This window comes from Narcine bancroftii, chromosome 5 (assembly GCF_036971445.1).
Source record: "Narcine bancroftii isolate sNarBan1 chromosome 5, sNarBan1.hap1, whole genome shotgun sequence".
In the NCBI taxonomy this organism is placed as follows: Eukaryota; Metazoa; Chordata; class Chondrichthyes; order Torpediniformes; family Narcinidae; genus Narcine; species Narcine bancroftii.
Genome location: NC_091473.1, coordinates 185,532,578 through 185,604,666, shown reverse-complemented (window position 1 = coordinate 185,604,666; position 72,089 = coordinate 185,532,578). Strand labels below are relative to the sequence as shown.

At 51.9% G+C, this 72,089-nt stretch overlaps 1 protein-coding gene across 1 annotated transcript; it reads left to right on the top strand.

Moving 5' to 3' along the window:
- Nucleotides 1-19,715: 19,715 nt before the first annotated feature.
- LOC138764347 (ephrin-A2-like) lies at nt 19,716-43,920 on the top strand. Its single transcript, XM_069940130.1, is given in 7 exon segments — nt 19,716-19,929; nt 33,694-33,881; nt 33,884-33,985; nt 36,596-36,658; nt 37,216-37,272; nt 42,252-42,382; nt 43,367-43,920. Coding segments are annotated over 7 exon segments (678 nt in total). The 5' UTR covers nt 19,716-19,816; the 3' UTR covers nt 43,391-43,920.
- The last annotated feature ends 28,169 nt before the right edge of the window (nt 43,921-72,089 follow it).

Genomic DNA, 72,089 nt, shown 5'->3' with positions numbered 1-72,089 from the left:
GACAGGCAGACATGGTTGCAGCGGTTGCAAGGGAAAATTGGTTGGTTGGGGTTGGGTGTTGGGTTTTCCTCCTTTGTCTTTTGTCAGTGAGGTGGGCTCTGCAGTCTTCTTCAAAGGAGGTTGCTGCCCGCCAAACTGTGAGGCGCCAAGATGCACGGTTTGAGGCAATATCAGCCCACTGGCGGTGGTCAATGTGGCAGGCACCAAGAGATTTCTTTAGGCAGTCCTTGTACCTCTTCTTTGGTGCACCTCTGTCTCGGTGGCCAGTGGAGAGCACGCCATATAACACGATCTTGGAAAGCTGATGGTCCTCCATTCTGGAGACGTGACCTACCCAGCACAATTGGATCTTCAGCAGCGTGGATTCGATGCTGTCGGCCTCTGCCATCTCGAGTACTTCGATGTTGGAGATGAAGTCGCTCCATTGAATGTTGAGGATGGAGCCCCCCCACATCTCCATTGGGCACACAAAACTCAAAACGGTCAACCAGTTTACCTGTCTCGGCTGCACCATTTCATTGGATGCAAGGATCGACAACGAGATAGACAACAGACTCGCCAAGGCAAATAGCGCCTTTGGAATACTGCACAAAAGAGTCTGGAGAAACAACCAACTGAAAAACCTCACAAAGATTAGCGTATACAGGGTCGTTGTCATACCCACACTCCTGTTCAGCTCCGAATCGTGGGTCTTCTACCAGCATCACCTATGGCTCCTAGAACGCTTCCGCCAGCGTTGTCTCTGCTCCTATTCTATATATAACCATCCACAAACCCCTGGATCTGATCCCAGTCAGTAACCCACTCCCGGGGATCTGTTATTCTATATGTAAACCCCACGAAAAGCTGGATCAGATACCAACCAGTAACCCATTACCAGGGATCTATTATTCGATATATAACCACTCTTTCCCCCCCCCCCCCCACCCAAACACCTGGATCTGATCAAAGCCTGTAACCCACTCCCAGGGATCTGTTCTTTCTTTGGCTTGGCTTCGCGGACGAAGATTTATGGAGGGGGTAAAAGTCCACGTCAGCTGCAGGCTCGTTTGTGGCTGACAAGTCCGATGCGGGACAGGCAGACACGGTTGCAGCGGCTGCAGGGGAAAATTGGTTGGTTGGGGTTGGGTGTTGGGTTTTTCCTCCTTTGCCTTTTGTCAGTGAGGTGGGCTCTGCGGTCTTTTTCAAAGGAGGTTGCTGCCCGCCAAACTGTGAGGCGCCAAGATGCACGGTTTGAGGCGATATCAGCCCACTGGCGGTGGTCAATGTGGCAGGCACCAAGAGATTTCTTTAGGCAGTCCTTGTACCTTTTCTTTGGTGCACCTCTGTCACGGTGGCCAGTGGAGAGCTCGCCATATAACACGATCTTGGGAAGGCGATGGTCTTCCATTCTGGAGACGTGACCCAATGCTGGACTCGATGCTGTCGACCTCTGCCATCTCGAGTACTTCGACGTTAGGGATGAAAGCGCCCCAATGGATGTTGAGGATGGAGCGGAGACAACGCTGGTGGAAGCGTTCTAGGAGCCGTAGGTGATGCCGGTAGAGGACCCATGATCCGGAGCCGAACAGGAGTGTGGGTATGACAACGGCTCTGTATACGCTTATCTTTGTGAGGTTTTTCAATTGGTTGTTTTTCCAGACTCTTTTGTGTAGTCTTCCAAAGGCGCTATTTGCCTTGGCGAGTCTGTTGTCTATCTCATTGTCGATCCTTGCATCTGATGAAATGGTGCAGTCGAGATAGGTAAACTGGTTGATCTGTTATTCTATATATAAATCCCCCGAACCCCTGAATCAGATCCCACCCTGTTACCATCACCCAGGGATCTGTTGTTCTATATATAAAACCCCTATCCCTTGGATCAGATCCCAGCCTGTAACCCACTTGCGGGGATCTGTTATACTATATATAAAATCCTCGAACCACTGCATCAGACAGCCTGTACCACACTCCCTTGGTTCTGTTATTTTATATATGAGCCACCCCACCCCCCCGAAATCCTGAATCATATCCCAGCCTGTAACTCACTCCTGGGGATTTGTTATTCTGAATATAAACCCCTGAACCCCTGGATCAGATCCCAGCCTGTAACCCAGAGCCAGCGATCTGTTATCCTATATAAAAATCCCACAAAACCCTGAATCAGTTCACAGCATGTAACCATCTCCCAGGGATCTGTTATCCAATACATAAACCCGCCCGAATCCCTGGATTAGATCCCAGTCTGTAACCCACGCCTGGGGATCTATTATTCTATATATAAACCCACCAACCCCTGGAGCAGATCCCAGCCAGTAACCCATTCCTGGGGATCTGTTATTCTATGTATAAAGCCCCCAAACACCTGGATCAGATCCCAGCCTCTAACCTTCTCCTGGGGAACTGTTATTCAATATATAACCCCCCAAATCCCTGCTTCTGATCCCAGCCTGTAACCCACTCATGAGAATCTGTTATACGATATAAAAATATTCTGAACTCCTGGATCAGATCCGAACCTCTAGCCCACTCCCGGGATCTGTTATTCTAACATATTCTAATATATAATTCTGAACCCCTGGATCAGATCCCAGTCTGTAACCCACTCACAGGGATCTGTTATTTTATATATAAACCCCCCTACATCCCAGCCTGTAACCTACTCCTGGGGATTTGTTATGCAATATATAAACCCACGAATCCCTGTATCAGATCCCAGCCTGTAACTCACTCCTAGGGATGTGTTAGTCTATATATAAAAGCCCAGAAATCCTGGATCAGATCCCAGACTGTAACTCACTCCCACAGATCTGTTATTCTATATATAACCCCCACGAAAACCTGGATCAGATACCAGCCTGTAACTCGCTCTACTGGGTCTGTTTATTCTATATATAAACCCCCAAAATCCTGGATCAGTTCCTGGACTATAACCCACTCCAGGGGATCTGTTATTCTATAAGTAAATGTCCCAAATGCCTGGATCAGATTCCAGCCTCTAACCCTCTCCTGGTGATCTATTATTCTATATATAAACCACCAAACTCCTAGAGCAGATATCAGCCTGTAACCTACTCCTTGGGATCTCTTATTCAATATATAAATCCACGAACCCCTGTAAAACATCTCAGCCTGTAACCCACTCCAGGGGATCTGTTATTCTATAAGTAAATGTCCCAAATGCCTGGATCAGATCCTAGACTGTAACCTACTCCTGGGGTTACAGTCTATAATTCTATAAGTAAACCACCAAACCCCTGGAGCAGATACCAGCCTGTGACCTATTCCTGGGGATCTGTTATTCAACTTATAGAGCCCCCGAAATCCTGGATCAGATCCCAGCTTGTAAACTACTCCCAGGGATCTTTTATTCTATATTGAAACCCCTCCGAACCCCTGGATCTGATCCCAGCTTGTAAGCCACTCCTGGGGATCTGGTATTCTATATATAAACCCCATGAAAGCCTGGATCAGATCCCAGTCTATAACCCACTGCCGGGGATCTGTAGTTCTATATATAAACATCCTGAACCCTGGATCAGATCCCAGCCTGTAACCCACTCCCAGTGATCTGTTATTCTATATATAAACCCCCTGAAGGACTGGATCAGATCCCAGATGGTAACCCACTCCTGGAGATCTGGTATCCTATATGTAATCCCCCCCCACTCCGAAGACCTGGATCATATCCTAGACTATAACCAACTCCTGGGGATCTATTATTCTATATATAAACCACCAAAACCCTGGAGCAGATACCAGCCTGTAACCTACTCCTGGGGATCTGTTATTCCATATGTAAACCCCCCCAAAACCATGGATTATATCCCAGTCTGTAACCCATGCCTGGGGATCTATTATTCTATATATAAACCACCAAACACCTGGAGCAGATCCCAGCCTGAAACCCACTCCTGCAGATCTGTTATTCTACATATGAACCCCTGGATCAGACCAGAACCTGTAACCCACTCCCTGGGATCTGTTGATATATATATAACCCCCAACCGAACACATGGATCAGATCCCAGCCTGTAGCCCATGCCCAGCGATCTGTTGCACTCTATATAAACATCCTGAACACCTGGATCATATCCCAGCCTGTAACCCACACCCGTGGATCTTTTATTCTTCATATGAAAACCTGGAGCAGACTCCAACCTGTAACCCACTCCCGAGGATTTGTTATTCTGAATATAAACCCCCGGACCTCTGGATAAGATCCCAGCCTGTAACCACCACCCAGGGATCTATTATTCTATATATAAACCCCCAAACACCTGGATCAGTTTCCAGTGTGTAACCCACTCCCATCGATCTGTTATTCAATATATACACCCCAGGAAACCCTGGATCAGATTCCAGCCTGTAACCCATACCTGGGATCTGTTATTTTATATATAAACCCCCCCAAACCCCTGGATCAGATCCCAGCCTGTAACCCCTTCCGAGTAATCTGTTATTCTACATATATATATATCTCCCAAAACTTTGGATCAGAACCCAGCCTGTAACCCCCTACCTGGGAACTGTTATTCTATATATAAACTGTTTGTACCATTGGATCAGATCCTGGCCTGTACCCACCTGTGGGGATCTGTTATCCTATGTATAAACCCTCAGAACCCTTGGATCAGATCCCAGGCTGTAACTCACTCCGCAGGATCTGTTATTCTATATATTAACCCCCCCCCCCGTAATCCTGGATCAGTTCCCAGACTTTAACCCACCCCTGGGGATCTGTTGTGCTATATACAAACATCCTGAACACCTGGATCAGATCCCAGCCTGTAACCCACTTCCTGGGATCTGTTATTCTATATATAATCCCCACCCGAACACAAGGATCAGATCCCAGCCAATAACCCACTCCTGGGGATCTGTTATTCTTTATATAAACCTACTGAACCCATGGATCGGATCCCAGCCTGTAACCCACTCCTGGTGATCTGTTATTCTTTATATAAACCCACTGAACCCATGGATCAGATCCCAGCCTGTAACCCACTCCTGGGGATCTATTATTCTATATATAACACTCCTCGAACCCTTGGATCAGATCACATCCTGTAACCCACACCCAGGGATTTATTATTCTATATATAAACCCCATGAATCCTTGATCAGATCCCTGCCTGTAACACACTCCCGGGGAGCTGTTATTCTATATATAAATCCCCAAACCCCTGGATTAGATCCCAGCCTGTAACCTCGTCCCAGAGATCTGTTATTTTCTCTCTCTCTCTCTCTCTCTCTCTCTCTCTCTCTCTCTCTCTCTCTCCCAAAACTTTGGATCAGATCTCAGCCTGTAAAACACTCCTGGGGATCTGTTATTTAATATATAAACCCCCCAAACACCTGGGTCAGATCCAAGCATGTAACCAACTCCCAAGGATCTGTTATTCTATATATAAACACCCTGAACCCCTGGATCAGATCCAAGCCTGTCACCCATTCCCGGGATCTGTTATGATATATATAATCACCCCCAAACCCTTGGATCAGATCTCAGCTGGTAACCCACTTGAGGGAATCTGTTATTCTATTTATAAACCTCCCAAACTATTGAATCAGATCCCAGTCTGTAACCCACTCCCAGGGATCTGTTATTTTATATATAAACCCCCCGAATCCCTGGATCACATGCCAGCCTGTAACCTACTCCTGAGGATTTGTCATGCAATATATAAACCCATGAACCCCTGTATCAGATCCCAGCCTGTAACTCACTCCTGGGGATGTGTTAGTCTATATATAAAACTCCCGAAATCCTGGATCAGATCCTAGACTGTAATCCACCCCTGAGGTTCTGTTGTACTATAGAAAATATCCTGAACACCTGGATCAGATCCCAGCCTGTAACCCACTCCTTTGAATCTATTATTCTATATATAACCCCCACCTGAACACATGGATCAGATCCCAGCCTGTGGCCAACTTCCAGGGATCTGTAATTCTATTATATTCCCTCCAAAACCTTAGATCAGATCCCAGCCTGTCACCAACTCCCAGTGATCTGTTATTTTATATGAAAACCTTCCGACCCTTTAAATCAGATCCCAGCCTCAAACCCACTCCCAAGGATCTGTTATTCTATATGTAAACGTCCCGAATGCCTGGATCAGATCCCAGCCTGTAATCCACTCCCGAGGATCTGTTATTCTATATATCTTCTTTGGCTTAGCTTCGCGGACGAAGATTTATGGAGGGGGTAATGTCCATGTCAGCTGCAGGCTCGTTTGTGGCTGACAAGTCCGATGCGGGACAGGCAGATATGGTTGCAGCGGTTGCAAGGGAAAATTGGTTGGTTGGGGTTGGGTGTTGGGTTTTCCTCCTTTGTCTTTTGTCAGTGAGGTGGGCTCTGCAGTCTTCTTCAAAGGAGGTTGCTGCCCGCCAAACTGTGAGGCGCCAAGATGCACGGTTTGAGGCAATATCAGCCCACTGGCGGTGGTCAATGTGGCAGGCACCAAGAGATTTCTTTAGGCAGTCCTTGTACCTCTTCTTTGGTGCACCTCTGTCTCGGTGGCCAGTGGAGAGCACGCCATATAACACGATCTTGGAAAGCTGATGGTCCTCCATTCTGGAGACGTGACCTACCCAGCACAATTGGATCTTCAGCAGCGTGGATTCGATGCTGTCGGCCTCTGCCATCTCGAGTACTTCGATGTTGGAGATGAAGTCGCTCCATTGAATGTTGAGGATGGAGCCCCCCCCACATCTCCATTGGGCACACAAAACTCAAAACGGTCAACCAGTTTACCTGTCTCGGCTGCACCATTTCATTGGATGCAAGGATCGACAACGAGATAGACAACAGACTCGCCAAGGCAAATAGCGCCTTTGGAATACTGCACAAAAGAGTCTGGAGAAACAACCAACTGAAAAACCTCACAAAGATTAGCGTATACAGGGTCGTTGTCATACCCACACTCCTGTTCAGCTCCGAATCGTGGGTCTTCTACCAGCATCACCTATGGCTCCTAGAACGCTTCCGCCAGCGTTGTCTCTGCTCCTATTCTATATATAACCATCCACAAACCCCTGGATCTGATCCAGTCAGTAACCCACTCCCGGGGATCTGTTATTCTATATGTAAACCCCACGAAAAGCTGGATCAGATACGAACCAGTAACCCATTACCAGGGATCTATTATTCGATATATAACCACTCTTTCCCCCCCCCCACCCAAACTCCTGGATCTGATCAAAGCCTGTAACCCACTCCCAGGGATCTGTTCTTTCTTTGGCTTGGCTTCGCGGACGAAGATTTATGGAGGGGGGTAAAAGTCCACGTCAGCTGCAGGCTCGTTTGTGGCTGACAAGTCCGATGCGGGACAGGCAGACACGGTTGCAGCGGCTGCAGGGGAAAATTGGTTGGTTGGGGTTGGGTGTTGGGTTTTTCCTCCTTTGCCTTTTGTCAGTGAGGTGGGCTCTGCGGTCTTCTTCAAAGGAGGTTGCTGCCCGCCAAACTGTGAGGCGCCAAGATGCACGGTTTGAGGCGATATCAGCCCACTGGCGGTGGTCAATGTGGCAGGCACCAAGAGATTTCTTTAGGCAGTCCTTGTACCTTTTCTTTGGTGCACCTCTGTCACGGTGGCCAGTGGAGAGCTCGCCATATAACACGATCTTGGGAAGGCGATGGTCCTCCATTCTGGAGACGTGACCCGATGCTGGACTCGATGCTGTCGACCTCTGCCATCTCGAGTACTTCGACGTTAGGGATGAAAGCGCTCCAATGGATGTTGAGGATGGAGCGGAGACAACGCTGGTGGAAGCGTTCTAGTAGTCGTAGGTGATGCCGGTAGAGGACCCATGATCCGGAGCCGAACAGGAGTGTGGGTATGACAACAGCTCTGTATACGCTTATCTTTGTGAGGTTTTTCAGTTGGTTGTTTTTCCAGACTCTTTTGTGTAGTCTTCCAAAGGCGCTATTTGCCTTGGCGAGTCTGTTGTCTATCTCATTGTCGATCCTTGCATCTGATGAAATGGTGCAGTCGAGATAGGTAAACTGGTTGATCTGTTATTCTATATATAAATCCCCCGAACCCCTGAATCAGATCCCACCCTGTTACCATCACCCGGGGATCTGTTGTTCTATATATAACACCCCTATCCCTTGGATCAGATCCCAGCCTGTAACCCACTTGCGGGGATCTGTTATACTATATATAAAATCCTCGAACCACTGCATCAGACAGCCTGTACCACACTCCCTTGGTTCTGTTATTTTATATATGAGCCAATCCCCCCGCCCCCCGAAATCCTGAATCATATCCCAGCCTGTAACTCACTCCTGGGGATTTGTTATTCTGAATATAAACCCCTGTACCCCTGGATCAGATCCCAGCCTGTAACCCAGAGCCAGCGATCTGTTATCCTATATAAAAATCCCACAAAACCCTGAATCAGTTCACAGCATGTAACCATCTCCCAGGGATCTGTTATCCAATACGTAAACCCGCCCGAATCCCTGGATTAGATCCCAGTCTGTAACCCACGCCTGTGGATCTATTATTCTATATATAAACCCACCAACCCCTGGAGCAGATCCCAGCCAGTAACCCATTCCTGGGGATCCGTTATTCTATGTATAAAGCCCCCAAACACCTGGATCAGATCCCAGCCTCTAACCTTCTCCTGGGGAACTGTTATTCAATATATAACCCCCCAAATCCCTGCTTCTGATCCCAGCCTGTAACCCACTCATGAGAATCTGTTATACGATATAAAAATATTCTGAACTCCTGGATCAGATCCGAACCTCTAGCCCACTCCCGGGATCTGTTATTCTAATATATTCTAATATATAATTCTGAACCCCTGGATCAGATCCCAGTCTGTAACCCACTCACAGGGATCTGTTATTTTATATATAAACCCCCCTACATCCCAGCCTGTAACCTACTCCTGGGGATTTGTTATGCAATATATAAACCCACGAATCCCTGTATCAGATCCCAGCCTGTAACTCACTCCTAGGGATGTGTTAGTCTATATATAAAAGCCCAGAAATCCTGGATCAGATCCCAGACTGTAACTCACTCCCGCAGATCTGTTATTCTATATATAACCCCCACGAAAACCTGGATCAGATACCAGCCTGTAACTCGCTCCGCTGGGTTTGTTTATACTATATATAAACCCCCAAAATCCTGGATCAGTTCCTGGACTATAACCCACTCACGGGGATCTGTTATTCTATATATAAACTCGTGAACCCCTGGATCAGACCCCAGCCTCTAACCCACTCCCTGGGATCTGTTATTCTATATATAACCCCCACCCAAACACATGGATCAGATCCCAGCCTGTAGCCAACTTCTGGGAATGTGTAATTCTATAATTTACCTCCTCCTAACCCTTAGATCAGATCCCAGCCTGTCACCAACTCCCAGCGATCTGTTATTCTAAATATAAACTCATCGAAACCCTGGATCAGATCCCAGACTGTAACCCACTCACGGGGACCTGTTATTCAATATGTAAACGTCCCAAATGCCTGGATCAGATCCCAGCCTGTAATCCACTCCTGGGGATCTGTTATTCTATATATAACCCCCCACAAACGCCTGAATCTGATCCCAGCCAGTAACCCACTCCCGGGGATATGTTATTCTTTCTATAAAACCCACGAAAACTTGGATCAGATACCAGCCTGTAACCCACTACCTGGGATCTGTTATTCGATATTTAACACCCCCCCCCAACCCCAAAATCCTGGATCTGATCCTTGCCTGTAACCCACTCGCGGGGATCTGTAATTCTATAAATAAACATCCTGAACTCCTGTATCAGATCCCAGGCTGTAATCCACTCTCTGGATCTGTTATCTGTTATTCTATATATAAAGCCCCCGAACCACTGGATCTGATCCCAGCCTTTAACCCACTCCTGGGGATCTGTTATACTATATATATCATCCTTAACACCTGGATCAGGTCCCAGCCTGTAAACATCTCCCGGGGATCTGTTATTCTACATATACAATCCTCAAACCACTGGATCAGACACCAGCCTGTACCACACTCCCTTGGTTCTGTTATTCTATATATAATTCCCCTGAACCCCTGGGTCATCCCAGCCTGTAACCCACTCCTGGGGATTTGTTATTATGAATATAAACCCCCGAACCCCTGGATCAGATCCCAGCCTGTAACCCAGAGCCAGTGATCTGTTATCCTATTTAAAAATCCCTCAAACCCCTCGATCAGTTCCCAGCATGTAACCACCTCCCGGGGATCTATTATTCTATATGTAAACCCCCAAACACCTGGATCAGTTCCCAGTGTGTAACCCACTCCCATCGATCTGTTATTCAATATATACACCCAGGAAATCCTGGATCAGATTCCAGCCTGTAACCCACACCTGGGATCTGTTATTTTATATATAAACCCCCCAAACCTCTGGATCAGATCCCAGCCTGTAACCCCTTCCGAGTGATCTGTTATTCTACATATATATATCTCCCAAAACTTTGGATCAGAACCCAGCCTGTAACCCCCTACCTGGGAACTGTTATTCTATATATAAACTGTTTGTACCATTGGATCAGATCCTGCCCTTAACCCACCTGTGGGGATCTGTTATCCTATATATAAACCCTCCGAACCCTTGGATCAGATCCCAGGCTGTAACTCACTCGGCAGGATCTGTTATTCTATATATTAACCCCCCCCCCCGTAATCCTGGATCAGTTCCCAGACTTTAACCCACACCTGCGGATCTGTTGTACTATATACAAACATCCTGAACACCTGGATCAGATCCCAGCCTGTAACCCACTTCCTGGGATCTGTTATTCTATATATAATCCCCACCCGAACACAAGGATCAGATCCCAGCCTCTAACCCACCCCTGGGGATCTGTTAGTCTATATATAAAGCACCCAACCCCTGGATGTGATACCAGCCTGTAACCCACTCACGGGGATGTTATTCTATATATAAACCCTCCAAACCCCTGGATCAGATCCCAGCCTGTAACTCACTCCACGGGATCTGTTTATTCTATATTTAAACCCCCCCCCAAAACCCTGGATCAGTTCCTAGACTGTAACCCACCCCCGTGATTCTGTTGTACTATATAAAATATCCTGAACACCTGGATCAGATCCCAGCCTGTAACCCACTCCTGTGGATCTGTTATTCTACATATAAACCTCTGGATCAGACCCCAACCTGTAACCCACTCCCTGGGATCTGTTATTCTATATATAACCCCCACCCAAACACATGGATCAGATCCCAGCCTGTAGCCAACTTCTGGGAATGTGTAATTCTATAATTTACCTCCTCCTAACCCTTAGATCAGATCCCAGCCTGTCACCAACTCCCAGCGATCTGTTATTCTAAATATAAACCCATCGAAACCCTGGATCAGATCCCAGACTGTAACCCACTCACGGGGACCTGTTATTCTATTTGTAAACGTCCCAAATGCCTGGATCAGATCCCAGCCTGTAATCCACTCCCGGGGATCTGTTATTCTATATATAACCCCCCACAAACCCTTGAATCTGATCCCAGCCAGTAACCCACTCCCGGGGATATTTTATTCTTTCTATAAAACCCACGAAAACTTGGATCAGATAACAGCCTGTAACCCACTACCTGGGATCTGTTATTCGATATTTAACACCCCCCCCCCAACCCCAAAATCCTGGATCTGATCCAAGCCTGTAACGCACTCCCGGGGATCTGTTATTCTATATAAAAACTTATGAACCCCTGGATCAGACCCCAGCCTCTAACCCATCCCCAGGGATCTGTTAGTCTATATGTAAAGCCCCCAACCCCTGGATCTGATCCTTGTCTGTAACCCACTCGCGGGGATCTGTAATTCTATATATAAACATCCTGAACTCCTGTATCAGATCCCAGGCTGTAATCCACTCTCTGGATCTGTTATCTGTTATTCTATATATAAAGCCCCCGAACCACTGGATCTGATCCCAGCCTTTAACCCACTCCTGGGGATCTGTTATACTATATATATCATCCTTAACACCTGGATCAGGTCCCAGCCTGTAAACATCTCCCGGGGATCTGTTATTCTACATATACAATCCTCAAACCACTGGATCAGACACCAGCCTGTACCACACTCCCTTGGTTCTGTTATTCTATATATAATTCCCCTGAACCCCTGGGTCATCCCAGCCTGTAACCCACTCCTGGGGATTTGTTATTATGAATATAAACCCCCGAACCCCTGGATCAGATCCCAGCCTGTAACCCAGAGCCAGTGATCTGTTATCCTATTTAAAAATCCCTCAAACCCCTCGATCAGTTCCCAGCATGTAACCACCTCCCGGGGATCTATTATTCTATATGTAAACCCCCAAACACCTGGATCAGTTCCCAGTGTGTAACCCACTCCCATCGATCTGTTATTCAATATATACACCCAGGAAATCCTGGATCAGATTCCAGCCTGTAACCCACACCTGGGATCTGTTATTTTATATATAAACCCCCCAAACCTCTGGATCAGATCCCAGCCTGTAACCCCTTCCGAGTGATCTGTTATTCTACATATATATATCTCCCAAAACTTTGGATCAGAACCCAGCCTGTAACCCCCTACCTGGGAACTGTTATTCTATATATAAACTGTTTGTACCATTGGATCAGATCCTGCCCTTAACCCACCTGTGGGGATCTGTTATCCTATATATAAACCCTCCGAACCCTTGGATCAGATCCCAGGCTGTAACTCACTCGGCAGGATCTGTTATTCTATATATTAACCCCCCCCCCCCGTAATCCTGGATCCGTTCCCAGACTTTAACCCACACCTGCGGATCTGTTGTACTATATACAAACATCCTGAACACCTGGATCAGATCCCAGCCTGTAACCCACTTCCTGGGATCTGTTATTCTATATATAATCCCCACCCGAACACAAGGATCAGATCCCAGCCTCTAACCCACCCCTGGGTATCTGTTAGTCTATATATAAAGCACCCAACCCCTGGATGTGATACCAGCCTGTAACCCACTCACGGGGATGTTATTCTATATATAAACCCTCCAAACCCCTGGATCAGATCCCAGCCTGTAACTCACTCCACGGGATCTGTTTATTCTATATTTAAACCCCCCCCCAAAACCCTGGATCAGTTCCTAGACTGTAACCCACCCCCGTGATTCTGTTGTACTATATAAAATATCCTGAACACCTGGATCAGATCCCAGCCTGTAACCCACTCCTGTGGATCTGTTATTCTACATATAAACCTCTGGATCAGACCCCAACCTGTAACCCACTCCCTGGGATCTGTTATTCTATATATAACCCCCACCCAAACACATGGATCAGATCCCAGCCTGTAGCCAACTTCTGGGAATGTGTAATTCTATAATTTACCTCCTCCTAACCCTTAGATCAGATCCCAGCCTGTCACCAACTCCCAGCGATCTGTTATTCTAAATATAAACCCATCGAAACCCTGGATCAGATCCCAGACTGTAACCCACTCACGGGGACCTGTTATTCTATTTGTAAACGTCCCAAATGCCTGGATCAGATCCCAGCCTGTAATCCACTCCCGGGGATCTGTTATTCTATATATAACCCCCCACAAACCCTTGAATCTGATCCCAGCCAGTAACCCACTCCCGGGGATATTTTATTCTTTCTATAAAACCCACGAAAACTTGGATCAGATAACAGCCTGTAACCCACTACCTGGGATCTGTTATTCGATATTTAACACCCCCCCCCCAACCCCAAAATCCTGGATCTGATCCAAGCCTGTAACGCACTCCCGGGGATCTGTTATTCTATATAAAAACTTATGAACCCCTGGATCAGACCCCAGCCTCTAACCCATCCCCAGGGATCTGTTAGTCTATATGTAAAGCCCCCAACCCCTGGATCTGATCCTTGTCTGTAACCCACTCGCGGGGATCTGTAATTCTATATATAAACATCCTGAACTCCTGTATCAGATCCCAGGCTGTAATCCACTCTCTGGATCTGTTATCTGTTATTCTATATATAAAGCCCCCGAACCACTGGATCTGATCCCACTCCTGGGGATCTGTTATACTATATATATCATCCTTAACATCTGGATCAGGTCCCAGCCTGTAAACATCTCCCGGGGATCTGTTATTCTACATATACAATCCTCAAACCACTGGATCAGACACCAGCATGTACCACACTCCCTTGGTTCTGTTATTCTATATATAATTCCCCTGAACCCCTGGATCATCCCAGCCTGTAACCCACTCCTGGGGATTTGTTATTATGAATATAAACCCCCGAACCCCTGGATCAGATCCCAGCCTGTAACCCAGAGCCAGTGATCTGTTATCCTATTTAAAAATCCCTCAAACCCCTCGATCAGTTCCCAGCATGTAACCACCTCCCGGGGATCTATTATTCTATATGTAAACCCCCCGAATCCCTGGATTAGATCCCAGCTAGTAACCCATTCCAGGGGATCTGTTATTCTATATATAAAGCCCCCAAACCCCTGGGTCAGATCCCAGCCTCTAACCTTCTCCTGGGGATCGGTTATTCAATATATAACCCACACCCCCCCCCCCAACACCTGCTTCTGATCCCAGTCTGTAACCCACTAATGAGGATGTTATATTATATATAAATATTCTGAACTCCTGGATCAGATCTGAACATCTAGCCCACTCCCAGGGATCTGTTATTCTAATATATAATCCATGTGAACTCCTGGACCAGATCCCAGTGCGTAACCCACTCCTAGCGATCTGTTATACAATATATACACCCAGGAAACCCTGCATGAGATGCCAGCCTATAACCCTCTGCTGGGGTCTGTTATTCTATATATAAATCCCCAAACCCCTAGATCAGATCCCAGCCTGTAACCCACTCCCAGGTATCTGTTATTCTATATATAAACCCTCCGAACACCTGGATCAGATCCCAGCCTGTAATCCAGTACCTGGGAACTGTTATTCTATATATAAACTGCTCGTACTCCTGGATCAGATCCCAGTGTGTACCCACTCCCAGCGATCTGTTATACAATATATACACCCAGGAAACCCTGTATGAGATGCCAGCCTGTAACCCTCTCCTGGGGTTCTGTTCTATATATAAACCCCTGAACCCCTAGATCAGATCCCAGCCTGTAACGCACTCCTGGGAATCTGTTATTCTATATATAAAACCACCCCCCCCCACCGAATCCCTGGATCAGAACCCAGCATGTAACCCACTCCTGGGGATCTGTTATTCTATATATAAACCCCCCTAACTCCTGGATCAGATCGCATCCTGTAACCTTCTCCCGGGAATCTGTTACTCTATATATAAAGCCCCCGAACCACTGGATCTGATCCAAGACTTTAACCCACTCCTGGGAATCTGTTATTCTCTATATAAACATCTGAACCCCTGGATCAGTCCCCAGCCTGTAACCCACTCCCAGGGATCTGTTATACTATATATATCCTGAACTCCTGGATCAGGTCCCAGCCTGTAAATGTCTCCCGGGGATCTGTTATTCTATATATAAAATCCTCAAACCACTGGATCAGACACCAGCCTGTACCACACTCCCTTGGTTCTGTTATTTTATATATGAACCCCCCCGCCCAATCCTGGATCATATCCCAGCCTGTACCCCTTCCCATGGATATGTTATACTATATACAAACACCCCCCCCCCCACCCGCCCGAATCCTTGCATCAGAACCCAGCCTGTAACCCACTCCTGGGGATCTTTTGTTCTATATATAAATCCCCCAAACCCCTGAATGAGATCCCAGCCTATAACCCACTCGCGGGGATCTCATTCTAAATATAACAAATTCCAGCCTGTACCCCTTCCAATGGATGTTATTCTATATATGAAACCCCTGAATCATATCCCAGCCTGTAATCCACTCCTGGGGATTTGTTCTGAATATAAACCCCCGAACCCCTGGATCAGATCCCAGCCTGCAACCCAGAGCCAGCGATCTGTTATCCTATTTAAAAATCCCTCAAACCCCTGAATGAGATCCCAGCCTATAACCCACTCGCGGGGATCTCATTCTAAATATAACACCACCCCCCCCCCCACAAATCCCTGGATTAGATCCCAGCTGGTAACCCATTCCCGGGCATCTGTTATTCTATATATAAAGCCCCCAAACTCCTGGATCAGATCCCAGCCTCTAACATTCTCCCAGGGATCTGTTATTCAATATGTAACCCCCCAAACCCCTGCTTCCGATCCCAGCCTGTAACCCATTCATGAGGATTTGTTATACTATATATAAATATTCTGAACTCTTGGATCAGATCCGAGCCTCTAGTCCACGCCCGGGGATATGTTATTCTAATATATAATCCCTGCGAACCCCTGGATCAGATCCCAGTGTGTACCCACTCCCAGCGATTTGTTATACAATATATACACCCAGAAAACCCTGTATGAGATGCCAGCCTGTAACCCTCTCCTGGGGTTCTGTTCTTCTATATATAAACCCCTGAACCCCTAGATCAGATCCCAGCCTGTAAACCCTTCCCAGCGATCTGTTATTCTATATATATATCTCCCAAACCTTTGGATCAGATCTCAGCCTGTAAAACACTCCCGGGATCTGTTATTCAATATATAAACCCTCCGAACACCTGGATCAGATCCCAGCCTGTAATCCACTACCTGGGAACTGTTATTCTATATAAACTGTTTGTACCCCTGGATCAGTTCCCGGCCTGTAACCCACTCCCGGGGATCTGTTATTCTATATATAACCCCACCCCCCCAAAAAAAACCCTGGATCAGATCCCAGCCTATAACCCACTCCCAGGTATCTTTTATTCCATATATATAACATCCTCAACCCCGAATCAGCTCCCAGCCTCCAACCCACTCCCTTGGATCTGTTATTCTTTAAACAACCCCCCTGAACCCCTGGATCAGACCCCAGCCTATAACCCACTCCCTTGGATCTGTTATTCTATTTATAAACTCCCGAAACCCCTGGATCAGATCCCAGCCTGTAACTGAATTCTGTGCATCTGTTATTCTATATTAAACCTACCGAACCCCTGGATCAGAACCCAGCCTGTAACCCACTCCCAGGTATCAGTTATTCTTTATATAAACCCCTAAAACCCTGAATCAGATCCCAGACTGCAACCCACTCCCAGGGATCTATTATTCTATATATAAACATCCTGAACCCCTGAATCAGATCCCAGACTGCAACCCACTCCCGGGGATTTGCTATTCTATATATAAACATCCTGAACTCCTGTATCAGATCCCAGCCTGTAATCCACTCTCTGGATCTGTTATTCTATATATAAAGCCCCCAAACCACTGAATCTGATCCCAGCCTTTAACCCACTCCTGGGGATCTGTTATTCTATATATAAACATCTGAACCCCTGGATCAGTCCCCAGCCTGTAACTCACTCCCAGGGATCTGTTATTCTACATATATAATCCCCCGAACCCCTGGATGAATGAGATCCCGTCCTGTAATCCACTCCTTGGGATCAGTTAGTCTCTATGTAAACCCCCTGAACCGCTGGATCAGACATCAACCTCTTATACGCTCCCAGGTATAGGCTGTTCTATCTTGACTGTGTTGTTTTGCTCTCATGATGGTCCCACTTCAGCTGTGATCATTCTAGGCTAACATGCAATTTCTGTGAATTTGTTGCCAATCTCAGATTTCTTGTCTGAGTACATAGAGGATTTCACATACAACCCTGAGATGCTTTTTCCTGCAGGCCTGTCAGAATAACCACTAATTGGCAGTGCACAAAAAAACTGTACTCAACATAGAAATGTAAACAAACTGCAATAGAGAGAGGAAAAAAATCAAGTGTAAAAGTCATGAGTCCTTAAATGAGTCCCTGATTGAGTTTGTCGTTGAGCAGTCTGACGGTGGAGGGGGAGCAGCTCAAGTTTGGAGCTGGTGGGTGCAAGTCTTTGTGGCACCAAGACCTCTTTCCTCCTGACAGCAGTGAGAACAGAGCACGTGCTGGGTGGTGTGGGTCCTTGATGATCGCTGCTGCTCTCCGACTGCAGCCTTCCCTGTAGATGTTCTCAGTGGTGGGGAGGGTTTTACCCATGATGTCCTGGGCTGTGTCCACTCACTTTTGGAGGGCTTCACACTCAGGGGTGTTGGTGCCCCCCAGACCAGACCATGATGTAGCCAGTCAGCACACTTCCCACCACACCCCTGTAGAAATTTGCCAGGGTTTCTGATGTTGTACCAAACCTCCACAAACTCCAGAGGAAGTCTAGGCGCTGATGGACTTTCTTCACGATGCCATTGGTGTGTTGGGTACAGGAAAGATCCTCCAAGATAGTGACTCCCAAGCAGTTAAATTTGCTCCCCCTCTCCGCCCCTGATCCCCCCATGGTCTCTGGTGAAATTGACAATTCAGTCTGTGGATAATTACAATTTCACTTTTGCTGACACTCTGCCTCCAGCCCTCCATCTCTCACCCCCTCACCGACTACCTGTCACTCCACAACATCCACGGCCAGATACTCTGGGGAGTCCCTGTGGTCACGTCCTGGGGATTACCGAATCTCCAAAACTCTGCCAGGGGTTGGCTGCGGAGATGTGTTGTACAATGTTGGACACCTGAAACACGACACAGACTCTCCTCCCCTCTCTTGCTGGCTCTCCCTCCTCTCTCCCCAACATTGTCTCCCATCTCTCTCTCTCTTTATCCCTTCTCCCCTCTCGTTCCCTCCCCCATTTCCTAACATCTTTTCCCCATCCCGCTCCACACTCTCTCCTCTCTCTTCCACCTACCCCCACTGTTCCACTCCCTCTTACCACCTTCCCCCTCTGTCCCAACCCCTTTCTCCTAAACCCTCAACCATCCTTTCCCTCTCTCCTTACCCTCCTCTCTCTCCCCATTGTCTGCTCCCCCTCTCATGCCTTCCCATCTCTCTCCTCCTCTCTTCCCCTCTCCCTCCCCATCTCTCATTTCTCCCCTCTCCCCCTCCCTTCTTTCTTTCCAATCTCTCTACCCTCACATCTCACCCCTACATACCCCCCACCCACCCACCCCTCTCCACCCCCTCCCCTTCTCTCCCCCTCCCCTTCCCATCCTCTGCCCACCAACCCACATACCTCCTCCCCACCCTCATCCCTTCCTCCTGCTTGTTTCATCACTCTCACCCTCTCCCCCCTCTTCTCCAACCTTCTCCCCTTTCACCCTCTCACTCCCTCTCTCCCCTACCCTCTCTCCTTATCCTCTCGAACCCTTCTCACTTCCCCTCTCTCATCCCCTTCTCTCACCCCTCTCTCACCCACCCAATCTTTCCCACCCCTTCTCTCCCAACCCCTCCCCCTCCCCCTTTGTCTCCCCCTCCCCTCCCCCTTTCTCCCCTCTCCCTCCCCCCCCCATTTTCTCCCCTCCCCTCCCACTTTCTCTCTTCTACCTCCCTCTTTCTCCCCTCCTTCTCGCTCCCTTTTTCCCTCCCCCCTACCACTTTCTCCCCTCTCTCCCCATCCCACTTTCTCCCCTCCCTCTCCCTCTCTCCTTTCCCCCTCCCCCTCCTCTGAAATCTTCTCAACCATCCTGCTGGGCGTACAGAAACATCCCTTACTCCAGGACCGTGGAAGCTCGCAGAGCGTTCAAACAGCGTTGTCAACCCAGAAGTGATGTGGTAAGCGGACCGAGAGAGGGAGTGAGCAAAACGAATAAACGCCTGCATTTCCTCTTTAAGTCCGAATGATAGGCATCCCATGTTTCTCCTTGCGAGGCACAAAGGTCTAACGTTACACCCACCTATCAGGGGTGTGTCTTCAAGGGTTAAGATCAACAGATTGAGGTCTAACAGTTGATTGAGGGTGGCGGAAAAGTCGGAGCCATGCATTTCGAATCGTTCTTGCATCGTGCGCTGTGGCTCCACACGCTGTTTCAAGAAATGGGCAAGATTTTCTCGGTTAGGCATGGCGTATATTGGAACAGCACCAATCCAAGGTAAAAATGGAGCAAAATCCCTCTCGCTCGCTCCACACTTCCTCCCTGCAAGTTCTTGTGCCATGTCGTGAGAAGCCACAGTAAAAATTCTAAGGGCCCGAATTCTGTCCACAGGTTTAGTCCCAGGTTTGTACTCAGGGTCAGCAGGAAGTTCGATTAAAAATTCAGCTGGAATTTCGTTGAACGATTTCAGCTGAAAGTTTGTTGAAAAGTTGAGCCGAAAGTTTGTTGAAAAGTTGAGCCGAAAGTTTGTTGAAAAGTTGAGCCGAAAGTTAGTTGAAAAGTTGAGCCGAAAGTTTGTTGAAAAGTTGAGCCGAAAGTTTGTTGAAAAGTTGAACCGAGAGAGCTTGCTCCAAACTTGAGCCGAGAGAGCTTGCTCCAAACTTGAGCCGAGAGAGCTTGCTCCAAACTTGGGCCGAGAGAGCTTGCTCCAAACTTGGGCCGAGAGAGCTTGCTCCAAACTTGGGCCGAGAGAGCTTGCTGCAAACTTGGGCCGAGAGAGCTTGCTCCAAACTTGGGCCGAGAGAGCTTGCTCCAAACTTGGGCCGAGAGAGCTTGCTCCAAACTTGGGCCGAGAGAGCTTGCTCCAAACTTGGGCCGAGAGAGCTTGCTCCAAACTTGGGCCGAGAGAGCTTGCTCCAAACTTGGGCCGAGAGAGCTTGCTCCAAACTTGGGCCGAGAGAGCTTGCTCCAAACTTGGGCCGAGAGAGCTTGCTCCAAACTTGGGCCGAGAGAGCTTGCTCCAAACTTGGGCCGAGAGAGCTTGCTCCAAACTTGGGCCGAGAGAGCTTGCTCCAAACTTGGGCCGAGAGAGCTTGCTCCAAACTTGGGCCGAGAGAGCTTGCTCCAAACTTGGGCCGAGAGAGCTTGCTCCAAACTTGGGCCGAGAGAGCTTGCTCCAAACTTGGGCCGAGAGAGCTTGCTCCAAACTTGGGCCGAGAGAGCTTGCTCCAAACTTGGGCCGAGAGAGCTTGCTCCAAACTTGGGCCGAGAGAGCTTGCTCCAAACTTGGGCCGAGAGAGCTTGCTCCAAACTTGGGCCGAGAGAGCTTGCTCCAAACTTGGGCCGAGAGAGCTTGCTCCAAACTTGGGCCGAGAGAGCTTGCTCCAAACTTGGGCCGAGAGAGCTTGCTCCAAACTTGGGCCGAGAGAGCTTGCTCCAAACTTGGGCCGAGAGAGCTTGCTCCAAACTTGGGCCGAGAGAGCTTGCTCCAAACTTGGGCCGAGAGAGCTTGCTCCAAACTTGGGCCGAGAGAGCTTGCTCCAAACTTGGGCCGAGAGAGCTTGCTCCAAACTTGGGCCGAGAGAGCTTGCTCCAAACTTGGGCCGAGAGAGCTTGCTCCAAACTTGGGCCGAGAGAGCTTGCTCCAAACTTGGGCCGAGAGAGCTTGCTCCAAACTTGGGCCGAGAGAGCTTGCTCCAAACTTGGGCCGAGAGAGCTTGCTCCAAACTTGGGCCGAGAGAGCTTGCTCCAAACTTGGGCCGAGAGAGCTTGCTCCAAACTTGGGCCGAGAGAGCTTGCTGCAAACTTGGGCCGAGAGAGCTTGCTGCAAACTTGGGCCGAGAGAGCTTGCTGCAAACTTGGGCCGAGAGAGCTTGCTGCAAACTTGGGCCGAGAGAGCTTGCTGCAAACTTGGGCCGAGAGAGCTTGCTGCAAACTTGGGCCGAGAGAGCTTGCTCCAAACTTGGGCCGAGAGAGCTTGCTGCAAACTTGGGCCGAGAGAGCTTGCTGCAAACTTGGGCCGAGAGAGCTTGCTGCAAACTTGGGCCGAGAGAGCTTGCTGCAAACTTGGGCCGAGAGAGCTTGCTCCAAACTTGGGCCGAGAGAGCTTGCTCCAAACTTGGGCCGAGAGAGCTTGCTCCAAACTTGGGCCGAGAGAGCTTGCTCCAAACTTGGGCCGAGAGAGCTTGCTCCAAACTTGGGCCGAGAGAGCTTGCTCCAAACTTGGGCCGAGAGAGCTTGCTCCAAACTTGGGCCGAGAGAGCTTGCTCCAAACTTGGGCCGAGAGAGCTTGCTCCAAACTTGGGCCGAGAGAGCTTGCTCCAAACTTGGGCCGAGAGAGCTTGCTCCAAACTTGGGCCGAGAGAGCTTGCTCCAAACTTGGGCCGAGAGAGCTTGCTCCAAACTTGGGCCGAGAGAGCTTGCTCCAAACTTGGGCCGAGAGAGCTTGCTGCAAACTTGGGCCGAGAGAGCTTGCTGCAAACTTGGGCCGAGAGAGCTTGCTGCAAACTTGGGCCGAGAGAGCTTGCTGCAAACTTGGGCCGAGAGAGCTTGCTGCAAACTTGGGCCGAGAGAGCTTGCTGCAAACTTGGGCCGAGAGAGCTTGCTGCAAACTTGGGCCGAGAGAGCTTGCTGCAAACTTGGGCCGAGAGAGCTTGCTGCAAACTTGGGCCGAGAGAGCTTGCTGCAAACTTGGGCCGAGAGAGCTTGCTGCAAACTTGGGCCGAGAGAGCTTGCTGCAAACTTGGGCCGAGAGAGCTTGCTGCAAACTTGGGCCGAGAGAGCTTGCTGCAAACTTGGGCCGAGAGAGCTTGCTGCAAACTTGGGCCGAGAGAGCTTGCTGCAAACTTGGGCCGAGAGAGCTTGCTGCAAACTTGGGCCGAGAGAGCTTGCTGCAAACTTGGGCCGAGAGAGCTTGCTGCAAACTTGGGCCGAGAGAGCTTGCTGCAAACTTGGGCCGAGAGAGCTTGCTGCAAACTTGGGCCGAGAGAGCTTGCTGCAAACTTGGGCCGAGAGAGCTTGCTGCAAACTTGGGCCGAGAGAGCTTGCTGCAAACTTGGGCCGAGAGAGCTTGCTGCAAACTTGGGCCGAGAGAGCTTGCTGCAAACTTGGGCCGAGAGAGCTTGCTGCAAACTTGGGCCGAGAGAGCTTGCTGCAAACTTGGGCCGAGAGAGCTTGCTGCAAACTTGGGCCGAGAGAGCTTGCTGCAAACTTGGGCCGAGAGAGCTTGCTGCAAACTTGGGCCGAGAGAGCTTGCTGCAAACTTGGGCCTAGAGAGCTTGCTGCAAACTTGGGCCGAGAGAGCTTGCTGCAAACTTGGGCCGAGAGAGCTTGCTGCAAACTTGGGCCGAGAGAGCTTGCTGCAAACTTGGGCCGAGAGAGCTTGCTGCAAACTTGGGCCGAGAGAGCTTGCTGCAAACTTGGGCCGAGAGAGCTTGCTGCAAACTTGGGCCGAGAGAGCTTGCTGCAAACTTGGGCCGAGAGAGCTTGCTGCAAACTTGGGCCGAGAGAGCTTGCTGCAAACTTGGGCCGAGAGAGCTTGCTGCAAACTTGGGCCGAGAGAGCTTGCTGCAAACTTGGGCCGAGAGAGCTTGCTGCAAACTTGGGCCGAGAGAGCTTGCTGCAAACTTGGGCCGAGAGAGCTTGCTGCAAACTTGGGCCGAGAGAGCTTGCTGCAAACTTGGGCCGAGAGAGCTTGCTGCAAACTTGGGCCGAGAGAGCTTGCTGCAAACTTGGGCCGAGAGAGCTTGCTGCAAACTTGGGCCGAGAGAGCTTGCTGCAAACTTGGGCCGAGAGAGCTTGCTGCAAACTTGGGCCGAGAGAGCTTGCTCCAAACTTGGGCCGAGAGAGCTTGCTGCAAACTTGGGCCGAGAGAGCTTGCTGCAAACTTGGGCCGAGAGAGCTTGCTGCAAACTTGGGCCGAGAGAGCTTGCTGCAAACTTGGGCCGAGAGAGCTTGCTCCAAACTTGGGCCGAGAGAGCTTGCTCCAAACTTGGGCCGAGAGAGCTTGCTCCAAACTTGGGCCGAGAGAGCTTGCTTGCTGAAAAAGAATTCGGCTGAAAGTTTGTTGCCAGCTTGTTCAAAAGCTCCACTGAACGTGTGAAGAAAAAAAAAATTAAGTGGCTGTTTCGTTTTGAAAGTTCATCCGAAGGTTGGTGAAAGACCCAGGGTGAAATTTTTGAAAATATTCACTGAAATGTTAGGTGAGTTTTTGTTTCTAATTTGACTCATTAATGTTATGAAATTTATTGCTTTCCAGCAGCCGCACATTACATGACAGTATTCCAGTACATTCCTGTACGTCGAGGAAGGAGAAAACTGCTTATGTTCTAATTCTACAGTCTCAATTTTCGAACTTGAAAGGGTGGAAAACAAGATTGAAACATGTGTCATCTTGTTTAATTGGAAACCTTTTCCTGGCATTCAGTTGGCTATTGTTTAAGCTCTCATAATATTTCTACTTCTGTTTGCTTTTGCCCTGTGGTTAAATCAATGTTGTTCTAACCCCAATAATATTGACTCATCACACGTCAGAGGTGGTTTTAATGTGGTCAGGTTCAAGCCAAAGATCAGGTTGAATTGTACTATTTCTGTTAGCAAACTAATTGTTGGTCACCAGCCTTGGGCGCTACGTCGAGCCTTTTGGTGGAGTCCACGAGCAAGGACGAGGGCCATAAGAGAGGGACGTTGCCAGGCAGTGGAGACACTCCGGCCAAGGCCTCCCCTGTATATGGACGAAGTCGCTGCCTTCTGTTCGGCTACATATTGAGTCCACATTGGGCGCCTGGGTAGTAAACCGAAGGGCAGAGGCAGACCCCCTCCGGTGACCAGTTCGCCCTCCCCTTCAGATCAAGGTGCTGGGGGTGGGGGGAATCTGGTCTGGAGGGGCTGAGGTGGGCGACAAGAATCGGTTGGAGCGGATTGCAGAGGCCCACCACCAGGTGAGCCCATGGGCACAGGTGCTCCCTCTCGATGGCGGTGTGGCCCCTTCCTCGCCATCTCCCCACCAAGCCGGTTCACATGGGGATCCAAGATGGAAAGGGTTCAAGGGGCCGCCACATGCCAGTCTCCAGATGATGGGGGTGGGGGGGCAAGGGCTCACCCAACATGGCCCTCGTCCTGAGGACTGCCTTCGTGCATTGGCTGCCTCAGTGCGTGGGTGGAAACAAGGCACGAGAGCACAAAGGACTGAGGTCCGATGTGTCTATCGGGGGTGTGGCGAAGGACAGGCACCGTCCCAGTCAGCTGGATTTTGCCGCACAACCTGTGGAAGGTTCTACTAAGACCAACACCTTGAGCCACAAGGCCATCAGGCAGTGGTCAGCACGGAAAGTCCTGCAGACGCTGAGAGATGAGGACTCGATGAGTACAGTGGGGTGGTTCCTGGAGCAGACCATCTAGGTTATCTGGCGGGATGTCTCTCACAAACAAGCACCAGGGCTTTGGCCTGGCTGGCGGTGAGAGGAGCCTACCTGGTCGCGTCCTTCCTGTACGACCGGGATGTACCCCCACCACCCACATTGTCCCCCGAGATGACTGCACTGGAGAAAATTCTGAAAAGCAGTACTTTGGTGGGGGGGGGTGGGGGGGGTAATCTCTGGATTGCTGCCTGTGCCTCGCACCAGGAAGTTGCAGCAGACAAATGTGCGGCTGAAGAGTTGGGGCAGGGGGGCTCTGATGTGCGGATCATTCTGTTCCCTTCCGTGGGAGGGTTCGACCTGTACAGAAAGGACGGGCTGCTCTGGAACTGGAGAGGGGCATGTCTCCTGGGCGGGCAAGCGAGGGCAGAAGGTGGGGGGGAGGACGATGCGGTGAGTTTGTGGGGAAGGGAGGGCAGGGGAGGAAACACAAATGCAACCAGTTGGAGAGGTTGAAATGTGTCGATTTCAACACAAGAAGTATTAGGGATGGACTTGGATCAGGGCGTGGAACTACGATGTTGTGGCTGTCACGGAAACTTGACTGGAGGGAAGGGCAGGTCTGGCTGAAGCAGGTACCGGGGTTGAAGTGTTTCAAAAGGGATAGGACGGCAGGTGAGAGAAATGGGGAGGAGCATTACTGATCCAGGATAGTATTATAGAAAGGGAGGAGGTTGCAGAGGGAGGGTCTACTGAGTCGGTGTGGGTGGAAACAGAAAGGCAGTCATCTGCAGGCTCTTAACTCGCCCACGGGACACAAAGGAGCAGAAAAGCTGGCAGATTTTTGGAAGGGGGGCAGAAATTACAGGGAGACTTCAACTGGCACCTCCTGAGGGCAAGAGGGACCGATGGGGCAGGGTTTGTCAGAAGAGTCCAAGGAGGAATTCCAACACAATCCGCGGACCTGCCGATGAGAGGAGAGGCCGAACTGGACCTGGTTTTGGGGAATGAACCTGGTTGGGTTACGAACCCCTCGGTGGGGGAGCATTTTGGTGAGAGGGATCACACAACTCCCTGAGCTTTAGTGCAGCCATGGACAGGGATAAAAACAGATGGGATGAGGCATAAACTAGGGAGAGCAAATTGGGAGCAAATGTTCTCCGGGTGAAAGCACTGAGGGAACGTGGAGGATGTTGCGGGTTCATGATAGGGTTTGTCCCACAGAGACAGGGTAGGAAAAGGGAACTACGGTTGACGAGACATGTGAGGCAGCCAGTGAACAGGAAGAAGGAAGAGCACATTGGATTTAGGAAGAAGGAAACAGGAAGGGCTTGTGAGAATTATATGGCAGCCAGGAAGAAAGGACTTGGGAGATGTCGAAGGGAGCATGAGAAGGCCTTGGCCGGTAGGATTAAGGAGCACCCCAAGGCGTTGTATGTGTACGTGAAGAACAGAAGGATGACAGGAGTGAAGGTGGGGGCTCCTAAAGGAGGCAACATGTGCCTGGAGGTTGGGGATGTCCTAATTGAATACTTTGCTCCAGAGAAAAGGACATTGATCAGGGTGGGGACAGGAGAGAACGGGGCCTGCGCACTGGACCGTGATCAGATTAAGGAAGTTCTGGATCCTCATAAAGATTGACAAGTCCCTGGGAAGGGACGAGATACACCCCAGGCTGCTGTGAGGAGGGAGGGAAGAGATTGCTGGGGTGTTCGCAATGATCTTTACACCCTCCTTGGCCATGGGGGGAGATACCAGAGGATTGAAGAACGACGAATGTGGTCCCCCTGTGGTACTGGTGGGGACAAGTCTGCTACTGTATAACACCGGGGTACACTACTGGTGGGGACAAATTTGCTACTATCACTGGAGTACAGAACTAGTGGGGACAGGTCTATCACTGTATAACTCTATAGTATTGGTGGGGACGGGTCTGTCATTTTAACACTGGGATACAGTACAGATGGGGACGGGTCTGTCCCTGTGTAACACTAGGATACAGTACAGGTGGAGATGTGTCAGTCCCTATGTAACACTGGGGATCAGTAGTGGTGGGGATGGGTCTGCCACTGTAAAACCGGGGTACAGTACTGGTGGGGAATGATCTGTCACTGTGTAACACTGGGGTACAGTACTGGTGGGGACTGGTCTGCCACTGTCACACCGGGGTGCAGTACTGGTGGGGCCGGGTCTGTCACTGTGTAACACCGGGGTACATTACTGGTGGGGATGGGTCTGTCCCTGTGTAACAATGGTGTACAGTACTGGTGCGGACGGGTCTGTCCCTGTGTAACACTGGGGTACAGTACTAGGGAGGAAGAGTCTGCCACTGTAACACCGCGTTACAGTACTGGTTGGGACGTATCTGTCACTTTATCACTGGTGTACAGTACTGGTGGGGAAGGGTCTGTCACAGTGTAACACTGGGGTAAAGTACTGGTGGGGACGGGTCTATCACTGTGTAACACCGTGGTACAGTACTTGTGGGGACTGGTCTGTCACTGTGTAACACCAGAGTACAGTACTGGTGGGGGCGATTCTGCCGCTGTAACACCAGCGTACAGTACAGGTGGGGACAGGTCTGTCACTGTGTAACAATGGGGTACAGTAGTGGAGTGGCAGGGACGGGTCTGCCACTGGATAACATCTGGGTACAGTAATGGTGGGGATGGGTCTGTCCTTGTATAACACCAGGGTACAGTACTAGTGGCGATGGGTCTGTCACTGTGTTAAAACCAGGGTACCGTATTGGTGGGGATGGGACTGTCACTGTGTAACAGTGGGATACAGTACTGGTGGGGATGGGTCTGTCCCTGTGTAACTGGGGTATAGTACTGGTAGGGATGGGTCTGTCACTGTGTAACACTGGGGTACAGAACTGGTGGGGATGGGTCTGCCACTATAACACCAGGGTTCTGTACTAGTGGGGATTGGACTGTCATTGTGTAACACTGGGGTACAGTACTGGTGTGGACTGGCCTGCCATCTAACACCAGGCTGCAGTACTGGTAGGGATGTGTCTGTCACTGTGTAACACCAGGGTACAGTACTGGTGGGGATGGATCTGTCCCTGTGTAATTGGGGTACAGTACTGGTGGGGATGGGTCTGTCCCTGTGTAACAGTGGGGTACAGTACTGGTGGGGATGGGTCTGTCCCTGGGTAACACTGGGGTACAGAACTGGTGGGTCAGGTATGTCCCTGTATACCACTGGGGTACAGTACTAATGGGGACTGGTCTGTCTCTGTGTAACACCGGGGTACAGTACTGGTGGGGACGCGTCTGCCACTGTAACTCCGACGTACATTAGTGGTGTGGACGGGTCTACCACTGTAACAACGGGGTACAGTACTGATTGGGATGCGTCTATCACTGTATAACTCTGTAGTTCTGGTGGGGTAGGGTCTATCCCTGTATAATTCTGTAGTTCTGGTGGGGTCGGGTCTATCCCTGTATAACTATAGTACTGGTGGGCAGGTTCTGTCACTGTGTAACACCGGGGTACAGTACAGGTGGGGACAGGGCTGACACTGTAACACTGGGATACAGTACAGGTGGGGATGGGTCAGTCCCTGTGTAACAATGGGGTACAGTAGTGGAGTGGTGAGGACGGGTCTGTCCCTGTGTAACTGGGGTACATTACTGGTGGGGACTTGTCTGCCACTGTAACACCGGGTACAGTACTGATGGGGATGGGTCTGTCCCTGTGTAACACCAGTGTACAATACTGGTGGAGACGCATCTGTCCCTGTGTAACACCAGTGTACAGTACTGGTGGGGACAGGTCTGCCACTGTAACATCAGGGTACAGTAATGGTGGGGACGGGTCTGTACTTGTATAACACTGGGGTATAGTACTGGTGGGGACGGGTCTGACCCTGTGTAACACTAGGGTACAGTACTAGTGGTGACGGGTCTGTCACTGTATAACACCAGGGTACAGTACTGGTGGGGATGGGTCTGTCACTGTGTAACACCGTGGTACAGTACTTGTGGGGACTGGTCTGTCACTGTGTAACACCAGAGTACAGTACTGGTGGGGGCGATTCTGCCGCTGTAACACCAGCGTACAGTACAGGTGGGGACAGGTCTGTCACTGTGTAACAATGGGGTACAGTAGTGGAGTGGCAGGGACGGGTCTGCCACTGGATAACATCTGGGTACAGTAATGGTGGGGATGGGTCTGTCCTTGTATAACACCAGGGTACAGTACTAGTGGCGATGGGTCTGTCACTGTGTTAAAACCAGGGTACCGTATTGGTGGGGATGGGACTGTCACTGTGTAACAGTGGGATACAGTACTGGTGGGGATAGGTCTGTCCCTGTGTAACTGGGGTATAGTACTGGTAGGGATGGGTCTGTCACTGTGTAACACTGGGGTACAGAACTGGTGGGGATGGGTCTGCCACTATAACACCAGGGTTCTGTACTAGTGGGGATTGGACTGTCTTTGTGTAACACTGGGGTACAGTACTGGTGTGGACTGGCCTGCCATCTAACACCAGGCTGCAGTACTGGTAGGGATGTGTCTGTCACTGTGTAACACCAGGGTACAGTACTGGTGGGGATGGATCTGTCCCTGTGTAATTGGGTTACAGTACTGGTGGGGATGTGTCTGTTCCTGTGTAACAGTGGGGTACAGTACTGGTGGGGATGGGTCTGTCCCTGGGTAACTGGGGTATAGTACTGGTAGGGATGGGTCTGTCACTGTGTAACACTGGGGTACAGAACTGGTGGGTCAGGTATGTCCCTGTATACCACTGGGGTACAGTACTAATGGGGACTGGTCTGCCTCTGTGTAACACCGGGGTACAGTACTGGTGGGGACGCGTCTGCCACTGTAACTCCGACGTACATTAGTGGTATGGACGGGTCTACCACTGTAACAACGGGGTACAGTACTGGTGGGGATGCATCTATCACTGTATAACTCTGTAGTTCTGGTGGGGTAGGGTCTATCCCTGTATAACTCTGTAGTTCTGGTGGGGTCGGGTCTATCCCTGTATAACTATAGTACTGGTGGGCCGGTTCTGTCACTGTGTAACACCGGGGTACAGTACTGGTGGGGACAGGGCTGACACTGTAACACTGGGATACAGTACAGGTGGGGATGGGTCAGTCCCTGTGTAACAATGGGTCAGTCCCTGTGTAACAATGGGTCAGTCCCTGTGTAACAATGGGTCAGTCCCTGTGTAACAATGGGTCAGTCCCTGTGTAACAATGGGTCAGTCCCTGTGTAACAATGGGTCAGTCCCTGTGTAACAATGGGTCAGTCCCTGTGTAACAATGGGTCAGTCCCTGTGTAACAATGGGTCAGTCCCTGTGTAACAATGGGTCAGTCCCTGTGTAACAATGGGGTACAGTAGTGGAGTGGTGAGGACGGGTCTGTCCCTGTGTAACTGGGGTACATTACTGGTGGGGACTTGTCTGCCACTGTAACACCGGGTACAGTACTGATGGGGATGGGTCTGTCCCTGTGTAACACCAGTGTACAATACTGGTGGAGACGCGTCTGTCCCTGTGTAACACCAGTGTACAGTACTGGTGGGGACAGGTCTGCCACTGTAACATCAGGGTACAGTAATGGTGGGGACGGGTCTGTACTTGTATAACACTGGGGTATAGTACTGGTGGGGACGGGTCTGACCCTGTGTAACACTAGGGTACAGTACTAGTGGCGACGGGTCTGTCACTGTATAACACTGAGGTACAGTACTGGTGGGGACGGGACTGTCACTGTAACGCCGGGGTACAGTACTGGTGGGGATGGGTCTGTCACAGTGTAACACTGCGGTACAGTACTGGTGGGGATGGGTCCTGCTGTGTCTGTGCTGCACCAGGACTTTGCTCATCAAACGTTTTGAAATGAATCTGTACCTCAATGTGAAGAATTGATTTTCATTCCAAATTAGCAGACCTCATCAGAGTGATGTGTCACCGAGGGAGATCTGCAGTGAGCTGGTCAATGAGGAGGAAGCTGTCAGTGAGAGGACCGAGATCATTCTGGTGTCAGGAAGCTGTCATTTTAAACCCTTCAGCCACAGATCCACATGTGTCCTGTTCCTGCTGTTCGTCTATGTAAAATCTAGTGTACCCCATCCTTCTCTCTCTCTCCCTGACTCTCTTCCCCTCTGTCGATCTCTCTGTTTTTCTCCCTATCCCCTGTCCCCCACCTCGCTCACACCATCTCCCTCCTCTCTGTGTTTGTGCGCATGCGTGTGTTTGTGCGCCTGAGCCTGAGCGCGGCCGCCTGAGCCTGAGCGCGGCCGCCTGAGCCTGAGCGCGGCCGCCTGAGCCTGAGCGCGGCCGCCTGAGCCTGAGCGCGGCCGCCTGAGCCTGAGCGCGGCCGCCTGAGCCTGAGCGCGGCCGCCTGAGCCTGAGCGCGGCCGCCTGAGCCTGAGCGCGGCCGCCTGAGCCTGAGCGCGGCCGCCTGAGCCTGAGCGCGGCCGCCTGAGCCTGAGCGCGGCCGCCTGAGCCTGAGCGCGGCCGCCTGAGCCTGAGCGCGGCCGCCTGAGCCTGAGCGCGGCCGCCTGAGCCTGAGCGCGGCCGCCTGAGCCTGAGCGCGGCCGCCTGAGCCTGAGCGCGGCCGCCTGAGCCTGAGCGCGGCCGCCTGAGCCTGAGCGCGGCCGCCTGAGCCTGAGCGCGGCCGCCTGAGCCTGAGCGCGGCCGCCTGAGCCTGAGCGCGGCCGCCTGAGCCTGAGCGCGGCCGCCTGAGCCTGAGCGCGGCCGCCTGAGCGTTTGTGTGTTGAACGGAAGTAACCACTGTGTTTAGTTGTGCCTGATGGGTTGAGCCTGTGGCTCCAGCTTCGGGCTGGGTTCAAACATGTTGCTCTCAGAAGAGGGGGCTGATGAAAATGTTGGATGGAAACCACACCGGTTCCTCCCTAAAGGCGCACGGTTGGTCATTACAGTGGCTTCCAGCATGGGCCAGGGGGCTGCTGGGTCCCGTGTGGGGCACGCAGTTCACCATTTGGAAACACAGCCTCTGTCCTCCCTCATCCTAACCCTTCGTACAGTGGCCACCCTGCCCAGAACTGCCCCCCCACCCCGTTCCCAAGGCAGTTCAGTGGGGTTTGAACATCCACTGGTAACTCGGACTCAGGGTGGAGTCAGCTGAATCCTTTGAACCGACCGATAGAACCTCGGGAATGCATGATATTGGGGGTGGGGTGCGGTGGGGGGGGGGGAATACTTTTTCTCTTTTTTGGGTCATGAAGCTCCCTCTGTACCGTCCTGTCACACACTCCCGGGGTCAAATACTGAGTGAAGCACCCTCTGCACTGTCCCATCAGTGAATCTGGTGGTACTGACAGATTGTGAGGCAGTTTGCTCCTGGACTAGTTATAAATGCTAAGGGCCAGCAGTTGGTGGTGAGAAGTGGAGACACAACCGACCCATTGCGTAAGCTGAGACCTTGTTTGCCTATGAAATATGAAACTTTTCCTAATCGATTTGGACAAAATAATTGTTGGTTCATCACAATCCGTTCCCTCCTCACTGTTTTCGTTCACATACAAAGCCTCCCCCTTCCACCCAAACTATCACTACTCCCCTTTCCATCTGGACTCCTGTTTCTCCCATCTCCCCCCGATGTTCTCCCTTCCCCGCTGGCACACGGAGCTGCTCTCACATCTTGTGGAATACAGCATCTCCCGCCCATACCAGTGGGCCCAGAGGACGGTGGGCACGCGCTGCCTCCCTCTCCCCCCGGCTCAGGAACATTCTCTAAGCCCCATCTGGGGACCTGGACACACCTCCTGGAACCCTCTGAGCTCCCTCCCCGTCAGGGCTGCGGGAATCCACATTCCCCACGTAGGATAAGGCGATCCAAGATGGCGGCCACACACGTGTCTGGAGCAGGACGTGCGCAGAGGCTGAGGCTATGTGGTGATGTATGAAAGGTGCCAGGAAAACTCCTTGGGTCAGGCAGCGTCCGATGGAGCTAAAGGGGAACAGACGTTTCGGGGCTGAGCCCTTCATCAGGGAACGAGCCTAAAGCAGGCAGAGTCCTGAATAATAAGGTGGGAGGGAGGAGAGAGAGAGAACAGGGAGGAAGGGACAGGGGGAGGAGAGGAGGGAGGAAGGGGTAGGGGGAGGGGAGGAAGGGGGGAGGGGAAGAGCACAGGCCAGTAGGTAAGAGGTCACAGGTGGATACAGGTGGGAGGGTAGAAGAGGTGATGGAGGGAGCGGGTAAGTCTCTGAATGGAGAGGGAAGGGGTGGGGAGCTTGAGGACAGGAGTCAGAGCAGTGGGGAAAGAGAGAAGCTCGAAGAGAGGTTTAACTGGAGTCGACGTTCACGCCACCCAGCTGGACGGTGCCGGACAGAATATTCAGTGTTGTTTCTCCAGTTTGCGGGCAGCTCGGTTCGACGGTAAATGTGGCCGCGGCAGACGTGTCGGTGTGGGAATGGGTTATGGAATCTAAACGGGTGGCCGCTGCGGCAGACGGAGCCCAGGTGCTTGACAAGGCGATCTCCCGGTCTGCGCCCAATCTCTCCCGAGACTCCAGTGGGGGCCCCGGGGCCAGTTGATGACCCCACCATAGATGTTGCTTCACATGGAAGGGCGGTTTGAGGCCCCGAATGGTACCGAGGGGGTTAGGGTGAGAGGGGAAAGATTTAAAGGGAGAATGGGGGGGTGTTGGTGGTTAACGTGTCCCCACAGATGGTGCTGATCTGTTCCCTGCAGGTTCGGATCTGGCGATTACACGGTGAAGGTCTCGATCAATGACTACGTGGATGTCCTCTGCCCCCACTACCGCCCTGGGACCCCCCTCTGGCAGACTGAATCTTTCCAGCTCTACATGGTGGACCAGGAGGGTTACCAAGAGTGCAATGCCGGTCCCACAGCCTTCAAGCGCTGGGAGTGTGACAAGCCCTTTGCCCTTATGCCCCCATCCGCTTCTCTGAGAAGATCCAGCTCTTCACCCCCTTCTCACTCGGCATGGAGTTCCAACGTGGAGCAGAATATTACTACATCTGTGAGTGCACTGGGGCTGGGGAGGGAAGGGGAGGTGAGGGGAGGGAGGGAGGGAGGAGACGCAGGAGCAAATGAGATATGGGGAGGAAGGGTGAGTGGAAGGGGAAAGGTGAAAGGGGAGGTGGCGAGGGAGGGGAAACAGGAGAAAGAGGGGAAGGAGGGAGGAACAAATGAGGGGAGGGAGGAGAGGAAGGGAGGAGACATGGGGAGGAAGGGATGGAGGGGAAGGGGTGTGGCGTGGGAAAGAGGGAGGGGAGGTGGTGAGGGAGGGAGGTGATGCAGGGGGAGATAGGAGGGAAGGGGAGGAGAAAGGGGAAGGGGATGAAAGGTGGGACTGGAGGGGAGCGGAGGAGATTGGGAGGGGAGAGGGAGGGAAGGAAAGGGGGGGTGGCTAAATAATGTCAACAATTCCCATTGCTTCTGAGGTTTCAGGCAGGTGCTGGGATGGTTCATACCTCCCTCCCCCTCTTACTCCCTCCCCATCCACTCCCTCCCTCCTCACCACCCCTCTCTACCGCCCTCCTCCCCCTCCCTCCCCCCTTCACTGCCCCCTTCTTCCTCACCACCCCCCTCCCTCCACACCTCCCTTTGTAGTGCTGAGCCACACACCTTCCATTGATAAAGATTTCTCATGTTCCTGCCACCCCTGATTACTGGAGGGGGTGGAGTATTGAGCAGAGTGAGAGGGGGAGGGGTGCTTCAGCATAACTCAGCCCTGAACCACCATTACTTATGGCCGTAAACCACTGTGGACAGAACCTGGCACAGAGAAGATTTGATTTTCTACTCCCAAAGTGCAGGTGGAGAAGCCAGGAGGGAGGTGAATTACGGCATCAAATCACACAGCTTGAGCAAATCACTTCCAGAAAATCCCCCTCTCCCCGTGACCGAGACAGATCGAAAATTACACAATAAATGGGGCTTGAAACCAGAATGACCCTCACACCCAGTGGTCGTTGTCTACCTCCACTGTGGTTGTCCCTCCCTCCATTCTCTCTTTCTCTCTCCCCCCCCCCCTGTCTCTGTCTGTTTCTGTCTGTCAGTGTTTCTCCCTCCTTCCTTTTCCTCCCCCATTCGCTGACCCTCCCACCTTGGGATTGGGCAGGATAAAAACCAGTGTTCCTGCTGCGGGAGGCGGGTAGGTTTTATCAGCCTGGGATTCCCAAAGTCTCAAGGGTGCCCAGTGACAGATCCCCCCTCCCCCGCCGTCTCTGGATAATTGGGAGCATCACATGCACAAAACAAAATCCCCCTACGGCTTGGTCCGCGTCAGGGATTAGTTCTCAAAGCAGGTTCCAACTTGCCAGGTTTGGAGTGAACTATTTGGTGTTGGGAACCTGATCTGAGCATGTTGGAGAAATACCTCCTTGAGCCGTGTCCCTCCCTCAGGAGGAAGGGAGATCATTTGACGGGCAGCCCGTCGCATTCATACAAACTTGCAGCACAGTGCAGGCCCTTTGGCCTATAACGTTGTGCTGACCCAACTCAAAGTTCCCTGGTTCCTTTTATCGCCACAGAATAACACTTTGAAAATGTGACCTATGTGATAAATTCTTGTCCGCCGTTAGGCAAAGAGTCACCACGAGCATTGCCCGCCCCACGCCCCCTCAATGCTAGGAGAACGAGAGGAGGGTCCCTTCAGAGACGCCAAGCATCCGTGGATTTGCCTCCAGCAGCCTCCTGTTCAAACCATCGGCTTCTGCGCGTTATGCCCGAAGAAGCGGTTGTGACCAGGGTGATGGAGGAGGGGGTGGAAACACGCCTCGAGGCGGTGCCTGCGGCGGACGGGAGGTCAGAGCCTGCGATGGAACTGGCTGCTGTCCACTGCCTTCTTGACCCTTGTGCACACTCGAATCCCCAAACCGGGATGTGGTGCAACCAGGCAGTATGTTGGACCAGGAGACAGCAATTCGGTCCGTCGAACCTGCTCCACCATTCAATGAGATCTAATCATCTCCGCCTACCTGCCTTTCCCCCATATCCCTTAATCCCCAACTCCATAAAAAATCGATCTTAAATATATTTACTGAGATTGCCTCCACTGCTTCAATGGGCAGCGAACTCGACAGATTCCCCACCTTCTGGGAAAAGCAGTTCCTCCTCATCTCTGCCCTGAATTTTGAGGCTATGTCCCCTAGTTCTGGTTTCCCTCACCAATGGGAACAACTTACCGGCCTCTATCTTACCCCCATAGACCAACAGCACCCCCCCCACAATCCCTGGAATCAACCTGGTGAACCTTCTCTGCACCGCCTCCTAAGCCAGTCCATCCTTCCTCGAGTAAGGAGACCAGAACTGCACGCAGTTCTCCAGATGCGGCCTCACCAGGACCTTGTACAGTTGCAGCACAACCTCCCTGCTCCTAAATTCAGTCCCTCCAGCGACAAAGGCCAACATCCCATTTGCCTTCCCGATAACCTGCAAACCAACCTTATGTGATTCGGGCACCAGCCCTCCCCAATCCTTCTGCACGGCTTCCATCCAAAGCGGAAACATTTTCCAGAGTGTACCTAGAGAAGTTTGAGAGCCTCTCCGACAGTAGTGCATTACACATTGGGCAGGACAGTGAACTCACTATTATTAACTAATCAATTGTCTCTCCCTCCCACAGCTTTACCCCCACCCAAGACTGACAAATGCCTCCGACTCAGGGTATTGGTCTGTTGTGTAACAAGTGAGTGATCTGCCCTGGGCACATTGTATGGAGGTTCTCCTTCACTCTGTGTCTGACCCCGGGTGTGTGTGATGGAATGGTGCGGAGGGAAGTTCACTCTGTGTCTGACCCCGGGTGTGTGTGATGGAATGGTGCGGAGGGAAGTTCACTCTGTGTCTGACCCCGGGAGTGTGTGATGGGACGGTGCAGAGGGAGCTTCACTTGTGCCTGACCCCGGGAGTGTGTGACGGGATAGTATGGAGGGAGCTTCACTCTGTGTCTGACCCCAGGAGTGTGTGATTGGACGGTACGGAGGGTGCTTCACTCTGTGTCCGACCCCGGAAGTGTGAGATGGGATAATGCAAAGGGAGCTTCACTCTGTGTCTGACCCCAGGAGTGTGCGATGGGACAAAGATGGGGGTGTTGGGAAAAATGCGAGGAGGGATGTGGGGTGAAGTCAGGTAAATGGGACCAGCTCAGGAAGACATCTGGGTTAGCGGTCAGAAGATGGGCCAAAGGGCTGGTCCCTGTGCTGTCAGACAGTTCCTGGCCCAACACTGTTCTCTTTCCTGTTCCAGCCATGGAGCCAAGTACAGAGACATCCAGGAGACCTGCGAGGGACAACGTGAAGAAAGGTATGGTGCCCCTCACCCTCCTACCCCTGGGTCCCCCCACCCCCGGTCTCCTCCTGGATCCCCCCACCTATGGAGTCCCCTCTCATCCTTGAGTACCTCCACCTATACCACCTCCCCAAACATGGCTCCAGTCATTGTGCGGATGCGTGTGTGTTTCCCGCCTCCCCTCTCCCTCTCCTCCTCACTGCTTCTTCCCTCCACCTCCTACTTCATGTTTCCTCTCTCCCGCCTCCTCTTCCCCCCCCCCCCCCCACTTCCCCCACCTTCCAAGGCATCGTTTGACCTGACCAACCTGTCCCAGGCAGGTGAAATCCCCTCATTGTTCACTCCTCCCAGTGAGTCACAATCGAAACCACCACCTGTACGTCACCGCCTGTATGACACCCAATGTTTATTTACAACAGTCCTTGCCGTGTCCAAAATGCCAGGATTTATCGCCCATCCCTCACTGTCAACTGCAGCAGTCTGCCCTCCCAGTGGGGTGGGGGCAAGGGGAGATGTGATCATGACTGCCTGGTCCTGGAGAAGGAACTGGCCCATGCACGGAGAGGAAACCCCCCCCCTCCCCCCACCACTACCCTCATGATACCCGCTGTTGTCCAATATGGAGGGCAGTGGCTTCATGCAGTGGGTGGTTTTTTTGGGAGCCTGGTCCTGAGAAAGGTACCAGGCCACAGGAAGGAACCAGCAAGTGGTGTCGCAACCCCCACCCCCACTGAGCTCGCTGCTGTCAGTAGAGGAGTGCGGGCAGAGCATTCCGACAGGCTCGACGTCCCTCACGTCATGTATGGAGGAGGTGGGGGGAAGTCTTTCTACAGAAGAATCTAGAACCAGGAACCGCCCGTTTGGGTCAACGTTTTTTCTGATGAGCCTTTTGGGGTTTTTCTTTTGGCCAAAATCTTCCGTTTGTCTGACATATTTGCCAACATATTCTTCCAAACTCTCTTATCTCTGTCACCGTCCATCCTTGCCCCCAGCGCTTTCCACGATCTCAGGAGCAGAAATCAGCCCATCGATTCTGCTGCACCATTCCAATCCTGAGCTGACCTGTCCCCCACTCCCTGGCCTTTTATCCCCTCCCTGTGACCCTCCATGCCCCGACTCAACAAATACCTGTTGATCTCTGCCTTAAACGCACCCACCAACCTCGCTCCCACAAGCCTAGGTTCAACAGACTCAAGACCCTCTGGGTAAAGACATTTCTCCGCATCTCTGTTTTAAATCGATGCCCTTTTATCCTGAAGTTGTGGCCTGGACGCCCCTCCCGTAGGGAACATCCTGGCCACATCCATTCCATCCAGCCATTCAGCATTTGAAATACCTCTATAAGGTTCCCCTCATCCTTCTGTACCCCCAACGAGTACAGTCCAAGAGCCAACAATTGTTCCTGATAAACTAACCCTTCCACTCCTGGTCTCGTTCTAATAAATCTCCCCAACGCCAGCACATCTTTACTCAAATAAGGCGCCCAAACATGTACCCGGTCTCCACGTGTGGGCTCACCAGTGCTTTACAGAATCTCCACATCACATCCCTGCTCTTGTATCCTATCTCTCTAGAAATTAACATCAACACTGCATTCGCCTTCATCACCGCCAACTCAAACTGGAGGTTCATCAATTTTAAATGTAGACATGCAGCACGGTAACAGGCCATTCAGGCCCATGAGTCCGTGCCACCCCCTGCCCTGGTACAGACTCGTGGGCCGATATGGCCTGTTGCTGTGCTGTACATCTAAATTAAAAGGTTGGCCACCCCTGTTCTTGGGTGTCCTGCTCGAGAATTCCCAAGCCCACCCCACACCTCGGAATTTTTAATCTTCTCCCCACGCTGCCCGTTCCACCCAAGTCCACGACCGTTTGCTTCCCGACACTGTTTCATTTGCCACCTCTTTGCCCCCCCTTTCAGGTCTCTCCTGTCCCGCCTTAAACCCGAGCCATCGACTCTCCAACCCCTTCATGGGACCCCCCATGAGGTTTTTGAAACCTCCATAAATTCCGACGACATTTTAAAATTAGGCGCGCAGGACGGTAACGGGGCCCGCGAGCCCGGGTCCTCGCTGTCCAATTTACACCCAATCGACCGACAACACCCCAACCCGGGGTTCATTGCGAAGGGTGGGAGGAAACTGGAGCCCCGCCACCTCCCCCTCAGGGGAGGGGGGATCCCACGTAGACATGGGGAGAACGTGCCAACTCCTTGCAGTCGGTGCGGGATTCGAACCCCGGTCCCGAACAGTTGCGCTAACCGTTCTGCCACTGCCCTACTCCTTCCGCACTTCTCTCCTACTGACCACGTTTAGGGTCTCAGCCCGTGACACACCCCAGTAATATTGGGGGGGGGGGCGGGCAGTGTGGGGCTCGCATTGAGAATAGCTCCGCTAAACGCACCCTATCCGCGGATCCATCCAAATCTTTCTTGTGCATTACAATAGAACCTGCCTCACCCATCTCTTCCACACCCATCTCTTCCACACCCCCACCATCCTCTGGGTTAAAATAGTGACTCCTTAGCTTCCGGTTAAATCTTCCTCCCCTTCGCCTAAATCACCGATTTCCCCCGACTCTGGGCGTTCACCCGATCTGACCCTCTCCTAAAGTTGTCCACTTCTGTGAGGTCACCCCTCATCCTCCAGCGCCCTAGCCTGCTTGACCTCCCCCACACCCCATAGCTCAAACCTCCCCGAGTCCCGGCAATACCCTCATCGATCTCCTCCTAGCCCCTCTCTTGCTCGACGACATCTCTCCTGATCAAAACCAAAAACGAGACCCTGCCCCGTCACACACTCCAAAGCCCCGCAGTTCACTGGGGGGGGGGTTCCCCTATCCCAGGATTGACTCCCCAAAATGCAGCACCTTGCATCGGACGGTGGCGGGAGGGGAGGTTTAAGAGTTGACGCAGTGCCGGATGGCAGGAGAAACCTTCATGGGGCGACTGACTTTTCCTTCATCAGGACTGTGGTAAAACACGTACCACCCAACTGAAAATGTTAGGGGGATGGGAGGGAGGGGAAGGGGCAGGAGGAGAGGAAGGGGCAAGGGGGGGGAGGGAGGGAGGGAGGAAGGGCCAGAGGGATTGAGGGAGGAAAGGGCAGGGACAGGAGGAGGATGTGGAAGGGGCAAGGGAGGAGCATGAGGACGGAGGAAGGGGCATGAGGAGGAAGGGGCATGAGGAGGAAGGGGCGTGAGGAGGGAGAGCGTGGGGAGGGAGAGCGTGGGGAGGGAGGGGCGTGAGGGAAGGAGGGAGGAAGGGGGAGGAGAGGGGAAGGGGCAGGGGGAGGAGAGGAGAGTGGAAGGGGCAGGGGGAGGAGAGAGTGGAAGGGGCAGGGGGAGGAGAGGAGAGTGGGGGGCAGGGGGAGGAGAGGAGAGTGGAAGGGGCAGGGGGAGGAGAGGAGAGTGGAAGGGGCAGGGGGAGGAGAGGAGAGTGGAAGGGGCAGGGGGAGGAGAGGAGAGTGGAAGGGGCAGGGGAGGAGAGGAGAGTGGAAGGGGCAGGGGAAGGAGAGGAGAGTGGAAGGGGCAGGGAAGAGAGGAGAGTGGAAGGGGCAGGGGGAGGAGAGGAGAGTGGAAGGGGCAGGGGAGGAGAGGAGAGTGGAAGGGGCAGGGGGAGGAGAGGAGAGTGGAAGGGGCAGGGGGAGGAGAGGAGAGTGGAAGGGGCAGGGGGAGGAGAGGAGAGTGGAAGGGGCAGGGGGAGGAGAGGAGAGTGGAAGGGGCAGGGGGAGGAGAGGAGAGTGGAAGGGGCAGGGGGAGGAGAGGAGAGTGGAAGGGGCAGGGGGAGGAGAGGAGAGTGGAAGGGGCAGGGGAGGAGAGGAGAGTGGAAGGGGCAGGGGGAGGAATATAGGCCAACAGGTGGCTATGGGTGGGAGGGTAGAAGCTGAGGTGACCTCTCTGAATTGAGAGGGAAGGGGGGTGGGGAGCTGGAGGACAGGAAACAGAGGGATTTGAGATTATTTTATTGTCAGGTAACAAAACAGAAAATATGACATTCACCAAATTCCATTTAGTCGACCATAAGGCAGATAAAGATTTGCATTCAGGAGAAATTGCCTGACGCCGCTTTACAGTTGGAAAGAAAGTGAAGCAAAAGAGGAGTTCCCCCACCCCCACCCCCACCCCCACCCCCACCCCCACCCCCACCCCCACCCCCACCAAGAGTCACCGAATGTCCGTGGATTTTCCCCCAGCAGCCTCTGCTGTTTTGGGCGCAGTGCTAACTTATGTTTGCTTCGAGGTGCCTTTCATGGTCGCCAGGCGGGAGCACCTGTATATTTTTTTTTAAACTGTTTTATAAAGGGGGACACACTCTTACAGTGGCCCGGGTTAGAATCTGACACTGCCTGTGAGGAGTTTGCATGATCTCCCCATGTCTGTTTGGGACCCACTGTTCGAAACGTATGGGGTTTGTAGATTAATTGAGGCTTGTGGGCCCAAAGGCTTGTTAGTGTGCTGTACAATTCTCCTTAAAGGGTCTGACCCATGTGTACTTCATCGTTAATGCAGGGCGGGACTGTCGGGGGGGGAGGGGGAGAATTGGTGACAAGGACTTAATTAAGATGGACCTTCTCTTCGTTCCCCAACAGATGCCTCTAAATCCACCGATAAGGGGAATACCTCGCAGTTGAGCTCCAGTGTGATCCTCTCCTTTCTACCCCTGCTTTATACCTACTTGATATCCTAGGGGGGGGGCTTGGCCGTGGGGGGGGCGTGGGGGTAGAGTCATTCAGGACCTGGAGGAGTGGGGTCCGAGTCCTGCTGTGTCTGCTCTCTCCGCCTTTATGTTTGAAACCCGAACGGTCCTGGGCAGCAGGAACCAGTCCCAGACTTGAGCCTGCTTTCCAGGCTTCCCATTTGCCACGGCGGTGATCTTGACACTGTCCGTTTCCCCACCCTTTGGCCCCCACCGGACGAGAAGGGGAAGATCCGTGGGCGAAGGGAAAGGTGCGTTCCACTGGGGGTAGCCCCATCTCCGTTGACGTTTGGCAGTGGCTGCTGGCGCCCAGATGTCCGCGCCTGGGGACGGGCACTTGCCGGGACTTCCACCGTTCCTAGAAGGGGAGTTGTTCGAAGAGGACCTGATCTGCTGGCTCCAGGACAGAGAATCCACTGCCTATCAGGTATGGTGGCCCTCGATATCTCGTTAAAGAAGGTATGGGCTCTTCGATGACTTACAGGGAGGGTGAGAGATCATCTGGGCCACACATTCAGGAAACCCTCCTCCCCTCTCTCCCCTTCTCTCCCTTCACCTCTCTCTCCCTTCACTTCTCTCTCCCCTATTCTCTCCCCCCTCATTTTTCCTCTTCCCTCCTCCACCTCTATCTCTTCCTCCTCCCTCCCTCCACCTCTATCTCTTTCCCTCTCCCTCCACCTTTATCTCTCCTATCTCTTTTCCACCCTCTCATTTCCCCTCTTCCTCTCTTTCCCCCACCTCTCCCCCTCTCTCTTCCCCCTTTTCTCTCTCTATGGAGGGAGAATAAGGGGGGGGGAGAGAGAAGTTGGAGAGAAAGGGTGAGAGAGGGAGGGGAAGAGAAAGGACAAGAGAGGGAGGGAGGGAGGGAGAAAGAGAGGGGGGGAGAGAGGGGAAATTTTAGGAATAATTTGGGCCTGTTTGCAAATTCTTTGGTGTCTTCCTGTCCGATGCATGGAATTTGAGAAACTCTCAGGCATTTCCAAGGAAAGGTCCTTTCCTGAAAGAACTTTTGCCTCGAGAAGCTGCCTGAACACTTTGATTGTAAGGTGTGTTATTGAACAAACATCTCTTTTCACTTCCATTGATTTTTATCTTCGGATTGGTGATTTTAAAAAATCATTGTTGTAAAGCTTTGGCTGGAGGTGAAACTCTTCCAGCCCGTCCAGAGTGGTCTTTGCAACCATTTAGCCACTTCCTGACCATCTCCTTTGGAGGCGATAGGGTCGAGGTAGGGCCAGCTTTATTGTCCATGCTCATTGGCTAGCAGGATGGACCAGTGGGTTGTGAGGGGCTGGGGAGAGGCAGCGATAGCCAGAACAGAGGATGAGAGGGCTAGTACAGACCAGTCAGTTGGGCTAAATGGCCTCAAGATCGATGTCTGACGGTTCTGAATTTTCTCGTTGTTTTCCAGGATATTTCTGTGGTTTTTTTTTAAAGTGTCGTCCTTTCTCGTCTTTGGTTCGAAGAAACGACGAATCGGTGGCAAAACAAGAGGGGAGTGGAGAGGAGACGAGGCCTTGCTGAGTAGGCCTCATTTCCATGCCAACCTGAGACTGGCCGAACCCAAGTGACCTCTAAAGCTGTCAAGAGCCCCCCTCCTACCCGCCATTGGACAGTGTCAACCCACTGGGGTGGGGGGGTGAGCTCCGCCTCTCCACAGCCAATAAGAGAGGAGGAGCAAGACTCAAGACCACCTGATTGGGCGAGCAGAGACGGTGGAACCAGGTGCAGCATGGTGGCCATTCCCAGAGGATGATGGGAATGGAGCAATGGTGGCTCAGACCCTCCCGAGACTGGGGAAAAGGGTAATGGGGGCTCAGACCCTCCCTTTCTATGAAAGGATTGAGGTGCATCCTCTGAGAGGATGTCCCTCGGACTACCAGGGGCAATGCTGGTCACTGCCAAGGCTTTTTCCGTGGGGTTTGCTTCTCTGTTTGAGGCTTTCAATAAAGGAAATCTGGGAGATTCTGGTGGTGGGATCTGGTTCTGTAATGCAAGGACCTCCTGGTTTCACTGAACTCAAGGAGAGACAGAGAACTCGTGGTAATAATCTGATGATGTACGGTACTGCATCTGCAATCTCCCACTCCCCCTCATCCTCCCCTTACCCCTTCTCTCCCCTTTACCTTTCCTTCTCTCTCCCCCCCATTTTCCCTCCCTCCCTCATTGACCCCGGGAGTGTGTGATGGGACGGTGCAGAGGGACAGGGGAGAGGGTTAAAGTCAAGGGTCTCCAAGATGACTGCCCCTTTCTCTGCCCCCCTGCGAAGAATCAATGTGAAGTAACATTGCAAGAACCAACTCTTAGGGTGATGACTCAAAAGAGAGGCTTGACTCAGCAAGATCGCCCAATGGGTAGTGTCACCCGAGGTTGGCTGAGGTTGTTTCTACTTATTGCAGCTGGGAACCTGCACCTTCCCCCTCCCTCCTCATCCTCCTCTCTCCTCACCGTGCCCCTCTCTCCTCAACGCCCCTCCCACCATGCTCCTTCACAGGAGACCCCATGACATGGTGCAATATTAATTCCGCGTGTGCAGTGAGGAGCTTTGCCCCGAACCTTCCCTCGTCCCCCTCTCAGTTACTTGGAAACTATTTGAGCTAAGGAGATGGAAATGGTGTTTGTAATAGCAAGTTAAGCTGCGTTATTAAACGAGAATTATTTCAGTTCTGAACTCCATCCAGTAAAATGCTGACTGCCTGAACACTGAGCTGTGTTCCATTCAAAACGATCCTTGCTGAGTTGATGTGAACTTTCCCATCTTCAGGGGCAAGCTGTAGGGGTTGGGGAGAGTTTGTTTGTTGACCCTGCTGTCCAGTTTAAATGGGGGTCCGCAGAGAAACATTGACCTTCTGCAGGGACCACTCCCTCCATGAGTCCCACGCAGGGGTGCAGTGATAAGTGTCTGAGCTCACCAAAAATGGTGACAAGGAGGTGCCTGGAACTGCCCCCCTGAGGTGTCCGGAGCGGTACTCCAGTGAGGTCCGGCAGCACTGCCCCCCTGCTCCATGTCCACTCTCCCCTCCCCATCCATCGCCCACACCTCCCTTCTCCACCGCCATTCAGAGTCCCAAACACTCTTTCCATGTGAAGCATCACCTCACTTGTGAATCTGCGGTGGGGGAGGAGCCGTTTACCATGCCCGGTGCTCACGCTGTGGGTCTCCTCTACGTCAGAGAGACTGGGTGCAGACCGGGGAATCGCTTCACTGAGCACCTCGGCTCCGTCCGCCGCAGTAGCGTTGATCTCCCAGTGGTTGCCCATTTCAGTCCCCCATCCCATTCCCATGGTTACGTGTCTGTGGTCTTGTGCACTGCCAGACAGAGACCACCCACAAATTGGAGGAACAACACCTCATCCTCTGTCTGGGCTCCCTCCGACTGGACGGTATTAACATCGATTTCTCTGGTGTCCATTGACGCACTCCCTCCCCCACCCTGATCATCTCCATTCCTCTCTCTCTCCTCCCCTTTTCTCTCTATTTCCTTTACCCCAGTTCTGCATTCACAGAGCTAAAACCTCTTGCCCCTCAATTCTCGCCATTCTTTCTCCTTCCCTCTTTTCCGTATCCAATTATCACCTTCTGTCTATCGGTCTGAATTCCTCCCCGTCGTTCCTTTCACTTCAAGTTGTTTATTGTCCCCCGATTGCACGTACAACCTGATTTTTTTTTTTAACTTTATTTATTCGTTCAAAAAACAAAGAATATATGACATATACAGCAATTAAACATGAACTTTTTTATATATAAATATAGGAAAAGAAAAGAACCCTCCCCTTCAGCCAACTCTCCTAAGGAGAGCCATAAAAAAAAGAAAGAATATTAAAGAAAAAGTTAAATATACATATTAAAATCTAGTCAATATAAATTGAAATGTAAATATTCCGAGTATAACAGCCACTTATTAATTAAAAAAATATAATTATCATGCGAAACACGTAATTTTTTCCATTATTAAACAATATTTCATCTCATTATGCCATCTATTAATATCAATCATATTTGTATCTTTCCACATACTAGCAATACATTTTTTCGCTACGGATAAAGCTAAATATACAAAAGCAAGCTGGAACTTATCTAATCCCAAACCTTTCAGAGGTTGCAAACTACCCAATAAAAATACTGTTGGATCTAAAACTTTTAATCTTATACAGGTATTCTAAAAAAGATTGAACTTTCTTCCAAAAAGATTGTATATGTATACATAACCAAACAGCATAAAAAAAAGTTCCAACCATATCACCACATCTAAAACACAAATCTGATTCATTAAAACCATATTTTTTTTAATTTTTCAGATGTCAAATATAATTGATGTAAAAAATTGTAATTAATCATTGCATTTATCAATCTAGTCTACTTCCTCAGGAGTTTGCGGAGGAGCTAGTGGAGTTTCCATGCTGTAAATGGTTATATGGTATGGTTAGTTACACTATCATAACAAATATCTAACCAATCATCTTCAGAAAAAATAAAACCAATATCCGCTTCCCATTTAATTTTAGATCTATCCCAACCCTTTTTATCCATACCATCCTGTAATATTTGATACATAAATGAAATATAACCCTTCTCTGTTACCTTCATAAGAAAAGTCTCAAATTTAGTCATTTTAGGTAAAATCATATCTCTACCAAACATATTTTATCAAAGATCGAATTTGATAATAAAGAAATAGAGTTCTTATCAATACCAAGATCTTACCTCATCTGATTAAAAGATAAAAACACCCTCTTTAAAACAATCTCCCAAATAAGTTGATTATTATACAATGGAGTCAAAGCCAATAATTTATCCCTCGAGCCTATCATTTTATTTTTCTTTATCCATAACTTCATTAAATGTTTTAGTATAGGCACATTATATTGTTGTAACAAATTAATATTCCACCTAAACAAAAACTGATGTATTTCAAATTCAGAAATACTTGCCATCTCAATTTTAGCCCAACTAGGAGGCCGTACCAAATCCATTAATTAACTAATAAATTTAAGTTGGGCTGCTTCATAATAATTTTGAAAATGTGGTAAAAGTAATCCCCCCTCACTCATATTTCCAAGTTATTTTATTCAAAGCTACTCTCGAAAATTTACCCCTCCATTAAAAACTCCCTAACCATTTTATTCAAATCTTGAAAAAAAATCAAGTAAATACGGAATAGATTGAAACAAATATTGTATACGCGGAAAGATATTCATCTTAATTGTATTTATCCTTCCCATTAAATTAATAGGTAAATCTTTCCATTTAATCAAATCAGTTTTAATTTTTTTTATTAACTGAGCATAATATAATTTATATAAAGATTGATCATTAACATTCAAAATTATACCCAGATATTTTATTTAATTTGATAATATTCTTATAAACTGAATAATATCCTTCACTTACCGGTAATATTTCACTTTTTTCCCAATTAACTTTATATCCAGAAAGACATCCATATTGTATTAAACATTCCTTCAAATGCAAAAGTGACTGAGCTGGATTTGTTAAATACACCAATACGTCATCAGCAAATAAATTAATTTTATACTCCTCATCTAAAACTTTCATACCTTGTATCTGTGTATTTTGTCTTATCAACTGTGCTAAAGGTTCAATCACTAACTCAAACAAAGCTGGTGATAAAAGACAACGACGAGTTGATCAAGTTAACTTAAAAGATTCTGAAATCAAACCATTAATCGATACTCTAGCTACCGGTTTACTATATAGAGCCCTAATCCAACCAATAAAAGAAGGACCAAACTTAAATTTCTCCAAAACTTTAAACAAAATATTCCATTCAACTCTCAAATGCTTTTTCTGCATCTAAGGATATCACCATCTGGTGATCTAAAGATTGTCGAAATCTATTAATCAAACTAATCACATGCAAAATGTTATCTGAAGCATATCTATTCTTTATAAAACCTGTTTGATCAATATGAATCAACTTGGGTAAAAATTTAACAACCTGATGAAACAGCGTTCTCTGGTCCTCAATGCAAAACACACAGGCACACAACCAGACATAACACATATACAGGCAAACAATACATACGCAGGACAAGTATTCACATATACAGATAAATAATTTTTTTTGTGAATGTGATGGTCTCGGAGAGTTAGTGTGCAGGGTGGAAGGGGGTCCTCAGTGATTTTACACGCCCTCTTCAGTCACTGATCCAGTAGATTCACGTCAATGGGAGGGGAGGGAGACTCCAGTGACCCTCTCTGCTGCTCATGTGGTCCTGTGGATTGACCTCTGATCCATTTCTCCGCAGCCAGCCAGGATGCTCTGGATCAAGCTTCTGAAGAAGGTGGCTGACTTTTTTTTTTACTCATACCTTGAAGACGGACTCTGGACCAAAACATTAGTTGTATATCCAGGACGCTGTCTGGATTAGAAACTAAGTCCTTGCGAGGCAAGGTGGACAGAGCCGGGGCTTTTCTCTTTGGAGCAAAGAAGGACGAGAGGCGACTTAATCGAGGTTGACAAGATTCTGAGAGGCATAGATGAGGCGGGCCACCAGTGCCTGTTTCCCAGGACAGGTGTAGCAAACTCCAGAGGGCATCTGTACAAAGTGAAGGGAGGACGTTTAGGGGCTCGAATCGGAACGTGGGCCCTAATCCCTCACTGTCTGTAAGGAGTTTGAATGTTGTCCCCGTGTCTGTGTGTGTTTTCCCCAGAGGCTCCCGTCTCCTCCCACCGTACAGGGGTGGTGGTGGGGGGGTAGATTAATGGGGTGTAAATTGGGTGGCAAGGCCTCGTGGGCTGAATTGGCCTGTAACCGAATCGTATGCCTACAGTTAAATAAAGGAATACTGTTTGATCTGCTGGGTTTCTCCAGCTGATGCATCCTCAGTAACGTCAAAGGACTCGAGTTGCAGGACGACAGGCTTTTAATACCACATGGCTTGGACATGTACTCCCGTCCTGGCCTGATCCCAGGACTCGTACTGAGGGAGGGACTTGGCTCATCGAGGGAAGGTGGGCTGACCATACACTTGAATACAGTGCCAGTAATCATGGAGCAGTGTGCAGTGGAGTTTCACCACCCAAGCATTGTGTTTCAACTTCAACCACAATGTCTGCAGACTTTCATGTGAATGGGAAGAGAATTTGAACAGTTTGCCTTTAGTAAATAATTTGAATGAAGTTTTGGTATTTATTAAAAATTAAACATTCGCACAGAGAGCGGTGGGAGTGTGGAACGAGCTGAGGTGGTGAACGCGGGCTCGATTTTAACATTGAAGAACTTGGACAGGTCCATGGATGGGAGGGGTGTGCAGGTCACACAGGCTAGATGGGCTGAAGGGCCTGTCCCTGCGTTGTGTTCTCTGGTTATTAGAAGGGCGAGGAAGATTTTCAGGAGTGCAGAGCTCTCAGGGTGGGAGAGGCGAGCATCCATCAAACCGGGCTGATTTATCGCGGACTCCACAGAACCCCATGATGACCTCATGCTGTCTTGGTCCTTCACGATGTTCCGGTACCCAGCCTCCTGATGCAGCGCCATCACCTGAGCTCGTCCACGTGCCAGCTCACAGTCACTCTCTGAGGACAATGGGCGTGGGTGTGTGATATATTCAACTTCGGTTCCTGTCACACTCCCCACCCCTCAGAGATCATGGCAAAGAACTTGGAGATCTTGAACCAAGGCACTCATTCTCATGCCACACAGCGTTCAGTCCTCCATCTCGGGGTGGGGGAGAAGAGAGGGGTATCTGCACACTGGTTGGTGTCTCTCAGTCCCTCTCTCTCAGGGGGCTATCTCTACACTAACCAATCTCTCTCTCTCCTTCCTCCCCCCCCCAAACAAGGGGCTATCTGTACATGAACCAATCTCTCTCTCTCAGGGAGTTAACTGCACACTAATCAGTGGCTCTCCTCTCTCTCCCCCTCTCTCCTCTCTTTCCCTCTCTGCCTCTCTCCCTCTATCTCTTGCTCTCCCTCTCCCCTGTTGAGCCAGACCCCTGCCGCCCCACTACTGGATGTGCTCCACTGTTCCCCTGGGAATGTTGCTCATTACCGCGAAGATGGTCGTCAGTCAGTGAGCGTGGTTTCTGCCAAGACTGTGAGGATAATTGGAACAATGCAGGAGAACAGTTGTGAGATTTCAGCAGAGAGGGTGATTTTTAATTGGACATGATTGGAACTGACTCGACCTGCCACTTGAGGTGTGACAAACCCTGGGGAGAGGGAGAGGTGGAACTGAGTAATGAGGGTACACTTTCCCATGCGGCAGCAGAGATGTTTGCACACTGTTGACGAGACGACTGAATAATTACAGTTACAGTGCCTGTTCAACATGCGTCTGATCTTCGTTTGAAGGTGTACCTTATATTCGCATGTAATAGTCGATACCATGTAAGAATTGACCCCCTATTTTTCACCCAAAACTCTAGTATTTTGAACATATCGCGTGTAAAAGTCATCATCCTTATTTTTGGCCACAGCCTCCCGTCCATCCAAGCTCCTAACACCCTGACTGTGGATCCTCGCCCCAGCCTCCCACCCATCCAAGCTCCTGATGCCCCGAGCATGGACCCTCACCCTGACCAGCTGTCCATCTGAGCTCCCGATGCCCTGAGCAAGGATCCTCCCCGATCGTCTACCCATCCCAGCTCCCGGCGCCCCGACCGTGAATCCTTGCCCTGAACGCCCACCCATCCGAGCTACCGACGCCCCAATCATGGACTTATCACCCTGGCCATCCAAACTCCTGACGCCGCTAATGACACAGGTACTTACCACGGTCAGAACTAGTATCCATGTAGTAGTCGACCCCATAAATTTTACCCCAAAAATTGCTCCAAAACCTCTACTATTATACCCAAATATACGGTAATTACGCTCTCCTGGAATGTGGGGCAGGGAGGGAAGGTATGGGGAATAATGTGGCAGGCAATGAGGAGGTGGGGAATGGGGCTGATGTGGGCAGTGGGGAAGGGGGTGGGAAAGGATGGAGGAGGGGAGAAGAAGAGGGAAGGGCAGTGAGGGGGATGGGCGGAGGTGAGAGGGGGAGCAATGAGGGAGGGAGGGGCAGAGATTTGATGGACAGACAATCCGAATTTCCCCCAGCACCCCAGCCAGTGCAGTCATCAGTCCACAAGGAGACAACGAGTGGTTCGATTCCCCATATTCCCGAGTCCAACAGAGGGGATTATTTTGAACATGATTCTTTGACAAGGAGGGAACTTTAATTTGATGGTTTAATTTTTAATTGAGAGATAGTACCTGGTTTCAGGAGGGAGATAAATCAATTCATTGAGGGGTGTAACAACAACAATGCGCTCAATGTCAGCAAAACCAAGGAGATTATTGTGGACTTCAGGAGGGAGCCCTCATTGAGGGCTCAGCGGCGGAGAGGGTCAGGAACCTCAAATTCCCAGGGGGGGAGGGTTGGTCAGCATCTCTGAGGATTCATCCCAGAACCTCTGCATTGAGGCAATTGCCGGCGGCCGCACTGCGTGTGGGGTTCAGGGAGATTCGGTACGTCACCAAGGATGTTTGTGAATCTCTACAGGTTGGGCCCTGGAGAGCATTCTGGCCGGTGGCACCACTGTCTGGTTCGGAGGCACCAACGCTCAGAGGGTGATTAACTCAGGCCGGCGAGGTCACGGATGCCAGAATTCCCTCTGTCAAGGATGTCGGCAAGGTGTCGCGTCCAAAGAAAGCAGTGTCTCTCCTCAACGACCCCTCCCACCACCACCCTCTTTTCACTACCACCATCAGGAAAGAGGTGCAGGAGCTAGAAGATGAACTCCCAACGATACGTAAACAGCTTTGTCTCCTCCGCCATCAGATTTCTGATCGGACAACAAACCCTGGACACGGCCTCACCTTCTCTGCTTTTATGCACTAAATCTATTTATTTTTAAATGTAATTTTACACCAAAGTTTGCACTCTGCTATAACATGACATTTTCTAATACTTAATTCTGAATCTAAACCCATGTGACCATTTAATCAACTAATCCCTGTTCATCTTTGAACCGAGGTAGTCTCTGGGGAAAACCCACGCAGGCTACAGGGACGGGGGAGCACGTCCAGACTCTTTGCGGATGGTGCTGCATTCGAACCCCGCTAGGCTGCTGGCGCTAATCGCACCACCTTCAATCGGGAAGAGAGCGGGGTCAGAAAGAAGGGCTGATTGGCCACGGGTTGGCAAAGTGGCCAGGGTGATGACCGGAGGTCGTATCTGGCGTTGCCCGTACGTTCTCCTCCATGCCCCGCCCCACCTCTGGGGGCTCCAGTTTCCTCCCACTGTTTGGAACATACCAGGGGAGGGGGCGGTCACAGATCGATTGGGCGGCAGGGGCTCGTGGGCGGAAACGGCCCGTTACCATGCGGTCACATCGGGGGTGGACTCCATCACCTAAGTTCAGCCACTGCCGGACGTTTGTGCGTTAGACGTGCTGGGCCCTTCATGGAGAGAGTGAAAAAAAGGAATTAATATTCATGAATTCACATCTTGTCTGCACGACAGGGAAAAAAGTCACAACCACGTCGTAAATTCTCAAATCCTTTTCATATTAAAGACGGAACCAGTGAAAGTGCAGCAGGGGACTGCCTGTCCCCGGCCGACCGGCAGTCGGGAAGCCTGTGAGACCCTGTGTCTCCCTGGTGGCTGGAACCCGAGCATGCTGGGAAGGCTGCCATACTCCGACCACGCCGTCTACCCGGGGCGCTTGACACTTGCAAAGAATCGGGGCTGAGAGCATTTGACCGGAAGCAGGGAGTATTTGCCATGTTGGAGAGGTGGGGTGGAGGGCAGAGTGACCATCAAACGCTCTCAGCCCCTCGCAAAGAGGCAAGCTGAGGCTATTTTTATCAAGCTGATAAAATATTACACAGGTCAGCTCTGAATCGCAGAAGGGGTTTTAATTTAATATGAGTGCATTGACTGGAAAATAATGACCTCGATTCACGACTCAGGATTCCCACGATGGAAATGTTACCTCCTGTCTTTTACCTCTCGAATTTACAAACATACATTGTGGAATTTATCACCTTTTATATTTAAATCGCAGGTGAAACGAATCATAGAACATTGTGGCACGGAGAACAAACCCTTCAGCCCTTCTAGTCTGTGCCGAACTACCTTCTCTTTGCCTCGTTGTGCTGACCCGGACGCTGTCCGCGCCCCCACCCCCAATCCAGGGGCCTGTCCAAATTATTCGTAAATGTTAAACTGGACCCCTTCAACTGGCAGCTCGTCCCATACCCCCACCGCTCGGTGGGAAGAAATACCCCGCCCCCCCTAAACTTTTCCCCATTCACCCTTAACCTCTGGTTTGTATCTCACTGGTCCTCAGTGGAAAAAGCCGACTTACATTTACTCTGTCTGTCCCCCTCATAATTTTAAATACCTCGATCAAATCTCCCCTCATTCTTCTACACTCCAGGGAATAAACTCCTCACCTGTTTAGCCTTTCCCTGTTATGTCTGGGGAACATCCTCCTAAATCTTTTCTGCCCTCTTTCAATATCTTTCCTGTAGTTCAGTGACCAAAACTGCACACAATGCTCCAAATTTGGTTTCACCAATGTATTGTACGACTTTACCATAGCATCCCAACTCCTGAACTTTGATTTATGAAGGCCAATGTGCCAAAAGCTCTCTATACAACCCTGTCCACCTGTGACACCACTTTTTTTTTAAATTTTTTATTTTTCACACTATAAACCACATTGATCAAGATACATACATTTTTCTTTTCAAATATAGACACCACTTTCAGGGGATTATGTATCTGTATTACCAGATCCCTCTGTTCAACCGCACTCCTCGTGTCCGAATGTTCACCGTGTACGGCCTCGCTTGGTTTGTCCCCCTGAAATGCAGCTCCTCACACTTGTCTGCATTGAATTCCATCTGCTATTTTTCAGCCCGTGTTTCCAGTTGGTCCAGATCCCTCTTCAAGATTTGAAAACATTCTTCATTGTCCACAACGCCTCCAATCTTAGTGTCGTCTGTGAACCTGCTGATCCAATTTACCACATTATCATCCAGATCATTGACATAGATGACAAACAACAATGATCCCTGCACCGATCGCTGAGGCACCACCACTAGTCACAGGCCTCCAGTCTGAGAAGCCATCATCCACCACTATGCTCAGTGGAGGAAGCTTCACTCTGTGTCCAACCCTGGGAGTGTGTAATGGGACAGTGCAGAGGGAGCTTCAACCTGTATCTGACCCTGGGAATGTGAGACGGGACAGTCCAGAGGGAGCTTCACTCTGTGTCTGACCCCGCAAGTGTGTGATGGGACAATGTGGAGGGAGCTTCATTCTGTGTCTGACCCTCGGAGTGTGTGATGGGACAGTATGGAGGGAGCTTCGTTCTGGGTCTGACCCTGCAAGTGTGTGATGGGACAATTTGGAGGGAGCTTCACTCTGTGTCTGACCCTGGGAGTGTGTGATGGGACAGTATGAAGAGAGCTTCGCTCTGTGTCTGACCCCGGGAATGTGTGATGGGACAATGCGGAAGGAACTTCGCTCTGTGTCTGACCCTGCAAGTGTGTGATGGGACAATTTGGAGGGAGCTTCACTCTGTGTCTGACCCTGGGAGTGTGTGATGGGACAGTATGGAGGGAGCTTCGCTCTGTGTCTGACCCTGGGAGTGTGTGATGGGACAGTATGGAAGGAGCTTCGCTCTGTGTCTGACCCTGGGAGTGTGTGATGGGACAGTGCAGAGGGAGCTTCAGCCTGTATCTGACCCTGGGAATGTGTGACGGGACGGTCCAGAGGGAGCTTCACTCTGTGTCTGACCCCGCAAGTGTGTGATGAGACAATGTGGAGGGAGCTTCACTCTGTGTCTGACCCTGGGAGTGTGTGATGGGACAGTATGGAGGGAGCTTCGCTCTCTGTCCGACCCCGGGACTGTGTGATGGGACAATGCGAAAGGAACTTCGCTCTGTGTCTGACCCTGCAAGTGTGTGATGGCACAATTTGGAGGGAGCTTCACTCTGTGTCTGACCCTGGGAGTGTGTGATGGGACAGTATGGAGGGAGCTTCGCTCAGTGTCTGACCCTGGGAGTGTGTGATGGGACAGTGCAGAGGGAGCTTCAGCCGGTATCTGACCCTGGGAATGTGTGACGGGATGGTCCAGAGGGAGCTTCACTCTGTGTCTGACCCCTGTAAGGTAAAACATCATGAGATGGGAATGTGTAGGGAGTTACCCTGTACAGGGCAGTAACAAGAAGGGGAGGTGTCCTTGTACTCCTGTTAGGTAAAACATCATGAGATGGGACCGGAGAAGGAGTCACCCAGTACTAAGGAGTAACAGAATGCATCCTTGTACTTACAAGATAAGAGAGACATTGATGGATTGAGAGGCAGGAAGCTAGCAGGGAAAGGATAGCAACAGTTTTAGTCATTGGACAAGTAATGATATGATGATGTTCTAAGCATGTATCCAAGGGTATAAAAAATCACCATTTTGCTGATAACGGCAGAATGCATTCTCCGACTAACTTTGTTAGTCGCAAGTGTTACAATCCGGTAATAAAGAACAAAGAACCCTGATTTCGACTCAGTCTGGTGTTTGTCTCACTCATTCATGAACAATGCAGACCTAACACCCCGCAAGTGTTTGATGGGACAATGTGGAGGGAGCTTCACTCTGTGTCTGACCCTGGGAGTGTGTGATGGGACAGTATGGAGGGAGCTTCGCTCTGTGTCTGACCCCAGAAGTGTCTGATGGGACAATGCGGAAGGAACTTCGCTCTGTGTCGGACCCTGCATGTATGTGATGGGACAATTTGGAGGGAGCCTCACTCTGTGTCTGACCCTGGGAGTGTGTGATGCGACAGTATGGAGGGAGCTTCGCTCTGTGTCTGACCCCGGGAATGTGTGATGGGACAATGCGGAAGGAACTTCGCTCTGTATCTGACCCTGCAAGTGTGTGATGGGACAATTTGGAGGGAGCTTCACTCTGTGTCTGACCCTGGGAGTGTGTGATGGGACAGTATGGAGGGAGCTTCGCACTGTGTCTGACCCTGGGAGTGTGTGATGGGACAGTGCAGAGGGAGCTTCAGCCTGTATCTGACCCCGGGAGTGTGTGATGGGACAGTGCGGAGGGAGCTTCGCTCTGTATCTGACCCTGGGAGTGTGTGATGAGACGGTATGGAGGGAGCTTCGCTCTGTGTCTGACCCCGGGAGTGTGTGATGGGACAATGCGGAAGGAATTTCGCTCTGTGTCTGACCCTGCAAGTGTGTGATGGGACAATTTGGAGGGAGCTTCACTCTGTGTCTGACCCTGCAAGTGTGTGATGGGACAATTTGGAGGGAGCTTCACTCTGAGTCTCACCCTGGGAGTGTATGATGGGACAGTATGGTGGGAGCTTCACTCTGTGTCTGACCCCGGGAGTGTGTGAATGCACAATGCGGAAGGAACTTCGCTCTGTGTCTGACCCTGGGTGTGTGTGATGGGACAGTGCAGAGGGAGCTTCAGCCTGTATCTGACCCTGGGAATGTGTGACGGGACGGTCCAGAGGGAGCTTCACTCTGTGTCTGACCCCGCAAGTGTGTGATGAGACAATGTGGAGGGAGCTTTACTCTGTGTCTGACCCTGGGAGTGTGTGATGGGACAGTATGGAGGGAGCTTCGCTCTGTGTCTGACCCCGGGAGTGTGTGATGGGACAATGCGGAAGGAACTTCGCTCTGTGTCTGACCCTTCAAGTGTGTGATGGGACAATTTGGAGGGAGCCTCACTCTGTGTCTGACCATGGGAGTGTATAATGGGACAGTATGGAGGGAGCTTCGCTCTGTGTCTGACCCCGGGAGTGTGTTATGGGACAATGCGGAAGGAACTTCGCTCTGTGTCTGACCCCGCAAGTGTGTGATGGGACAATGTGGAGGAAGCTTCACTCTGTGTCTGACCCTGGGAGTGTGTGATGGGACAGTGCGGAGGGAGCTTCGCTCTGTGTCTAACCCCGGGACTGTGTGATAGGACAGTGCGGAGGGAGCTTCGCTCTGTCTCTGACCCCGGGAGTGTGTGATGGTATGGTACGGAGGGATCTTCAGTCTGTATCTGACCCTGGGAGTGTGTGATGGGACGGTGCGGAGGGAACTTCAATTTCGGTCTGACCCCAGGAGTGTGTGACGGGACGGTGCGGAGTGTGCTTTACTCGGGTCTGACCCTGGGAGTGTGTGACGGGACAGTGCTGAGGGAGCTTGACTCGGGTCTGACCCCGGGTGTGTGTGATGGGACAATGCGGAAGGAATTTCTCTCTGTGTCTGACCCTGCAAGTGTCTGATGGGACAATTTGGAGGGAGCTTCACTCTGAGTCTGACCCTGGGAGTGTGTGATGGGACAGTATGCAGGGAGCTTTGCTCTGTGTCTGTCCCCGGGAATGTGTGATGGGACAATGCGGAAGGAACTTCGCTCTGTGTCTGACCCTGCAAGTGTGTGATGGGACAATTTGGAGGGAGCTTCACTCTGTGTCTGACCCTGGGTGTGTGTGATGGGACAGTGCAGAGGGAGCTTCAGCCTGTATCTGACCCTGGGAATGTGTGACGGGACGGTCCAGAGGGAGCTTCACTCTTGTCTGACCCCGCAAGTGTGTGATGAGACAATGTGGAGGGAGCTTCACTCTGAGTCTCACCCTGGGAGTGTGTGATGGGACAGTATGGTGGGAGCTTCACTCTGTGTCTGACCCCGGGAGTGTGTGAATGCACAATGCGGAAGGAACTTCGCTCTGTGTCTGACCCTGCAAGTGTGTGATGGGACAATTTGGAGGGAGCTTCACTCTTTGTCTGACCCTGGGAGTGTGTGATGGGACAATATGGAGGGAGCTTCACTCTGTGTCTGACCCCGGGAGTGTGTGATGGGACAATGCGGAAGGAACTTAGCTCTGTGTCTGACCCTGCAAGTGTGTGGTGGGACAATTTGGAAGGAGCTTAACTCTGTGTGTGACCCTGGGTGTGTGTGATGGGACAGTATGGAGGGACCTTCGCTCTGTGTCTGACCCCGTGAGTGTGTGATGGGACAATGCGGAAGGAACTTCGCTCTGTGTCTGACCCCGCAAGTGTGTGATGGGACAATGTGGAGGGAGCTTCTCTCTGTGTCTGACCCTGGGAGTGTGTGATGGGACAGTGCGGAGGGAGCTTCGCTCTGTATCTGACCCTGGGAATGTGTGATGGGACAGTATGGAGGAAGCTTCGCTCTGTGTCTGACCCCGGGAGTGTGTGATGGGACAATGCGGAAGGAACCTCGCTCTGTGTCTGACCCTGCAAGTGTGTGATGGGACAATTTGGAGGGAGCTTCACTCTGTGTCTGACCCTGGGAGTGTGTGATGGGACAGTATGGGGGGAGCTTCGCTCTGTGTCTGACCCCGGGAGTGTGTGATGGGACAATGCGGAAGGAACTTCGCTCTGTGTCTGATCCCGCAAGTGTGTGATGGGACAATGTGGAGGGAGCTTCACTCTGTGTCTGACTCTGGAAGTGTGTGATGGGACAGTGCGGAGGGATCTTCGCTCTGTGTCTGACCCCGGGAGTGTGTGATGGGACAATGCGGAGGGAGCTTCGCTCTGTGTCTGACCCCGCAAGTGTGTGATGGGACAATGTGGAGGGAGCTTCTCTCTGTGTCTGACCCTGGGAGTGTGTGATGGGACAGTGCGGAGGGAGCTTCGCTCTGTATCTGACCCTGGGAATGTGTGATGGGACAGTATGCAGGGAGCTTCGCTCTGTGTCTGACCCCGGGAATGTGTGATGGGACAATGCGGAAGGAACTTCGCTCTGTGTCTGACCCTGCAAGTGTGTGATGGGACAATTTGGAGGGAGCTTCACTCTGTATCTGACCCTGGGTGTGTGTGATGGGACAGTGCAGAGGGAGCTTCAGCCTGTATCTGACCCTGGGAATGTGTGACGGGACGGTCCAGAGGGAGCTTCACTCTGTGTCTGACCCCGCAAGTGTGTGATGAGACAATGTGGAGGGAGCTTCACTCTGTGTCTGACCCTGGGAGTGTGTGATGGGACAGTATGGAGGGAGCTTCGCTCTCTGTCTGACCCCGGGACTGTGTGATGGGACATTGCGAAAGGAACTTCGCTCTGTGTCTGACCCTGCAAGTGTGTGATGGCACAATTTGGAGGGAGCTTCACTCTGTGTCTGACCCTGGGAGTGTGTGATGGGACAGTATGGAGGGAGCTTCGCTCAGTGTCTGACCCTGGGAGTGTGTGATGGGACAGTGCAGAGGGAGCTTCAGCCGGTATCTGACCCTGGGAATGTGTGACGGGACGGTCCAGAGGGAGCTTCACACTGTGTCTGACCCCGCAAGTGTTTGATGGGACAATGTGGAGGGAGCTTCACTCTGTGTCCGACCCTGGGAGTGTGTGATGGGACAGTATGGAGGGAGCTTCGCTCTGTGTCTGACCCCAGGAGTGTGTGATGGGACAATGCGGAAGGAACTTCGCTCTGTGTCGGACCCTGCATGTATGTGATGGGACAATTTGGAGGGAGCCTCACTCTGTGTCTGACCCTGGGAGTGTGTGATGGGACAGTATGGAGGGAGCTTCGCTCTGTGTCTGACCCCGGGAATGTGTGATGGGACAATGCGGAAGGAACTTCGCTCTGTATCTGACCCTGCAAGTGTGTGATGGGACAATTTGGAGGGAGCTTCACTCTGTGTCTGACCCTGGGAATGTGTGACGGGACGGTCCAGAGGGAGCTTCACTCTTGTCTGACCCCGCAAGTGTGTGATGAGACAATGTGGAGGGAGCTTCACTCTGAGTCTCACCCTGGGAGTGTGTGATGGGACAGTATGGTGGGAGCTTCACTCTGTGTCTGACCCCGGGAGTGTGTGAATGCACAATGCGGAAGGAACTTCGCTCTGTGTCTGACCCTGCAAGTGTGTGATGGGACAATTTGGAGGGAGCTTCACTCTTTGTCTGACCCTGGGAGTGTGTGATGGGACAATATGGAGGGAGCTTCACTCTGTGTCTGACCCCGGGAGTGTGTGATGGGACAATGCGGAAGGAACTTAGCTCTGTGTCTGACCCTGCAAGTGTGTGGTGGGACAATTTGGAAGGAGCTTAACTCTGTGTGTGACCCTGGGTGTGTGTGATGGGACAGTATGGAGGGACCTTCGCTCTGTGTCTGACCCCGTGAGTGTGTGATGGGACAATGCGGAAGGAACTTCGCTCTGTGTCTGACCCCGCAAGTGTGTGATGGGACAATGTGGAGGGAGCTTCTCTCTGTGTCTGACCCTGGGAGTGTGTGATGGGACAGTGCGGAGGGAGCTTCGCTCTGTATCTGACCCTGGGAATGTGTGATGGGACAGTATGGAGGAAGCTTCGCTCTGTGTCTGACCCCGGGAGTGTGTGATGGGACAATGCGGAAGGAACCTCGCTCTGTGTCTGACCCTGCAAGTGTGTGATGGGACAATTTGGAGGGAGCTTCACTCTGTGTCTGACCCTGGGAGTGAGTGATGGGACAGTATGGGGGGAGCTTCGCTCTGTGTCTGACCCCGGGAGTGTGTGATGGGACAATGCGGAAGGAACTTCGCTCTGTGTCTGATCCCGCAAGTGTGTGATGGGACAATGTGGAGGGAGCTTCACTCTGTGTCTGACTCTGGAAGTGTGTGATGGGACAGTGCGGAGGGATCTTCGCTCTGTGTCTGACCCCGGGAGTGTGTGATGGGACAATGCGGAGGGAGCTTCGCTCTGTGTCTGACCCCGCAAGTGTGTGATGGGACAATGTGGAGGGAGCTTCTCTCTGTGTCTGACCCTGGGAGTGTGTGATGGGACAGTGCGGAGGGAGCTTCGCTCTGTATCTGACCCTGGGAATGTGTGATGGGACAGTATGCAGGGAGCTTCGCTCTGTGTCTGACCCCGGGAATGTGTGATGGGACAATGCGGAAGGAACTTCGCTCTGTGTCTGACCCTGCAAGTGTGTGATGGGACAATTTGGAGGGAGCTTCACTCTGTATCTGACCCTGGGTGTGTGTGATGGGACAGTGCAGAGGGAGCTTCAGCCTGTATCTGACCCTGGGAATGTGTGACGGGACGGTCCAGAGGGAGCTTCACTCTGTGTCTGACCCCGCAAGTGTGTGATGAGACAATGTGGAGGGAGCTTCACTCTGTGTCTGACCCTGGGAGTGTGTGATGGGACAGTATGGAGGGAGCTTCGCTCTCTGTCTGACCCCGGGACTGTGTGATGGGACATTGCGAAAGGAACTTCGCTCTGTGTCTGACCCTGCAAGTGTGTGATGGCACAATTTGGAGGGAGCTTCACTCTGTGTCTGACCCTGGGAGTGTGTGATGGGACAGTATGGAGGGAGCTTCGCTCAGTGTCTGACCCTGGGAGTGTGTGATGGGACAGTGCAGAGGGAGCTTCAGCCGGTATCTGACCCTGGGAATGTGTGACGGGACGGTCCAGAGGGAGCTTCACACTGTGTCTGACCCCGCAAGTGTTTGATGGGACAATGTGGAGGGAGCTTCACTCTGTGTCCGACCCTGGGAGTGTGTGATGGGACAGTATGGAGGGAGCTTCGCTCTGTGTCTGACCCCAGGAGTGTGTGATGGGACAATGCGGAAGGAACTTCGCTCTGTGTCGGACCCTGCATGTATGTGATGGGACAATTTGGAGGGAGCCTCACTCTGTGTCTGACCCTGGGAGTGTGTGATGGGACAGTATGGAGGGAGCTTCGCTCTGTGTCTGACCCCGGGAATGTGTGATGGGACAATGCGGAAGGAACTTCGCTCTGTATCTGACCCTGCAAGTGTGTGATGGGACAATTTGGAGGGAGCTTCACTCTGTGTCTGACCCTGGGAGTGTGTGATGGGACAGTATGGAGTGAGCTTCGCTCTGTGTCTGACCCTGGGAGTGTGTGATGGGACAGTGCAGAGGGAGCTTCAGCCTGTATCTGACCCCGGGAGTGTGTGATGGGACAGTGCGGAGGGAGCTTCGCTCTGTATCTGACCCTGGGAGTGTGTGATGGGACGGTATGGAGGGAGCTTCGCTCTGTGTCTGACCCCGGGAGTGTGTGATGGGACAATGCGGAAGGAATTTCGCTCTGTGTCTGACCCTGCAAGTGTGTGATGGGACAATTTGGAGGGAGCTTCACTCTGAGTCTGACCCTGGTAGTGTGTGATGGGACAGTATGCAGGGAGCTTCGCTCTGTGTCTGACCCTGGGAATGTGTGATGGGACAATGCGGAAGGAACTTCGCTCTGTGTCTGACCCTGCAAGTGTGTGATGGGACAATTTGGAGGGAGCTTCACTCTGTGTCTGACCCTGGGTGTGTGTGATGGGACAGTGCAGAGGGAGCTTCAGCCTGTATCTGACCCTGGGAATGTGTGACGGGACGGTCCAGAGGGAGCTTCAGCCTGTATCTGACCCCGGGAGTGTGTGATGGGACAGTGCGGAGGGAGCTTCGCTCTGTATCTGACCCTGGGAGCAGGTGATGGGACGGTATGGAGGGAGCTTCGCTCTGTGTCTGACCCCGGGAGTGTGTGATGGGACAATACGGAAGGAATTTCGCTCTGTGTCTGACCCCGCAAGTGTGTGATGAAACAATGTGGAGGGAGCTTCACTCTGTGTCTGACCCTGGGAGTGTGTGATGGGACAGTATGGAGGGAGCTTCGCTCTGTGTCTGACCCCGGGAGTGTGTGATGGGACAATGCGGAAGGAACTTCGCTCTGTGTCTGACCCTTCAAGTGTGTGATGGGACAATTTGGAAGGAGCTTAACTCTGTGTGTGACCCTTGGAGTGTGTGATGGGACAGTATGGAGGGACCTTCGCGCTGTGTCTGACCCCGTGAGTGTGTGATGGGACAATGCGGAAGGAACTTCGCTCTGTGTCTGACCCCGCAAGTGTGTGATGGGACAATGTGGAGGGAGCTTCTCTCTGTGTCTGACCCTGGGAGTGTGTGATGGGACAGTGCGGAGGGAGCTTCGCTCTGTATCTGACCCTGGGAATGTGTGATGGGACAGTATGGAGGAAGCTTCGCTCTGTGTCTGACCCCGGACGTGTGTGATGGGACAATGCGGAAGGAACCTCGCTCTGTGTCTGACCCTGCAAGTGTGTGATGGGACAATTTGGAGGGAGCTTCGCTCTGTATCTGACCCTGGGAGCAGGTGATGGGACGGTATGGAGGGAGCTTCGCTCTGTGTCTGACCCCGGGAGTGTGTGATGGGACAGTGCGGAGGGAGCTTCGCTCTGTATCTGACCCTGGGAATGTGTGATGGGACAGTATGCAGGGAGCTTCGCTCTGTGTCTGACCCCGGGAATGTGTGATGGGACAATGCGGAAGGAACTTCGCTCTGTGTCTGACCCTGCAAGTGTGTGATGGGACAATTTGGATGGAGCTTCACTCTGTGTCTGACCCTGGGTGTGTGTGATGGGACAGTGCAGAGGGAGCTTCAGCCTGTATCTGACCCTGGGAATGTGTGACGGGACGGTCCTGAGGGAGCTTCACTCTGTGTCTGACCCCGCAAGTGTGTGATGAGACAATGTGGAGGGAGCTTCACTCTGTGTCTGACCCTGGGAGTGTGTGATGGGACAGTATGGAGGGAGCTTCGCTCTGTGTCTGACCCCGGGAAAGTGTGATGCGACAATGCGGAAGGAACTTCGCTCTGTGTCTGACCCTTCAGGTGTGTGATGGGACAATTTGGAGGGAGCCTCACTCTGTGTCTGACCATGGGAGTGTATGATGGGACAGTATGGAGGGAGCTTCGCTCTGTGTCTGACCCCGGGAGTGTGTTATGGGACAATGCGGAAGGAACTTCGCTCTGTGTCTGACCCCGCAAGTGTGTGATGGGACAAGGTGGAGGGAGCTTCACTCAGAGTCTCACCCTGGGAGTGTGTGATGGGACAGTATGGTGGGAGCTTCACTATGTATCTGACCCCGGGAGTGTGTGAATGCACAATGCGGAAGGAACTTCGCTCTGTGTCTGACCCTTCAAGTGTGTGATGGGACAATTTGGAGGGAGCTTCACTCTTTGTCTGACCCTGGGAGTGTGTGATGGGACAATGTGGAGGGAGCTTCTCTCTGTGTCTGACCCCGGGAGTGTGTGATGGGACAGTGCGGAGGGAGCTTCGCTCTGTATCTGACCCTGGGAATGTGTGATGGGACAGTATGGAGGAAGCTTCGCTCTGTGTCTGACCCCGGGAGTGTGTGATGGGACAATGCGGAAGGAACCTCGCTCTGTGTCTGACCCTGCAAGTGTGTGATGGGACAATTTGGAGGGAGCTTCACTCTGTGTCTGACCCTGGGAGTGTGTGATGGGACAGAATGGAGGGAGCTTCGCTCTGTGTCTGACCCCGGGAGTGTGTGATGGGACAATGCGGAAGGAACTTCGCTCTGTGTCTGATCCCGCAAGTGTGTGATGGGACAATTTGGAAGGAGGTTCACTCTGAGTCTGACCCTGGGAGTGTGTGATGGGACAGTATGCAGGGAGCTTCGCTCTGTGTCTGACCCTGGGAATGTGTGATGGGACAATGCGGAAGGAACTTCGCTCTGTGTCTGACCCTGCAAGTGTGTGATGGGACAATTTGGAGGGAGCTTCACTCTGTGTCTGACCCTGGGTGTGTGTGATGGGACAGTGCTGAGGGAGCTTCAGCCTGTATCTGACCCTGGGAATGTGTGACGGGACGGTCCAGAGGGAGCTTCACTCTGTGTCTGACCCCGCAAGTGTGTGATGAGACAATGTGGAGGGAGCATCTCTCTGTGTCTGACACTGGGAGTGTGTGATGGGACAGTATGGAGGGAGCTTCGCTCTGTGTCTGACCCCGGGAGTGTGTGATGGGACAATGCGGAAGGAACTTCGCTCTGTGTCCGACCCTTCAAGTGTGTGATGGGACAATTTGGAGGGAGCCTCACTCTGTGTCTGACCATGGGAGTGTATGATGGGACAGTATGGAGGGAGCTTCGCTCTGTGTCTGACCCCGGGAGTGTGTTATGGGACAATGCGGAAGTAACTTCAATCTGTGTCTGACCCCGGGACTGTGTGATGGGACAGTGCGGAGGGAGCTTCGCTCTGTATCTGACCCTGGGAGTGTGTGATGGGACGGTATGGAGGGAGCTTCGCTCTGTGTCTGACCCTGCAAGTGTGTGATGGGACAATTTGGAGGGAGCTTCACACTGAGTCTCACCCTGGGAGTGTGTGATGGGACAGTATGGTGGGAGCTTCACTCTGTATCTGACCCTGGGAGCAGGTGATGGGACGGTATGGAGGGAGCTTCGCTCTGTGTCTGACCCCGGGAGTGTGTGATGGGACAATACGGAAGGAATTTCGCTCTGTGTCTGACCCCGCAAGTGTGTGATGAAACAATGTGGAGGGAGCTTCACTCTGTGTCTGACCCTGGGAGTGTGTGATGGGACAGTATGGAGGGAGCTTCGCTCTGTGTCTGACCCCGGGAGTGTGTGATGGGACAATGCGGAAGGAACTTCGCTCTGTGTCTGACCCTTCAAGTGTGTGATGGGACAATTTGGAAGGAGCTTAACTCTGTGTGTGACCCTTGGAGTGTGTGATGGGACAGTATGGAGGGACCTTCGCACTGTGTCTGACCCCGTGAGTGTGTGATGGGACAATGCGGAAGGAACTTCGCTCTGTGTCTGACCCCGCAAGTGTGTGATGGGACAATGTGGAGGGAGCTTCTCTCTGTGTCTGACCCTGGGAGTGTGTGATGGGACAGTGCGGAGGGAGCTTCGCTCTGTATCTGACCCTGGGAATGTGTGATGGGACAGTATGGAGGAAGCTTCGCTCTGTGTCTGACCCCGGACGTGTGTGATGGGACAATGCGGAAGGAACCTCGCTCTGTGTCTGACCCTGCAAGTGTGTGATGGGACAATTTGGAGGGAGCTTCGCTCTGTATCTGACCCTGGGAGCAGGTGATGGGACGGTATGGAGGGAGCTTCGCTCTGTGTCTGACCCCGGGAGTGTGTGATGGGACAGTGCGGAGGGAGCTTCGCTCTGTATCTGACCCTGGGAATGTGTGATGGGACAGTATGCAGGGAGCTTCGCTCTGTGTCTGACCCCGGGAATGTGTGATGGGACAATGCGGAAGGAACTTCGCTCTGTGTCTGACCCTGCAAGTGTGTGATGGGACAATTTGGATGGAGCTTCACTCTGTGTCTGACCCTGGGTGTGTGTGATGGGACAGTGCAGAGGGAGCTTCAGCCTGTATCTGACCCTGGGAATGTGTGACGGGACGGTCCTGAGGGAGCTTCACTCTGTGTCTGACCCCGCAAGTGTGTGATGAGACAATGTGGAGGGAGCTTCACTCTGTGTCTGACCCTGGGAGTGTGTGATGGGACAGTATGGAGGGAGCTTCGCTCTGTGTCTGACCCCGGGAAAGTGTGATGCGACAATGCGGAAGGAACTTCGCTCTGTGTCTGACCCTTCAGGTGTGTGATGGGACAATTTGGAGGGAGCCTCACTCTGTGTCTGACCATGGGAGTGTATGATGGGACAGTATGGAGGGAGCTTCGCTCTGTGTCTGACCCCGGGAGTGTGTTATGGGACAATGCGGAAGGAACTTCGCTCTGTGTCTGACCCCGCAAGTGTGTGATGGGACAAGGTGGAGGGAGCTTCACTCAGAGTCTCACCCTGGGAGTGTGTGATGGGACAGTATGGTGGGAGCTTCACTATGTATCTGACCCCGGGAGTGTGTGAATGCACAATGCGGAAGGAACTTCGCTCTGTGTCTGACCCTTCAAGTGTGTGATGGGACAATTTGGAGGGAGCTTCACTCTTTGTCTGACCCTGGGAGTGTGTGATGGGACAATGTGGAGGGAGCTTCTCTCTGTGTCTGACCCCGGGAGTGTGTGATGGGACAGTGCGGAGGGAGCTTCGCTCTGTATCTGACCCTGGGAATGTGTGATGGGACAGTATGGAGGAAGCTTCGCTCTGTGTCTGACCCCGGGAGTGTGTGATGGGACAATGCGGAAGGAACCTCGCTCTGTGTCTGACCCTGCAAGTGTGTGATGGGACAATTTGGAGGGAGCTTCACTCTGTGTCTGACCCTGGGAGTGTGTGATGGGACAGAATGGAGGGAGCTTCGCTCTGTGTCTGACCCCGGGAGTGTGTGATGGGACAATGCGGAAGGAACTTCGCTCTGTGTCTGATCCCGCAAGTGTGTGATGGGACAATTTGGAGGGAGGTTCACTCTGAGTCTGACCCTGGGAGTGTGTGATGGGACAGTATGCAGGGAGCTTCGCTCTGTGTCTGACCCTGGGAATGTGTGATGGGACAATGCGGAAGGAACTTCGCTCTGTGTCTGACCCTGCAAGTGTGTGATGGGACAATTTGGAGGGAGCTTCACTCTGTGTCTGACCCTGGGTGTGTGTGATGGGACAGTGCTGAGGGAGCTTCAGCCTGTATCTGACCCTGGGAATGTGTGACGGGACGGTCCAGAGGGAGCTTCACTCTGTGTCTGACCCCGCAAGTGTGTGATGAGACAATGTGGAGGGAGCATCTCTCTGTGTCTGACACTGGGAGTGTGTGATGGGACAGTATGGAGGGAGCTTCGCTCTGTGTCTGACCCCGGGAGTGTGTGATGGGACAATGCGGAAGGAACTTCGCTCTGTGTCCGACCCTTCAAGTGTGTGATGCGACAATTTGGAGGGAGCCTCACTCTGTGTCTGACCATGGGAGTGTATGATGGGACAGTATGGAGGGAGCTTCGCTCTGTGTCTGACCCCGGGAGTGTGTTATGGGACAATGCGGAAGTAACTTCAATCTGTGTCTGACCCCGGGACTGTGTGATGGGACAGTGCGGAGGGAGCTTCGCTCTGTATCTGACCCTGGGAGTGTGTGATGGGACGGTATGGAGGGAGCTTCGCTCTGTGTCTGACCCTGCAAGTGTGTGATGGGACAATTTGGAGGGAGCTTCACACTGAGTCTCACCCTGGGAGTGTGTGATGGGACAGTATGGTGGGAGCTTCACTCTGTGTCTGACCCCGGGAGTGTGTGAATGCACAATGCGGAAGGAACTTCGCTCTGTGTCTGACCCTGCAAGTGTGTGATGGGACAATTTGGAGGGAGCTTCACTCTTTGTCTGACCCTGGGAGTGTGTGATGGGACAATATGGAGGGAGCTTCACTCTGTGTCTGACCCCGGGAGTGTGTGATGGGACAATGCGGAAGGAACTTCGCTCTGTGTCTGACCCTGCAAGTGTGTGATGGGACAATTTGGAAGGAGCTTAACTCTGTGTGTGACCCTGGGAGTGTGTGATGGGACAGTATGGAGGGACCTTCGCTCTGTGTCTGACCCCGTGAGTGTGTGATGGGACAATGCGGAAGGAACTTCGCTCTGTGTCTGACCCCGCAAGTGTGTGATGGGACAATGTGGAGGGAGCTTCTCTCTGTGTCTGACCCTGGGAGTGTGTGATGGGACAGTGCGGAGGAAGCTTCGCTCTGTATCTGACCCTGGGAATGTGTGATGGGACAGTATGGAGGAAGCTTCGCTCTGTGTCTGACCCCGGACGTGTGTGATGGGACAATGCGGAAGGAACCTCGCTCTGTGTCTGACCCTGCAAGTGTGTGATGGGACAATTTGGAGGGAGCTTCACTCTGTGTCTGACCCTGGGAGTGTGTGATGGGACAGTATGGAGGGAGCTTCGCTCTGTGTCTGACCCCGGGAGTGTGTGATGGGACAATGCGGAAGGAACTTCGCTCTGTGTCTGATCCCGCAAGTGTGTGATGGGACAATGTGGAGGGAGCTTCACTCTGTGTTTGACTCTGGAAGTGTGTGATGGGACAGTGCGGAGGGATCTTCGCTCTGTGTCTGACCCCTGGAGTGTGTGATGGGACAATGCGGAAGGAACCTCGCTCTGTGTCTGACCCTGCAAGTGTGTGATGGGACAATTTGGAGGGAGCTTCACTCTGTGTCTGACCCTGGGAGTGTGTGATGGGACAGTATGGAGGGAGCTTCGCTCTGTGTCTGACCCCGGCAGTGTGTGATGGGACAATGCGGAAGGAACTTCGCTCTGTGTCTGATCCCGCAAGTGTGTGATGGGACAATGTGGAGGGAGCTTCACTCTGTGTCTGACTCTGGAAGTGTGTGATGGGACAGTGCGGAGGGATCTTCGCTCTGTGTCTGACCACGGGAGTGTGTGATGGGACAATGCGGAGGGAGCTTCGCTCTGTCTCTGACCCCGGGAGTGTGTGATGGTATGGTACGGAGGGATCTTCAGTCTGTATCTGACCCTGGGAGTGTGTGATGGGACGGGGCGGAGGGAACTCCAATATGGGTCTGACCCCAGGAGTGTGTGACGGGACGGTGCGGAGTGTGCTTTACTCGGGTCTGACCCTGGGAGTGTGTGACGGGACAGTGCTGAGGGAGCTTGACTCGGGTCTGACCCCGGGTGTGTGTGATGGGACAATGCGGAAGGAATTTCGCTCTGTGTCTGACCCTGCAAGTGTGTGATGGGACAATTTGGAGGGAGCTTCACTCTGAGTCTGACCCTGGGAGTGTGTGATGGGACAGTATGCAGGGAGCTTCACTCTGTGTCTGACCCCGGGAATGTGTGATGGGACAATGCGGAAGGAACTTCGCTCTGTGTCTGACCCTGCAAGTGTGTGATGGGACAATTTGGAGGGAGCTTCACTCTGTGTCTGACCCTGGGTGTGTGTGATGGGACAGTGCAGAGGGAGCTTCAGCCTGTATCTGACCCTGGGAATGTGTGACGGGACGGTCCAGAGGGAGCTTCACTCTGTGTCTGACCCCGCAAGTGTGTGATGAGACAATGTGGAGGGAGCTTCACTCTGAGTCTCACCCTGGGAGTGTGTGATGGGACAGTATGGTGGGAGCTTCACTCTGTGTCTGACCCCGGGAGTGTGTGAATGCACAATGCGGAAGGAACTTCGCTCTGTGTCTGACCCTGCAAGTGTGTGATGGGACAATTTGGAGGGAGCTTCACTCTTTGTCTGACCCTGGGAGTGTGTGATGGGACAATATGGAGGGAGCTTCACTCTGTGTCTGACCCCGGGAGTGTGTGATGGGACAATGCGGAAGGAACTTCGCTCTGTGTCTGACCCTGCAAGTGTGTGATGGGACAATTTGGAAGGAGCTTAACTCTGTGTGTGACCCTGGGAGTGTGTGATGGGACAGTATGGAGGGACCTTCGCTCTGTGTCTGACCCCGTGAGTGTGTGATGGGACAATGCGGAAGGAACTTCGCTCTGTGTCTGACCCCGCAAGTGTGTGATGGGACAATGTGGAGGGAGCTTCTCTCTGTGTCTGACCCTGGGAGTGTGTGATGCGACAGTGCGGAGGGAGCTTCGCTCTGTATCTGACCCTGGGAATGTGTGATGGGACAGTATGGAGGAAGCTTCGCTCTGTGTCTGACCCCGGGAGTGTGTGATGGGACAATGCGGAAGGAACCTCGCTCTGTGTCTGACCCTGCAAGTGTGTGATGGGACAATTTGGAGGGAGCTTCACTCTGTGTCTGACCCTGGGAGTGTGTGATGGGACAGTATGGAGGGAGCTTCGCTCTGAGTCTGACCCCGGGAGTGTGTGATGGGACAATGCGGAGGGAGCTTCGCTCTGTGTCTGACCCCGCAAGTGTGTGATGGGACAATGTGGAGGGAGCTTCTCTCTGTGTCTGAACCTGGGAGTGTGTGATGGGACAGTGCGGAGGGAGCTTCGCTCTGTATCTGACCCTGGGAATGTGTGATGGGACAGTATGCAGGGAGCTTCGCTCTGTGTCTGACCCCGGGAATGTGTGATGGGACAATGCGGAAGGAACTTCGCTCTGTGTCTGACCCTGCAAGTGTGTGATGGGACAATTTGGAGGGAGCTTCACTCTGTGTCTGACCCTGGGTGTGTGTGATGGGACAGTGCAGAGGGAGCTTCAGCCTGTATCTGACCCTGGGAATGTGTGACGGGACGGTCCAGAGGGAGCTTCACTCTGTGTCTGACCCCGCAAGTGTGTGATGAGACAATGTGGAGGGAGCTTCACTCTGTGTCTGACCCTGGGTGTGTGTGATGGGACAGTATGGAGGGAGCTTCGCTCTGTGTCTGACCCCGGGAGTGTGTGATGGGACAATGCGGAAGGAACTTCGCTCTGTGTCTGACCCTTCAAGTGTGTGATGGGACAATTTGGAGGGAGCCTCACTCTGTTTCTGACCATGGGAGTGCATGATGGGACAGTATGGTGGGAACTTCGCTCTGTGTCTGACCCCGGGAGTGTGTTATGGGACAATGCGGAAGGAACTTCGCTCTGTATCTGACCCTGCAAGTGTGTGATGGGACAATTTGGAGGGAGCTTCACTCTGTGTCTGACCCTGGGAGTGTGTGATGGGACAGTATGGAGGGAGCTTCGCTCTGTGTCTGACCCTGGGAGTGTGTGATGGGACAGTGCAGAGGGAGCTTCAGCCTGTATCTGACCCCGGGAATGTGTGATGGGACAGTGCGGAGGGAGCTTCGCTCTGTATCTGACCCTGGGAGTGTGTGATGGGACAGTATGCAGGGAGCTTCGCTCTGTGTCTGACCCTGGGAATGTGTGATGGGACAATGCGGAAGGAACTTCGCTCTGTGTCTGACCCTGCAAGTGTGTGATGGGACAATTTGGAGGGAGCTTCACTCTGTGTCTGACCCTGGGTGTGTGTGATGGGACAGTGCAGAGGGAGCTTCAGCCTGTATCTGACCCTGGGAATGTGTGACGGGACGGTCCAGAGGGAGCTTCAGCCTGTATCTGACCCCGGGAGTGTGTGATGGGACAGTGCGGAGGGAGCTTCGCTCTGTATCTGACCCTGGCAGTGTGTGATGGGACGGTATGGAGGGAGCTTCGCTCTGTGTCTGACCCCGGGAGTGTGTGATGGGACAATGCGGAAGGAATTTCGCTCTGTGTCTGACCCCGCAAGTGTGTGATGAGACAATGTGGAGGGAGCCTCACTCTGTGTCTGACCCTGGGAGTGTGTGACGGGACAGTATGGAGGGAGCTTTGCTCTGTGTCTGACCCCGGGAGTGTGTGATGGGACAATGCGGAAGGAACTTCGCTCTGTGTCTGACCCTTCAAGTGTGTGATGGGACAATTTGGAGGGAGCCTCACTCTGTGTCTGTCCATGGGAGTGTATGATGGGACAGTATGGAGGGAGCTTCGCTCTGTGTCTGACCCCGGGAGTGTGTTATGGGACAATGCGGAAGGAACTTCGCTCTGTGTCTGACCCCGCAAGTGTGTGATGGGACAATGTGGAG